Source organism: Nicotiana tabacum, chromosome 3 (genome assembly GCF_000715075.1).
Source record: "Nicotiana tabacum cultivar K326 chromosome 3, ASM71507v2, whole genome shotgun sequence".
Taxonomy (NCBI): domain Eukaryota; kingdom Viridiplantae; phylum Streptophyta; class Magnoliopsida; order Solanales; family Solanaceae; genus Nicotiana; species Nicotiana tabacum.
The window spans coordinates 18278749-18350837 of record NC_134082.1 but is presented as its reverse complement, the minus strand read 5'-3'; positions in this window follow the sequence as shown (position 1 = coordinate 18350837).

Sequence of the window (72089 nt, the reverse complement as noted above, 5' to 3'; positions counted from 1 at the left end):
TACAAGTTCAAAATTGTATAGGCTGCATGATGAAAGGTAGTAACAGTTACGAGATTGGAAAAATTCCGACTACAAGTTGTGGTGTGAGAAGGAGGCCTAAGGGGGGAATGCCCTGGACTTTTGACTCATTAAAAGAATAGTCGCCTAGATAGAAAGGGAATTTCTAAAGTATTCGGATGATATAAGTTATTAAAATGATAAATGCATCAGTCAACATTCGAGGACGAATGTTCCAAAGGGGGGAATAATAATACGCCCCGCAGTATTACGTCGATGTTATGCTCTGCAGTAATATATTACGATGATGTTACCCTCTGCAGTAGTATATTACGATGATATTACGTCCTGCAATATTACACTACATGATGTTACGCTTTGCAGTATTAAGTTACGACAGTATTGCACCCAGCAGTATTACATTACGGTGATGTTATGCTTTGCAGTATTAAGTTACGATGATGTTGCACCCTGTAGTATTGTACGTTGGATTTGTCGTAAGGTAATTGACATCAGTCCAAGTAAAAAAATTATTTGGCGATTATAAGGATTATACTATTTCACAAGTGATGAATAAATTCGTAAAGGTGAAAGGGGAAGCAAGTCAAAGAAAATGAATTTTTCGTCCAAGTTTGGCATATTGGGGTAAAATACGGTCCGAGCTACAATACCCGATATTTATGGACTAGTGACATGCAAGGTACTACATGTCCATGCTAGAAAGGTGTATAAGGTATGTGAAAAGTGAGTAATGTTTTAAGTAAGTGGGAATAATTGTCAATGTTTTGGGTAATTGGTTAATTATCGGGTAACAGGACATTATCCGATTAACTAATAAGTGAATAAAAACTTAAAAATTATCCCCCCATCCCACATGGCAACTAGCCACATTATCAAGAAATGACTAAGTCATTCGTTGATTAGGTGTCAAATAGATAACAAGTTCCTTCCATTCTTTCCAAGACTTTATCCAAATCTTTCCAACCTATTCGATTTTAAAAGACTTTACATTTAAAGTCTTAGGAACAGAATTTTGATTTCAAAAAATTCAAACTCCATAATCACTCTTATTTTAAAGGCTTTGCAATAGAACTTTGTTTTCTAAAATTCAAACTCCAAATCACTTTCATCTTAAAGGCTTGCAACAAAACTTTGCCTTCTGAATTAATTTCGTTCAAGTGTCAAAGGCAGCAAAATTTCATTCACAAGATTTAAAGAAGCAGAAGCTTCATTTCGTTCAAATAATTCAAGGAACAGGTATGTTAAGGCTAAGCTCTTCCTTCATTTTTTCATGATCTCGTCATAATACAAGTTTGATAATAAGGCATAAAGAAAAATTCATATCCCGAAATTTACGTATATTTTGCTAATCTCGCAAATTGCGTATAGTTTCCTAGTTTTGTAAGTTATAATATTCTCCTTATCGGGACTTCATATTTAGTTGTGTATTTCCTTCTTCTAGTTAAGAGAGCAGAGAATTTACATATATACATTATTAAAAGTATTTTCATTACCATCGAGCTATGATCGATGGGCAAGACCCTATTGGGCAACCTCTAATCAGATGGTAAGTTATATACCGAGCCTATTGTGGCTGAGCGCCTATGAGCAAGCCCAGTTGGTCTAGATACAGAGCCTAGTATGGCCGAGCGCCTATGAGCGAGCCTACTACGGCAGAGCAGTTATATGTATACCGAGTCTTATATACCGGGTAGCTATTTTACTTACTATATTGATAGAGTTGAGTCAGTATCAGCAGGTAAGCATATCTTAAGATTATCTTTGACTTCTAGCTATTTGCAGTTATTATATTATCAGTTTAGTTTCAGCTTTCAGTATATTGCCTTACATACTCAGTACATTATTTCGTACTGACGTCCCTTTTCTGGGGGCACTGCATTTCATGCATGCAGGTCAGGCAGAAAGACGGGTAGGCCTCCTTAATAAGTGTTGCCCGAGTTCAGTTTGGTCGGTAAGCTCCATGCCTTTCGAAGTTTCCAGGTCTGGAGCCTTATGTACATCTTGTGTATATATGTATATATGTTATGAGTAGGTCAGGGAGCTGTTCCAATCACAGTACATCCATCAGTAGAGGCTTGTAGATATATCATGTCAGTTAGTGCAATATGTTGGGCTTGCAAGTCTTGGGTGTATATTTGGTTGGTTTGTCAGCTGTAATAGTTATGACGGCCTTGTCGGCCCAGTTATATATTAACATTTAGTCAGCATTCGCAGTTATTTTGCACTGTGGCCCATGGCCAAAGTATGACATCATATGTTCAGAGTCCCTTAATTGCAAGTTGGTACGCAAGAATAGGTGAGGCACTGGGTGCCAGTCTCGCCCCCCAGGTTCGGGGCATGACAAAAAATATTTCATAGCCATGTGTTCATAAATAAGCTCTCTTTAATTTTACTCTAATCTAAATATGACTTTTCCAAGTATAGCAAATATAGTTTGGTTAATCGGTAGCTGTAATAATTCACAAGTTAAAATTAGAATTAAAGAAACAACCACAAGATTATAATTCGAATTAACAATGATATAATGAATATTCATGACAATTACAACACTAGAAAAAGAGTGCTTAGCCAATCACGATCATAGTAAAAATATCCAAGTATTTTGCATAAATAAATTACAAAGAAAATATGAAGGAATGAAGAACTCTATGATTTTTCTCCTCCGAAAGTTGTTCCACGTGATGTTCTAGCCTCCAATTAATGTCCAACCACCAAAACGTAAGTTTAAAACCACTTTTATACAAGTTGGGAGCATATAGGGTCGAAACCACCAAATCCCAATCGAATTAGGACAAAATTCCCACTAAGGTGCCATGGGAGGTGCCTGGCGCCAAGCAGGGTGCCTAACTTTGTAATGTGCTGCCAATGGCGCCATGGGAGGTGCCTAGCACCAATCTTGGCGCCCAAATTTTTTACTTTTGTGCTCTGCAGCCCTTGGAGTTTTGAAAGGATCTAGGCTCCAAACTGGACGCCAAAGTCATACTCCCTCCAAATTCTTCCGTTTTGGCTTCAATATTCTCGCAATTTCTCCAAATTACTTCAAATTGACTATTGATACCCAATTTTGCCCTCATATTTTGCAAAATATATATTTATATACTTTTAAAATAACGTTTTTTATAATATTATTTAGTTTACAAACCTATACAAGCATTTTCCATAGTCTTCCATAATTTTTAGAGTTTTAAATTATTTTTCTTGCATTTAAATTATATAAAATTTAGTAACTATCCCTTTAAATTATTTTGTGATGACTTAGCTACTTAAAATTATTATTTTGCACCAATAACATATGTTTCAAATATTTTATTTCATTTCATATAATTACATTAGCATTTTTAAGCTATTTATCTAATTTTACAATAATGGCCTATATTCGTACATAAAGGCTCTTTATTCTATATTATTAGCAAATTTATATTTTTATAATACAAAGTTATTATTCTAAGAATCATACAAGAAGTCGAGCTCAGCGACGCAGGGTGGGTACAAAGCCGCTATGAACAACTAGCCCTCATTGGTGAAAAGAGACTGAACGCAGTATGTCACGGTCAACTCTACCAGAACAGAATGACAAGAGCTTTCAACAAAATGGTCAGACCAAGGAAATCACACCAGAGCAGTTAGTGCTAAAGCGAATCTTTCCACATCAGGATGAAGCCAAAGGAATGTTTTCACCCAATTGGCAAGGTCCTTACATGGTTCATCGAGTACTAACAGGAGGAGCACTCATATGTGCAGAAATGGACAGAGAGATTTGGCCAAAACCTATCAACTCTGACGCAGTCAACAGATACTATGTTTAGGATTTTTTACATTTATTCACTTGATGTAACTGAACAACGCTTGACCTTATTCCCGTATAAGAGGGGATACGTAGGCAGCCCTGTAGGTTCGGTCACATCTTAATAAAATATTCATTTTGCCATGGTCAGAAACTGGGGCAGAGTTCAGCCAATTTCGTCATACGTAGAACAATCAGAAAATTGCTTTCAAACTAGGGCAGAATGTTGAGTAGGACCCTCAAAATTCTAAAGCAAAAGGTCGCGAAGTCTCTAAAATATGTCACAGTCACTGGTTCATCTAACTTACTTGATAGTGCATATTACTATGTTTTAAAAGACAATTATATTTATCAAAGGCATGCATATTTTACAAAAATTTTATTTCTATGGCAGCCAGATGTTACCCAGGATAACTCAAATAGGATTTCAAGATATGAGCACAGGCAAGGCAGAAGACAAAAGCGTGAACCAACGTTCCCCCATAGAACTCACAATTTTTCTTTGAATGTAGGTACAATAAGACAACGATACTCGTAGATACATCAAGAAACTGCCTTCAAGACAACAAATTATCTAGCATGAACATCTTCAGCTAAGAAATATTTTACTTTTTCATTTGTCTCCTATTCTTTGCATGAGGCTAAGCATTACCTCCCTAATTGCATAAGACTAAGCACTGCCTTTCCCCGCATGAGACTAAGCATTGTCTCCTCCTTGCATGAGGCTAAGCATTGCCTCCCAAATTGCATAAGGCTAAGCACTGCCTTTTCCCCACAAGAGACTAAGCATTGTCTCCTCTTTGCATGAGACTGAGCATGAGGCTAAGCATTGCCTCCCAAATTGCATAACGTTGAGCACTACCTTTACCCACATGAGACTAAGCATTGTCTCCTCTTCGCATGAGACTAAGTATTGTCTCCTCCTTGCATGAGGCTAAGCATTGCCTCCTTAATTGCATAAGGTTAAGCACTGCCTTACCCCGAATGAGACTAAGCATTGTCTCCTATTCGCATGTGACTAAGCATTATCTCCTCCTTGCATGAGGCTAAGCATTGCCTCCCTAATTGCATAAGGCTAAGCACTGCCTTTCCCCGCATGAGACTAAGCATTGTCTCCTCTTCGTACGAGACTAAGAAGTGTCTCCTCCTTGCATGAGGCTAAGCATTGCCTCCCTAATTGTATAAGGCTAAGCACTACCTTTCCCTGCATGAGACTAAGCATTGTCTCCTCCTCCTGTATGAGGCTAAGCATTGCCTCCCCAATTGCATAAGGCTAAGCACTGTCTTCCCTTGCATCAAGACTAAGCATTGTCTCCTCTTCCCGCATGAGGCTAAGCATTGCCGCCCTAATTTCATAAGGCTAAGCACTGCCTTTCCTTGCATCGAGACTAAGCATTGTTTCCTCTTCCTGCATGAGGCTAAGCATTGCCTCCCTAATTGCATAAGGCTAAGTACTACCTTTCCTTGCATCGAGACTAAGCATTGTTTCCTCTTCCTGCATGAGGCTAAGCATTGCCTCCCTAATTGCATAAGGCTAAGTACTACCTTTCCTTGCATCGAGACTAAGCATTGTGTCCTCTTCCGGCATGAGGCTAAGCACTGCCTCCGTTATTTGCATGAGACTAAGCATTGTCTCCTCTTCTTACATGAGGCTAAGCACTACCTTTTCCCGCATAAAGCCAAATGCTATCTCCATTACGCTATTCAAGACTTAGCATTATCCTCTACTCACTTGGGGCTAAGCACTCCCCTAATATTACACTAGACTAAGCTTTATCTTATTTCGCATAGGACCAAGAATCATTATATACGGTAAAAATCAGAGGGTCCAATTCTTGGTCATTATGACGCTTCGTAAGCACGTCTCCAAAGGCTCGAGACAAGGTTCGAGGTTCAACCCCGAGGGGTTATCAACATTGGACCTCAGGGCAATGCAGATGGGCAGTTATTATGGAAAAGCGGGAAGTTCCCAAGGCATGTGACTAAGACTGACCAAGTCTATTAGTCTAGTACGAGCCTGTACCGTGGCATTAAGTGGTTGTACCTACCAAGTATCTTTGTAATAAATACATTAGTACTATGTTGGGATTCCCCCTCATATAAAAAGGGGACCCTTATCACTTTGTAAGAAATACATATAACATTCAATACAAGAATATTTTCTGCTCTCTAACTTAAACACATTCTCCCTTGATTCTATTATTTACATGTATTGCTTACATTTATTGTGTTCGATTAATTGTTCTTTATTTATTGCTCATTATTGATCATAAAGAGCCCTCATCAAAGCTCTCAAAACTGTTAGTCCTTCATTGATTGTCCATAGCTTAGTATCGAGCTCAACCTCGAGGCCCCGTATAACCTGGCTCGAGGCCCTGATTCTCAGCCACTCGGTTTGCTTAAACATCCTGCTTTAAAGTTCTTATCTTATTTTCTAGTCTCATACTTAGCATATATTGCCTAACAGCTAGCATAAAAACATATCACGTATTTTTAGAACCACAAAATCAAATCTAATTGTAATTACCATTTTCAAGGTAAATAGTTTGGAGCCACTGTGGGGCTAAAAATAATAGTGATTGTTTTCTTACTGGTTACTACATAATGCAAGTTATCTTTCACACTTTTTCTTGTCCAAGAATCTTTGAATTCAGGTCAAAATGTCTAACTCAGTGAATGCATAAAACAAAGGTCTTGAGGACCATGGAGATAATGGTGTAGTTGTTCCAAGTATCAGTGTACCACCGCGAAGCCTTGAGGATGCACCAGAGCCAATCCCCGCGGATGTGGTCTCACACAATGCCCAACACATCGATATAAACTCCCACACTAACAGGAGCATATGCCAAGGAGACCAACAAGAAGCTCAGAAAACCCCAGCTCGAGAGGAACAAGAGGTTAGCCTTCACGTTATTTTTGAGATTTTGAAGGCACAACAGCTGGGGATTGCTCAACTGCAAAGCCACCAAAAAACTCCGAGAACTGTAGCTCTAGAAACAGTTCCTCAAGAAAAACAGGTATCAAAAAGATCGAGCAACAACGGGTCAGCAACTAACCCCTCTATTATGAAGATGCTCGAGGACCTTACAAAGAGGATTGAGTCGGGCGAAAAGATGATAGAAGCCAACGACAAAAAGGTGGAGACCTAAAATTCAAGGGTCGATCAGATTCCAGGCGCACCCTCGATCTTGAAGAGTGTAGATTCAAAGAAGTTCGTGCAAAAGCCATTCCCACAGAATGCCGCTCCAAAACCCATCCTGAAGAAATTCAAAATGCCCGATCTTCCAAAGAACCTCAGACCTCAATGAACACATCACTGCCTACACTTGTGCAGTGAAGGGCAACGACCTGAGGGATGATGAGATCGAATTTGTCTTGCTCAAAAAGTTCAGAGAAACACTTTCGAAAGGGGCCATGATGTGGTATCAGAACCTTGATCCGAATTCGATAGGCTCATTTGCCATGTTGGTAGATTCTTTCATAAAGGCACATGCTGGTGCCACCAAGGTGGCTACATGGAAATCCGACTTTTCAAAATCAAACAAAGAGAAAATGTTGGGAGTTTGTATCTCACTTTCAAATAGAGCGAATGGAATTAACACATGTCTCCGATGAATGGGCAGTGCAAGCCTTCACCCAAGGTTTGAATGAATGAAGGAGCTTCAAAGCAGCTGAAGCAGAATTTTGTTGAATATCCTTCCATGACTTGGTCGGATGTTCACAACTGAAACCAATCAAAGATCAGAGTCAAGGAAGACCAACTGGGAGCCCCTCGGGCTCGGTATACCCAAGCAGACTCCTGGAAAAGGAGTCAAAGCCAATCAAACAAAGGTACCAGCCATACACCGAATATAGAAGAAACGTCCCAATGTGTAACATACCCCAAAATGATCGACGAACAGATCAAGGTCAGAATCCTCGGGGACTCGTAGGTAGGGCCGAGTTTGATAGACACACAGGATCGACGGAAGCACCCCGCCTGTCGGAATTCAACTTTAATGTTGACGTTTTAGACATCATATCTGACATCGGTAAAATCAAAGACACCAGGTGACCAAGACCTGTACTATCAGATCTATCGCAAAGGAACCCTAACTTGGTGTGCGAATTTCACAACACACACGGTCATAGGATAGAAGAATGCAGACAGCTTCGAGAAGAAGTAGCCCGGCTACTTAGTAAAGGGCACCTTCGAGAGTTCCTTAGCGACCGAGCCAAAAACCAATTCCGGGAAAGAGAGGCAAATAGGAAAAACAAAATAGATGAGCCGCAACATGTCATCCACATGATCGTTGGAGAAATTAACATCCCATAGGAACCCATTGTCAAACGAACAAAAATATCCATCACTAGGGAAAAGCGGACTAAAGGTTACATACCCGAGGATTCTCTCACATTCAGTGACAAGGACATAGAGACCCTATCTTAGCCTCATAACGACGCATTGGTAATTTCTTTTCTTGTGAATACATTTCAAATTAAGCGCATACTTATGGATCCAAGTAGCTCGGCCAACATTATCAGATCAAGGGTGTTGGAGCAGCTCGGACTGCTTGAACAGATCATGCCCGCCTCTCGAGTCCTCAACGGATTCAACATGGCGAGCGAAACAACGAAAGGGTAAATCACCCTCCCGGTCATCGTGACCGACACGACCCAAAATGTCAAATTCCATGTCATCGAATGAGACATGAGGTACAACACCTTGATCGGAAGGCCATGGATACACTGCATGAGAGCAGTACCATCAACCCTTCATCAAATGATGAAGTTTCCGACGAAGGACGGAATAAAAACCGTGTATGGGGAACAAAATGCAGTGAGGGAGATGTTTGCGGTGCACGATGTGGCACCGGCATCAAAGGAGCCAAAGGATAAGAAAACAGTGGAGTTGCAATCACAAGATACATTCTCGGCTACACATAGCTAAACAATTAAAGGACCGTACCGCATCCTCGGAGCAAATGGTCTAAGCATATCGAGGCTCGAAGCGTCATCACCACTAAGGTATAACTGTCTCCTTTTTATTTTATCTTACACTAACCTTTGTGTAGGTGTTCGATCAGAATAGTTGAAGCGATGTCCATCTTGAAGACCTTAGGTTTCAAAGCATACGTTGCACTATTTTCCTTCGATCGGGTATTATGCCAAGAAGGGTTTTACCGGCGAGGTTTTTAACAAGGCAACATCTATATGCTACCTAAGGAGAACTTAACAAGTATTCAAAGCTTCTCTTCAATCAACCTCGAACACTGGGGGGCATTCCCCCGGAAGATCACCTTCTCGAAGAAGTCAAGATGATCCAAAAAGGGTTTTGACAGGAAAATGATGTATCGGGCCAAACGGTTGAATGAACCGTGTCCGCATAGAATAATTCAGCCCTTGATGGCGAAACATGTGTACTTATACCAAGTAATCAAAGGAGTATCTTTTACCACCAAAAATGCTTTGCGCTTCAAAGAATTATGCTACTTTTACGAGAAATGGCTCCAGAGCCAAAGAACCTCCCGAACATTCGAGGACTGGCATCATCTCCCGAACATTTGGGGACTGGCATCAAAAACTTAAAGCCATATGACTTCCGGGTCGGAAACTTCGAACTTGTAAGCCTCAACAAGGTAACATCAAGTTTACAAAGAATGGCTCCGGAGCCAAAATACTTTCGACGTCTTGGAGACTGCCATCAACTATCATCTCGTCGAGCTATCAAAAACTCAAGGCCATAAAACCCCAAGCGGACAACCTCGAGTCCGAAATCCCTCCATGAGGCATTATCAACAATATAAGACCTCCATGAGGCATTATCAACAATATAAGCCCTCCATAAGGCAACACCAAAACTGTAAAACCTCAAGAAAGGCATGAACCATACCTGTACCAAGAAACCTATCTGTAAGACCTCAAGCAAGGCATGAACCATACTTGTACCAAGTAACTTATCTATAAGACCTCAAGTAAGGCATGTTAAAATTTGTAAGACCTTGCAAAAGGCATAATCCCGATCCTAAAGTTAAGGCTATATATCCGAAATTATAAGACCCCTAAAAAGGCATACCCTTGATATAGATGCCAAAACTACTTCACTCGAGGACTAAAAGGCTCCGGCCAAATACAATGACTATGGTCACAAGGCTGTACCATCCAAACTAACACGACTCAAGGACGTCCGATCGTCGCTATAAAATCACAAGCCTTCAATTACTTCGAAAAAACTTCAAAAAGAACCGGTTAATTAGGCTACCCTCAGCATAAGCAAAAGAGCTTCGATCATATCAGCTCCAAACAATAGGCTTCCAAACAATTCAGCCATCGAGCGAAACCTCTCGAGATGCTCACTTATCGCTACATAACGGCTCACAATCGAGGTTCTTATCGAACTGTTGAAGAGTTAGACAAACACAAAAACTTCAAAAAATCTTTAGCGAGGGAAAAATAAAGCCAACATAAGAGTTCGCACTGACCCAATGAGTGAGAGCCACTGTCGCCAGCTTAAGATTAAAGGTCGTACCTACCCAATGCATAAGTGCTAGTGTCGCCAGCTTAAAATTAAAGGTCATACCGACCCAATGCATAAAAGTCACTATCGCCAGCTTAAAATTAAAGGTCATACCGACCCAATGCATAATAGCCTCTGTCTCCAGCTTAAAATTAAAGGTCGTACCGACCCAATACGTAAGAGTCACTGTCGCTAGCTTAAAATTAGAGGTCGTACCGACCTAATGCATAAGAGCCACTACCGCTAGCTTAAAATTAAAGGTCGTAACGACCTAAGAGCCAGTTTAAAACTCAAAAACTTAAGGGTCAATGAGCTCGAGTTGAAATCCGACTCGAAGACAAAGCACGAAACAGTTAATTAAAAATGCCTAAGGGAAAATGTGTAAGAGCCTACGATCCAGCCCAACAAGCCTCAGGGCCGATTAGCAAACCTGAGGGATTTGCAAACCTAAGGGTTTTTACTTCAAAGTCCAGTTCATCTGGCCAATCATCAATGAATGTATAAATTCAAAACAAAGAAAAACATACTCAAGTAAATGGAAATTCATGGAAGGAGAAAATCGAAAGGTTTCTTTATATACGCATATATGAAACAATGCAAGGCTACATTCACAAAAGTTCTCTAAGACTGTACAAAGAATCAAAAAGAAAAAAGCCTAGTCTATTTTCTCCTTGGGGACTGCGGCCCTATCGGCCTCTTTTCCATTATCTTCGGCATCAAACACAAGGAATTTGGTGTTGTATTCATCCTCCTTGGCCCGCGCTATCTCTTTCAAGATATCGAATCCCCTAGCATGAATCTCTCTGAGGGTTTCCCTTCGGGATCTGCACCGGGCATACTCATTACTTCTGCTCTCCCGATCTGAAGCCCCTCTCTGCTTAGCTCAAGCATCAACAGCGTCTTCTAAATAGACGGTCACTTTCTTGTTAGCCTTAGTCCGAACCTCTCCAGCTTCAGCCCGGGCGTCCACGACCTCAGCCTTCATCTCCAAAAGATCGGACTCGAGCCCTACGATCCTGCTCGTTTGAACTGAGTTGTTTTCACGAGCATTCCGGAGTTGGACATCGAGGGTAGAAACCTTGGCCAAAGCATTCTTCTTGGCTGCAATATGGGCATCTATCTAAGCCTTTAGCCCGTTACACTTATACTTGGCCTGGCCAACCTCGCCCCAAAGGCATTCCAGATCCTCAGTCTTGCTCTGCAACTGAAGTACCACAATATTAATCTCTAAAGATAGAAGAAAAATCATGCATTCCCTAGGAGCAAAGGTTACCTGTTTCTCAAGGTGGCTTTCATAGTTCAAGCTCTGATTCGCCTTGTACCGCAGGTATACCAACTCATCTCCCCTTTTGTCACAAAGAAGCCTGAGGGATTTCTCCCCCTCCAAGGCTTTTCGCAACCTGGCTTTGCGGCGAATCAGCTCGGACTTAAGCTTGTCGAAGGCCTACGAAAACGGAGCTCAATAAGGAAATGAAAGTCAAAACTGAAAAACCAATCGACCAAACTCACCATCGAACAGAGCCGCTGAGCCTCCTCAAAAGTCGAATGCACATCTACCGGTCTGGTCTCATGGGCCCCAGCAGAACCGCTCCCAATAAGAATTTGATTGTTCGAGACCTTGCTTGAATTAGGAGGTCCTTGATCTCGAACACCCCTCGAAGTACAATCGGGAAAAGAAGATGATGGTCGAAAATCCTTGTCCCTCGAAGTACCTTCGACGGGAAGAGAAGACTGCGGCAAAGAAGGAGTTATTTTCCTAAGGCCAGACGCCTCGGGTGCTGCAGGCTCAGCCGAGACATCTCCTCTAGGCCTCCGGGCAGGACTTGTCTCGCTATGAGCACCTTCGCCCTACGAGAGTTCCTTCCGTTAGTTATTATTCCTCGGTCCCGAAGCCGACGATTCTTCATCCTCCCCAAGGTGGCACGGTCTCATCTTAGAAAATTCCCCAATGCCTGCGATGGCGGAGTTAGTACACATAAAAGAAAGTACCTTTCAAAGAAAGCAAACCACACAGCACGTACCATGGTGTTTTGCCTCCCATCTACCCTTGGACATATCTTGCCACTTGCGCTCATCATAGGTTGAGCGAGCTGCCAGTTTCCAAGCCCAATCCGTCAGGTCGGGAACCTCGTATGGAATCCACGGGACTGCTGCAAAAAAGAAAAGAAAGCAGCTTTTCAGAATCCGTCTCCACCATGAGCAGAAATGATAAAAACACAAGTGTACCACTTACGTGTGACATTCCATTCCTCAAAAAATAGCAGGAACTCCACGGGGATTATATCGGCAGTCCTTACTCGAACGAATCGAATCATCCACCCTCGATCCCCATCTTCTTCTTCATCGACACAAAAGGCCTGGTGGATCAACATCGCAAAGTTATAAGGCCTCGATGATGAATAGGTTGATACATACTAATGAGATGGCTAAGGGTGAAATCAAGCCCGGCTTCCTCCACGAAGAACCTCATCATCAATACTACCCTCCAGAATGACGGGTGTGTTGATACCCAATTTTTTCTGTATATTTTTTATATGCAAAATACTTTCAAAACAGCATGCATATGCAAATATAAGTATGTCCCAAGGTTTCATTATTTTTCCCAATTTTTAAAGGGGTTTTCAAATCAATTTATTGCCCTATTTCATAAAAAAAACAATAATTATCCTCGAAATTATCATATTTAGTGATTCATTTAGTGGATTCTCATATTTATACTAAAATATAGCTAACATAATTTTGGCATATTTTTACAAATTTATTTGGCATTTTTAGGGCTAAATTGCATATAATTGCAATATTAGCATCTTCTAAGATTTTATTGTAATTATATTTATAAAATAGGATCCAGTATTTTTTATTTGATAATTATATATTATTAATCATCTTAGTGCCTTTAATTTATTTTCAGAAATTACTTTACCATTTTTTATAAAAATCAAACAAGGGAAAAGTGGCCATTTAAATGTTAGCCCCGTTTATTTCAATTATAGCCCTAAATCAACCCTCAATTAAACCCAATATCAAACCCAATTACCCTGACCCAAACCCCGTTCAAACCAACCCAGACCCATTCCCCACCTCCCCTCTCTAATCTCAATCGTTGATCTCCCAAATCAACGGTCCCCATTTCCCTTTCCTTTTTTAATTCCCCATCACCCCCTAACCCTAATCATTTCCCGTCTGAAGCCGCCCTTGAATTCCTCCTCTCCCAATTCTCTCTCAATCTATTTTAGAAACCCTAACTTCCACCTTCAATCACCACATAAAATCGACCACATCCAGGGCTTCCAAAGCCATTGATGGCATGTATATACCTCCTACGACTCCCGCATGCTCGATTATCATGGCCTCAAGGTCAGACCTTGAAGAAATTTGGTCCAGACCTCGGATGTTTTCAGTGCTATGGCTGTCTCCGACAATCTTTGACCTTGCTCCGGCTGGCTATGGCTATTCAAGCCTAATCTCGACCTCTCCTACTTAGATCGATGATTTCCAAGCCTTTCTCACCCTTCGGGTTTCTTCTAAAACCCTAACCTTCGAGGTTCTTCTGATTCTTTTAGATCCGTTGTCGATCTGTGTTCTCTCCAAACTTCTGAAAGTTTTCTTAAATTTTCTTTCAAAACCTTACCTTCAAAACCTTTATCTTTCCCGATTTAGGGTTTTGTTAAGTTATTTCGAAGCTTTTCTGATTTTTTTTAAAACATGTCATTCTTCTACTGTGTTTCTTATTTTGATTCTTCTACTGTGTTTCTTGTGATGTTCTTCTACTATGTTTCTGATGTTGATTCTTCTACTATGTCTCTTATGTTGTTCTTCTACTGTGTTTCTTTATGTTAAAAGTCGTGGCCCTTTCTTAAGGTGTTTGATTTTATTTTCTTCGTTGATATTTTTGCCTGATTCTTTTATCTTTCATCTCTATACTCTATTGATGGTGAAAACCCTAAATCTAGGGGGTTCACTCGAGTTTTGAGGCTATTTGCTATGTGATTTGCTTGTCCTTAATCTCTGAACTTGTTTGGTTTCGAAACCCTAATTTCTTTGGACCTATTTGTGTTTCTGAAGTTGTTTCATCTGTTGCTCGACTGAATTTCAAAATCTTTTGTTTCTTTATATGATTCTGAATCCCTACTAAACTCTTCTAAGGTCTTTCTACTGGACCCTTTGCATGCTATTTGATACTCTCTCCCTTCTCCATTGCTGAGTTACTGAAATTGACCTATGTGACTACCATGTTCCTATAGTCCACTACTTACTGATTTTGCAATCGCATGACAATTTTCTTTGTCCTAACCTCACATGCCTAATACTTGTGTGCTCTTTATATATGCTGAGCTTCCCCTCTAAAATGACTTTCAATTTTTGACTGATTTCAGACCTTCTTGTATAAGTCTGATTGATGTTTTCCTTGTTTTACTAATTTCCCTGTTTCTTAGTTTGATTTGAAACTTTCCTTAGCCTTTTTGACTTGGTTTATTCATGAACCAGTAATTTCGAATCTCTGACTCTTTGATTTACTATGTACTGATTGATTCTTACCTTATTTGTTTAACCGTGCATTTCAGAGATCCTTCCCTTAATTAAACTCCTATGTATTTACCCCTAATTTTCTACTTTGCAAAAGATGCTTATTTGATCTCTTTCCTTAAATGATTTTTGTTCATTACAGTTTAAGTTCGAATCCTTAATTAAAGGAAGTTCTTCTACTGATTGATTTTAATTGGTACATGGTTATTTTCTTGCCTTATTCTCAGCCTACTTGCAAACTATAAATACCATGCTCTTTCATTGACACAAACACACACGAACATTCTTAGTTTTCTGAACTCACACTCACATTCAAAAAGCACTCTCTCTTGTTACTTGTATTGTGGCCTATTTTCTATCAAGTGCTGTTACTGTTGTTTTTTGCTTCTTTGAAACTGGTATATCCTGATTAAGGTTTTTAGCAACTACAACAATGTGTTTATTTAATACCTTCACTTGCATGTCGGCCTATTGCTTGTGTTTAGTTCAGAATTTACTTTAGCATGCTGTAGTTTCTTTCCTATTATGAATCCCAAATCCCCTACCCTAATGTGTTTGATGCTAATGGTTATTTAAGGCATGACAGTATCAGTATTATTGTCTATGCCTCAAACTTGATTCCCCTAGAATCATAACCTCCATGTCACTACCCTATGTTGTGTATTCTTGTTAATTTATAAGCATAGCAGCATTCTCTATTACTGTGCATGCCCAGAATTAGCTAAATATCTAAGTACAGGGAATGTTTGCAACTTCCCTATTCCCCTGAACCACTTTTGTACCTATTTGTAGTTGTTTCCCTCTCCTTTATCCTCTAGAACTCTGCTCTTCACTTGCACACTCTCTTAACTTTAAGTTCTGCCCCCCTCTTGTGAGCCTTACCTTGGGACCCTTTGAGCTCCCTCTGAACTTGGACAATTGAGGGCTAGCCCTTCCACACTGCACTTATCCCTATTCTAACAATATCATTTGGGTGTAAGCACTGCCCGGAGTCCCATTTAGGCTCTTAGGGAACTCTGACACACTCAAATTGGAGAAAGGCTTTGGATACATGGTTTTTAAGTTGGGTTTATCTTGTTACTCAGAGAGGATATCAGAATCAGGCTTCCTCTGGTTGTACTTTTATTTGTATTTGGATGTAATTTTATTTATTCTAGTTTGTAATAATTTGTAACAAACATTTGGAGCTGGTTGGTGAAAAAGGGTGGGTAACTATGTATGCAAAGGGTAGAAATCATGACTATAGGACTGCTATATTCCTGCATACTCAACCTCATATAGAAATTATGTTTATAGGATTCTGCATATTTAACTTCATATAGAAATTATGCCTATAGAAACGTTCAATTCTGTAAGGTTTCAAACAAGGTCCGCATTTAGATACCACGTCTATAAGGTTTTAAAATCAGTAATGTATAGAAAGGATGCCTATAGGATTTTTTAATAAAGTCTGATTCGCTTCACTCAGTGTTAGACATAAAACCAGTAATAATGGCTACTATCAGCCGTAGCACTTTTAATCAATTTGTTTAAATCCTGCCTCTCTTTTAATAATCTGATTCTATCACTTAACAAGTTTAACAAGTATGCATTCAAATAGTTCATTTCAAGCCTTAATGTTTCATTGCTTTCTGAATCCAGTAGATACCATGCCTATAGGACCCCTGTTCAAACACTTAGGCAAGCCTTAGGGTAATTAAATTGAATCTGCTTCTGTTAATAATTACATCCAGCAGGCAGGACAGATTCGGACTTCTTATCTGAGCTATGTGATAAGCTGAAATTGTCTCAACAATTTCCTCTCACTCGTCTTTAATACCTTTTAAATCAGACCTAACCAGTATGTGTAAGTCATGCTAATTACGTGCTTCTTTGTTCAAGGAGGTATATCTGGGCCTCTGCTTGTTATATGTTTTCCCCAATTTGCAATACGTGTTTTGTATGTCGCCTTAGAGTTTTTTCCTTTGAAACTACAAATAGGCCTAATATCCCTCCCTTTTAGGATTAGTAGTCCTAAATGCCTCCGGGACTGATAGGATTAGGATGTGTAATAGCATGCAATAAGTAAACGAGACCAATCCGCGCTTTAATACCTTAACAGGGTAGGAAGGGTAGATATGGATATGATGACCACTCGATAAGGTCACATGTAGCCCCTCATTGAGGAGTGATTACCGGGCATTGTGTGGGGTGACCCATATTGTTAATAAACCTAGGACCCCCTTTCCCTTATTTTTTTATTTCTTTTATCATTTCAACTCCTTATTTAAAAAATCAGCTTTCTTTTCTCTTCCAAACTTTGTTTATTTGCCAACCATTATATGAAATCCCCTCTTATATGAGCCTTATTTGTCTACATGTTAATTGCACCCCAAATTCACAATAATTGTCTGGCTGGGAACCATACTAGTGGATTCTGAGGGGTGTCTAACACCTTCCTCTTGGAATAATTTCAAGCCCTTACCCTAATCTCTGGTTATTCAAAATCAAACTCTTTTGGTGTCCTAATGCACCCTAATCATTAGGTGGCGACTCTTCAAATGCAAACCTAATTCCTAAAAGGAATTAGTTGTCCCTCCAAATGTCATAAACCTAATTCGCTCTAGAAAAAGAGGGCACAACAGCATGGCGACTGTGCTGGGGATATTGTAGGCTTTTACCATTTCAGACTATTATTGTGACTTTACACTTCTTTATATGTCTTTATTTGTTTAATGCCTATAAGTATTTAATTCCCTCTTCAACTACAAAACTGACTTGTCTTTTTGTTTCTTTCCTTTACCGCTTTCCCTTATTACTGCTTTAAATTATGAAGAACTGTTGTATTTATTGCTTTCTTAACGTGCAAATATGTGACAACCTGCTTTAATTATTGCATAATCATGCTCAACATCATATTCCGCTCGTGCCAAACAAAATACCATAGCAACACTTATAATGAATGGTTGCGCTCTTCCGATATTATCACCCCCTAAATCCGGAAAAGGCGTATTTACGGTAAAACCAGTCGATCAACGGTGTAGTCGATGGTTCCATGCCTTTCCCCCTTTGAGTTGTCCGCTCAAGGGTACCAGTCTAAAACCCTATAAAAACCTTACTCTGTTTAACTGTGCACGCATCATGGTCAAACCTAGATGAGTCAGTTATGTTGTCCGCATAATGACTCTTTAAGATAGCCTTGTCCAAAGTCCACTGGGTTTCCCTAAATCTAAACGGACATACCCACGTTCTGTGCATTTATTTGGAGAACTAAATGCTTCATGCTAATTGTTGATGTTAAATAGTCGAGTCCGGTAGGGGTATGGTCTTAACCCTTTTGTTTTGCGGAAAATGAAGGACGAGGTCCCCAGTTTCAGAATGGTTAGCACGCCCCCACTCTTGGTAGACTGGTGGAGGAGTCTTCCATCAGATGACCAAATCAATAAGTGGAAAGAGAGGGCCGCCAGAGCTAGAAAAAAGTTGGAATATCTGGAATACAGTCTGCTGGAATTAGAACAAAAAGTGAGGAAGAGAGTCACTGATTGCCAGAACGGTGAGGTTAACGAAGGAGAACATCTGGCCAGGGCATTTTTACTGATGAACCTATGCGAACTGGAGGATTTGATCAATGAGAGCATTCAACCTGAGGAAGGTCCTTCTGGGACAAAATAGATAGGAGTTTATCTTTTCGCTTTATGAATGTAATAAGGCTGATGGTCACTAATGACATTTTATTTCCTGTTATTTAGTGTCGATTTGGGATTCGTCTACTTTTTATCAATAAAATGAGGCATTTAGATTTTTAAGTTCTCCAAATCAATTTGTCGCTAGGCCTACCTCGGGCACAAAGAGGTCTCCAAATAGGACACGATTTACATTCTTGCACTATGTGTTTAAATATCGCAACATTTTCTTATAATCCTCACTAACTTGTTACCTTTTTGTTTTTACTTTTTGTTTATTTATTCCCCTTCCCCAAAGGTTTGTTCGTGCACTCTGGCAACATTATCTTATTCCACAAGATCCAGGGACCCTCCACCCACTCCTCCTCTTAGTCCTGTCAAGAACAAGAACAAAGGAAAGATGGAAGATGTGAATAACTCCAGAAAGGAGAACTCAACTCAACGGGTAGATGTCACTCATGGTCATGGTACTCTGGTTCCTAAGGAAAGTGCATCCCAGCTTGAACAAAAGCTGCTAAAATTCCAAGCATAACTTGATCAGGTTCGGAATCTGGCGAATCTGTCATTCTCCCTCACCACTCCAGATGTCAATTTACCAAATGCTTTGAACCCCACACCTCCACAAAATATCCCAAAGCCACAAAACAATCCCGCTCCTCACCACCACTGCAACACCTGCCATACTTCCAACAATACTCCCCTTCTCGTCCTAGAACCCTTGAACTCCACAAATGACCACTTCTACACACATCACAACACCCCCATCTATGTGGAGACTATGCCACACTCCACCCAACCCATCTCAAGCACACCTGAGTCTGATGATAAAGACTCACTCATCAGGAACCTGGCTGAAGAACTTAAGAAATTGACTAGTCAAATTCAAGGCGTCGAAGGAAGTAAGGGAATTGAGGGTTTGAACTATGAAGATCTTTGCATACAACCAGATGTTGAGTTGCCAAAGGGGTACAAACCTCCAAAGTTCGAGATGTTTGACGGTACAGGTAATATGAGGGTCCATTTGAGAACATACTGCGACAAACTAGTTGGAGTAGGGAAAGACAAGAGAATTTGCATGAAGTTGTTCATGAGGAGTCTAAAATGCGATGCTCTATCTTGGTATATTAGCCAAGATCCGAAGAAATGGTCAAACTAGGTAGGTATGGCGTTCGATTTTATGGATAGATTCAGGTTCAACACGTAGAATGTGCCGGATGTTCTACATTCAGAATCTAAAGAAGAAATGTTTCGCGAATATGCTACTCGCTGGAGGTCCGAAGCTGCTAAGGTCAGACCTGCCTTAGACGAGGAACAGATGAACAAATTCTTTGTCCGGGCTCAGGACCCCCAGTATTATGATAGGCTGATGATGATTGAGAGCCACAAATTTTCCGACATTATCAATTTGGGTGAAAGGATTGAAGAAGGCATCAAAAGTGGTATGGTTACGAACCTTAAGGCCTTACAAGCTAAAAATAAGGCCTTACAGTCCGGTGGTATGTCCAAGAAAAGGGACGTAGGAGCCGTAATGGTGGAACAGAGAACCAAATCTCCCATCAAATACCAAACCTATCCAATTCCTCCACTCACATATCAGCCTACTCCAAACTATCAAGCACCCTCACCCTCTTACCAAACTCTACCACTCACTTATCAATCATCTCCACCACCCATATATCAACCTACTTTACCTAGATATTTCGAACCCACACATGTTTACCAAGCCTACAATGCTCAACCATCCCACCATCAATCACCTCATACACGCCAAAACTTCCCTAGACCTCGACCAAATTTTGAGACCTCCTAAACAATATACAGACATTGTCGAACCCATTGACCAGCTGTACAAGAGACTCAAAGTTGCTGGTTATGTCACTCATATACCTGCTATAACTCTTGAGAACCCTTCTCAGTGGGTTAATCCAAACAAATCCTGTGCATACCATTCCGACATGAAAGGACACACCATCGACGAATGTCATTCTCTGAAGGACAAGATCTAGGCTCTAATTGACAACAAAATTATTGTGGCAAGGGAACCCGCTCCGAATATCCGAAACAATGCTCTACCAGACCATAAGGGTGAAGGCATTCACATGATCGAAGTAGAGGATGACTGGGATCCCGAGGGGTCGATTGGGTTGATCACAAAAGGTGATGATCCAAAGAAACCAATAGTTACTCGTAATCCAATCATAGTCCAGGTTTAGCCATCTAGGGACGCTGAGGTAAACATGTCTGTGCCACTTGAGTTCGAAGCAACTGCAAAGACACCAACACCAATAGAGGTCGAATTTGTGACTCCAGCAAATGCACCCCCACCATTTGAAGTTGCGGTTTTACCTCCCAAAGCACATGCTTCGTTTGGAGTGAAGATGTCCACGCTGATCCCAATGGCGATGTTGGTCGTAACACCATTCTATACCATGGGACTATACAGCTGAGGTAAGGAGGAAGGGCAAGGTTAGGTTCGAGGAAACTGTTGCCGCACAAAGTATGACGAGGACTAGTAGGGTCTATACCCCGGAACACCTACTTGAGTCAAGCAAGTAGGCCTCCAATCGGCCGCCCATCATTGAGATGGGTCTAGACGATCATTGAAGAAAGATACAGGCCAAAGAATACTCGGTCATCGACCAGTTGAACAAAACACTGGCGCAGATCTCCATACTTGCTTTGCTACAAAATTTTGAGGCACACAAGAATGCTCTGTTGAGGGTGCTAAGTGAAGCATACGTGCCAAGCTACATTACAGGCGGAGAAATGGCTAACATGGTCGGACAGGTATTAAAAAGTCACAAAATTACTTTTCATGAGGATGAGTTACCGCCTGAAGGGTTGGATCACAACAAGGCACTACACATCACTGTGCAATGCGAGGACTACTTTATCACCAGGATCCTGATTGATGGGGGTTCTAGTCTCAACATTTGTCCACTGGTAACACTCAAGAAGTTGGGTAAAGGACTGCATGAAATAAAGGACGGAGCTATCAATATGAAAGCTTTTGACGGTTCCCAGAGGTCCACCATTGGGAAAATTAGTCTATGTTTGCAAATGGGGCCAACTTGGTTCGACGTTGATTTCCAAGTGATAGACGTGTCAGCATCTTACAATATGCTATTGGGACGGCCATGGATTCATGCTACTGGGGTCGTATCATTAACACTGCACCAAGCAGTAAAATTTGAATGGAACCACCAGGAAGTGATCATTCACGGCAACGGTAGCAACCCCATATATAGTCGCTAGACCATTCCGTCAATCGAAGGGAGAAAGAAGCTAGGTGGAGAGACTTACCATCGCATTGAACGAGTGAATGTTGTTGACAAAGACAAGTGGTGGGACAACAAGATCGAGAGTATACTGAATTGGTGTGGGTGCGAACCTGGCAAAGGGCTCCGCAAGAATCTCCAAGGAATTGCTAAGCCAATAAAACTCAAAAAGCATGGCACTACTTTCGGTTTGGGATATGAGTATACCTGTGAAAGAGTTCAACAGCTGGTCGCCACCATGGCGTGGTCCTTACTATCCGTTGGAGCAGCCTATACCTCACTTGGAGCAGAATTTTCAACCGGCCGATATTATCTATGGGTCAAAAGAAGAGGAAGCATTGGTAGCAGTAAAGAACTTGTTCTTAGAAGACAGTGATATGGACTGTTGTGTCATTCTCGAGGAGGAGGGGGAGGAAAGCCCTTCCATACAAGCTGTAAGTAGAGGGCCCACCTCAATAACTGGACCATCAGGACAACCAGGGCCCGACGAACCTCGGGGTAGCAAGCTGAAACAAGCATTGTTTTAATTTACTAAAAGATTTTTTATTTTTCGCATGTTTTCAATTCCTGCAAAAAGATCTCCAATGTTCAAAACAATTATTATGCAATTTATCAAAGCATTTTGACTTTTCTTATAAATCGACACTTATTACTATTGTTTTCTCTCATTACTTTACTTATACAACATTACTATTACTTATCTTGGTGAACCAATGACTGTGACATGCAACGAGACAACGCAATAAACGAACATAGATTTAGAGGAATATGAGATACCAGAAGAGATTGTTAAGGAAGTTGAGAACTTTAAGAACAGACCTAAGTCCAACTTGGACGAAATAGAGATTGTTAACCTAGGAGATGCAGAAAATGTCAAAGAAACATGAATCAGCGTCCACTTATCGCCATCAGAAAAGAGGGAGTACACAAAATTTCTAAGGGAATATGAAGACATATTCGCTTGGTCGTATGATAACATGACTGGTCTAAGTACATCCATTATGGCTCACAAACTGCCAACCGATCCAACATATCCGCCGATAAAGCAAAAGCTTAGAAAGTTTAAGCCTGACATAAGTCTGAAAATCAAGGAAAACGTCACTAAGTAAGTCAAAGCCAAGGTTCTCAGGGTAGTAGAATACCCAACATGGTTAGCCAACATTATGCTGGTACCAAAGAAGGACGGGAAGGTCAGAGTCTGTGTCGACTACCGGGATCTCAACCGGGCCAGTCCGAAAGATGATTTCCCCTTGCCAAATATACACATCCTGATCGACAATTGTGCAAAGCATGAATTGCAGTCATTTGTGGATTGTTTCGCTGGTTACCATCAAATCTGGATGGATGAAGAAGATGCTGAGAAAACGGCTTTCATTACGCCGTAGGGAATGTATTGTTACAAGATGATGTAGTTTGGGTTAAAGAATGCAGGGGCCACCTACATGAGGGACATAAATACCATCTTCCACGATATGATACACAAGAAGATAGAGGTGTACGTAGATGACATTATTATCAAGTCCAAGAAAGCCACTGATCACATGGAAGATTTGAGGAAGTTCTTTAATATACTACGAAAGTACAATCTGAAACTGAATCCCGCAAAATGTGCATTTGGGGTTCCTGCCGGAAAACTACTTGGGTTTATTGTGAGTCGCTGAGGCATAGAACTGGATACATCAACGGTCAAAGCTATTCAATAATTTCCACCACCAAAGAACAAGAAGGACGTGATGAGTTTCTTGGGAAGACTTAACTACATCAGCTGGTTCATAGCACAATCTACAGTCATTTGTGAGCCGATCTTTAAGATGTTGAAAAAGGACGCCGCTACCAAATGGACTGATGATTTCCAGAAAGCTTTTGAGAGAATCAAGGAATAACTGTCAACACCACCAGTCTTGGTCCCGTCTGAGCCAAGTATACCCCTATTACTCTACCTTGCAGTATTGGATGGAGCTTTCAGCTGCGTTCTGGGGCAGCATGATGAAACGGGGAGGAAAGAGTAGTCCATTTATTACCTCAGTAAGAAGTTCACCCCGTACGAGGCCCGGTATTCTCTATTAGAGTGCACCTGTTGTGCTTTGACTTGGGTAGCTTAGAAGCTGAGGCACTATTTCTGTGCCTATACTACATATCTCATATCAAGGATGGATCCCTTGAAGTACATCTTCCAGAAGCCCATGCCCACTAGCAAACTAGCCAAGTGGCAAATCCTATTAAGTGAATTCGACATTGTCTACGTGACTCAGAAAGCAATCAAGGGACAGGCACTAGCAGACCAACTTGCTGTAAATCCCGTGGATAGAGAATACGAACCCCTAAAAACATATTTTCCTGATGAAGAGGTATCATTCATAGGAGAAGATATTACAGAATCCTATGACGGTTGGAGAATGTTTTTCGATGGAGCAGCAAACTTCAAGGGAGTTGGCATAGGATCCATCCTAGTATCAGAAACCGGTCAGCATTATCTAGTGTCCACCAAACTCAGGTTCTCGTGTACCAACAACATGGCCGAGTACGAAGCCTGCATCTTAGGGCTCGGCTCAAGATGGCTATTGACATGAACATTCAAGAGTTGCTAGTGATAGGAGATTCAGACCTAATTATAGATCATGTCCAAGAGGAATGGGCAACCAAGAACTCCAAGATACTACCGTATCTGCATTATGTACAGGAATTGAGGAAAAGGTTCACAAAGATAGAATTCCAAATCTTCCCAGAGTCCAAAATGAGTTCGCCGATGCATTGCCTACCCTATCATCTATGATACAACATCCAGACAAGAACTTCATTGATCCCATTCCGGTAAAGATCCATGATCAGCCAGCTTATTGTGCTCATATTGAGGAAGAAGTAGATGGAAAACCTTGGTTTCATGATATCAAGGAATATTTAATGAAAGGAGAATATAGAACTTGCAAATCCTACTCAGAAATGCACACTTTGGAGGTTGTCCAACAATTTCTTTCACAGCGGAGGAATTCTATATAGGAGGACTCCTGATCTAGGATTGCTAAGATGTGTCGACGCAAAGGAAGCATCCAGGCTACTAGAGGAAATTCACGCTAGGACCTGCGGTCCGCATATGAATGGCTTTGTCTTAGCAAAGAAGATACTCCGAGCTGGTTACTTTTGGATGACTATGGAGACGGACTACATCCAGTATGTACAGAAATGCCACTGCTATCAGATACATGCAGACATGATAAAGGTACCTCCAAGCGAGCTTAATGCAACAAGCTTACCATGGTCGTTTGCCTCTTGGGGAATAGATGTCATTGGACCAATCGAGCCCGCTGCTTCTAAAGGGCATAGGTTATCTTGGTAGCAATTGACTATTTCAACAAATGGGTTGAAGTAGCATCTTACAAAGCAGTAACCAAGAAGGTCATGGCAGACTTTGTCTGCGACCTCATTGTTTGCCAATTCAGGATTCCAGAGTCAATCATTACCGATAATAGCTCCAACCTCAACAGTGACTTGATGAAAGCCATGTATGAAACCTTCAAAATCAGACACAAGAATTCTACAGCCTACAAACCTCAGATGAACGGAGCAGTAGAAGCCGCCAATAAGAATATCAAGAAGATATTGAGGAAAATGATAGAGAAGCATAAACAGTGGAACGAGAAGTTATCGTTTGCTTTACTGGGATATTGCACCACAGTCCGCACATCAACCGAGGCAACCCCCTATATGCTAGTTTACGGTACAGAGGCCGTCATTCCCGCTGAGGTAGAAATTCCCTCCCTAAGGATCATACAGGAAGCTGAGCTCGACGATGCAGAGTGGGTGAAGAGTCGTTACGAGCAGCTGGCTCTTATCGATGGAAAGAGAATGAATGCAATTGGCCATGGTCAACTTTATAAGAACAGAATGTCCAGAGCCTTCAACAAAAGAGTCAAGCCGAGACAGTTCACACCGGGGCAGCTAGTGTTAAAGAAAATTTTTCCACATCAAGATAAAGCCAAGGGGAAATTCTCTCCCAACTGGTAGGGTCCATACATAGTTCATCGGGTTCTGACAGGAGGAGCCCTCATACTTGCAGAAATGGACGGAGAAGTCTGGCCAAAGCCGATCAATTCAAATGCAGTCAAGCGTTACTATGTATAATTCTTTATGCTTTCCTCATATGATGTAATTTGAACTATGCCTGACCTGATTCCCGCTTAAGTGAGGATACATAGGCAGCCTTATGGGTTCGGTCACAATTTAATAAAATTTTCATTTCACCCTGCGATTGGAAAATGGGGCAGAATTTTGAGGAGGACCCTCAAAATTCCGAAGTTGATTTCAGCCAATTATCGCTAGCATCAGTCAGAAGCAGCAACCTAGTAAACTGGGGCAAAATTTTGAGGAGGACCCTCAAAATTCTGTAACAAGAAGGGTTGCAATGTTTTGAACCACGTCGTAGTCATTGGTTCATCTAAAGAAAACCATTCTTAATTATGTATTTATTGTTACATTTTCTTTACTAAATCATGCATGTTTATTGCCAAAATTCCCTTGTTTAGAAACGCTACCCCCAATGATATGTACAGTATCACCAAATCACAACCGAGCAGGTAAAGTAGAGCCAGTGGGGATACAAACTAACCTCCCCCCTTTTACAAAACTCACGATTTTTCTTTGGATGCAGGCATTTGAGTTGCAAAATCATCAAATATACTATACACTCACGAGACTCATATTGCTCAGAAATACAACTCTTAGAACCGTTGCACTTACTCACAGCTGCTATCTGCATGTAATGTCCTCAGCAGACACAGTATCCCCAACAGTCGCAATATCACAATCCGCTATCAACTAAGAAAATTTGATTATCATTTGCCCTTTTACTTCTTGCATAAGGCTACCATTCTGCCTTCCGAGACTAAGCTCTGTCTCCATCTGTATTTCTGCATTGCATAAGGCTACCATTCTGCCTTCCAAGGTTAAGATCTACCTCCATCTGTATTTCTTGCATTGCATGAGGCTACCATTCTGCCTTCCGAGACTAAGCTCTGTCTCCATCTGCATTTCTCCATTGCATAAGGCTACCATTCTGCCTTCTGAGGTTAAGCTCTACCTCCATCTGCATTTCTTGCATTACATAAGGCTACCATTCTGCCTTCCGAGGTTAAGCTCTACCTCCATTTGCATTGGCTGAATGATCACCACCTTATTTATATTTGCATCGGCTGAAAGATCGCTACCTTATTTGCATGGCTGAAAGATCGCCACCTTATTTACATTTGCATTGGCTGAAAGATTGCCAATTACTGCATTGCATGGGCTGAAAGATCGCCAAATACTGCATCTTATGGGTTGAAAGATCGCCAAATTGTCCAAAGGCGTCATTATTCGGAAGCACCATTTTCATAGCCCGAGAACGCCATGTCATGGCCTGAGGATCCCTTTTAATCGTTTGCATATCATTATTCAAAGGCATCATAGTTCAGAGGCATAATTCTCATATCCCGAGAGCATCATTTCATGGCCTGCGAATCCTTTATTATATGCTTCATGGCCCAGGACATCATGGTCTAAGAACGTCATCTTAATCGTCCAAAGACAAACATTCATGGTCCGATGAGAATTTGCATCATGTTTAAATTTATGCATGATATATGCTTGCGTTGCTTACTTACAGGTAAACCGGCGAGCAACAGCCATCTCAGCAGGAGCGATCCCGCTCCAGTTCCCGCAGCCATATCAAACCTTAATCATTCCCCCGTCCTAGATATTGCGTCCGTCTCCATCGGCATACGCCGCCGACGGATCCCGGACTACATATGGCCTAATTCTTGTAAAACTAGGGATATGTAGGCAACCCAGAAGACAGGGCGTGGCCTAAACCTCTTTGAACCGTTTCGCTCGGTCAAAATTGGTCATCATATCTTTACCCGACAACTCTTTCATCCTTCCCGGGTAAAGAGGAGCAGTTGTTGATACCCAATTTTTCCTGTATATTTTTTATATGCAAAATACTTTCAAAACAGCATGCATATGCATATATAAGTATATCCCAAGGTTTCATTATTTTTCCCAATTTTTAAAGGGTTTTCAAATCAATTTATTGCTCTATTTCATCAAGAAAAAAACCAATAATTATCCCCAAAATTATCATTTTTGGTGATTCATTTAGTGGATTCTCATATTTATACTAAACTATAGTTAACATAATTTTTGCATATTTTTACAAATTTATTTAGCATTTTTTAGACTAAATTGCAATATTAGCCTCTTCTAAGATTTAATTGTAATTATATTTATAAAATGGGATCCATTATTTTTTATTTTATAATTATGTATTATTAATAATCTTAGTGGCTTTAATTTATTTTCAGAAGTTATTTTACCATTTTTATAAAATCAAACACGGGAAAAGTGGTCATTTAAATACTAGCCCCGTTTATTTCATTTATAGCCCTAAATCAACCCTCAATTAAATCCAATCTCAAACCCAATTACCCTGACCCAAACATCATTCAAACCGACCCAGACCTGTTCCCCACCTACCCTCTCTAATCTCAACCATTGATTTCCCAGATCAACGGTCCCCATTTCCCTTTCCTTTTTTAATTCCTCATTACCCCCTAACCCTAATCATTTCCCGTCTGAAGCCACCCTTGAATTCCCCCTCTCCCAATTCTCTCTCATTCTCTTTCAGAAACCCTAGCTGCCACCTTCAATCACCACCTAAAATCGACCAAATCCAGGGCTTCCAAAGCCATTGATGGCCTGTATCTACCTCCTACGACTCCTACAAGCTCGATTATCATGGCCTCAAGGCTAGACCTTGAAGAAATTTGGTCCAGACCTTAGATGTATTCAGTGCTATAGTTGTTTCCGGCCATCTTCAACCTTGCTCCGGCCGGCTATGGCTATTTAAGCCTGATCTCGACCTCTCCTACTTAGATCGATAATTTCCAAGACTTTCTCACCCTTTGGGCTACTTCTGAAACCCTAACCTTCGAGGTTCTTCTGATTCTTTTAGATCCGTTGTCGATCTGTGTTCTCTCCAAACTTTTTAAAGTTTTCTTAAAGTTTCTTTCAAAACCTTACCTTCAAAACCTTTATCTTTCCCGATTTAGGGTTTTGTTAAGTTATTTCGATGCTTTCTGATTTTTTTAAAACATGTTGTTCTTCTACTGTGTTTCTTATGTTGATTCTTCTACTGTGTTTCTTATGATGTTCTTCTATTGTGTTTCTTATCTTGATTCTTCTACTGTGTTTCTTATGATGTTCTTCTACTGCATTTCTTATGTTGATTCTTCTATTGTGTTTCTTTATGTTAAAAGTCCTGGCCCTTTCTTAAGGTTTTTGATTTTATTTTCTTCGTTGATATTTTTTCCTGATTCTTTGTCTTTCATCTCTATACTCGATTGATGGTGAAAACCCTAAATTTGAGGGGTTCACTCGAGTTTTAAGGCTATTTGCTATGTGATTTGCTTGTCCTTCATCTCTAAACTTGTTTGGTTTCGAAACCCTAATTTCTTTGGACTTATTTGGGTTTCTGAAGTTGTTTCATCTGTTGCTCGACTGAATTTTAAAATCTTTTGTTTCTTTATATGATTCTAAATTCCTGCTAAACTCTTCTAAGGTCTTTCTACTGGACCCTTTGCATGCTATTTGATACTCTCTCCCTTCTCCATTGTTGAGTTACTGAAACTGACCTATGTGACTACCATGTTCCTATAGTCCACCACTTACTGATTTTGCAATTGCATGACACTTTTCTTTGTCCTAAATTCAGCCTCGCATGCCTAATACTTGTGTGCTCTTTATATATACTAAGCTTCCCCTCTAAAATGACTTTCAATTTTTGACTGATTTCAGACCTCCTTGTGTAAGTCTGATTGATTCCAGTAATTTCAAATGTCTCACTCCTTGATTTACTATGTACTAATTGATTTTTACCTTATTTGTTTAACCGTGTATTTCAAACATCCTTCCCTTAATTAAACTCATATGTATTTACCCCTAATTGTCTACTTTGCACAAGATGCTTATTTGATCTCTTTCCTTAAATGATTTCTGTTCATTACCGTTTAAGTTCGAACTCCTCAATTAAAAGAAGTTCTTCTATTGATTGATTTTAATTGGTACATAGTTATTTTCTTGCCTTATTCTCTTCCTACTTTCAAACTATAAATACCATGCCCTTTCATTGACACAAACACACACGAACATTCTTAGTTTTCTGAACTCACACTCACATTCAAAAAGCACTTTCTCTTGTTACTTGTACTATGGCCTGTTTTCTTTCAAGTGTTGTTACTATTGTGTTTTGCTTCTTTGAAACTGGTATATCCTGATTAAGGTTTTCAGCAACTACAACAATGTGTTTATTTAATATCTTCACTTGCATGTCGGCCTATTGCTTGTGTTTAGTTCAGAATTTACTTTAGCATGCTGTAGTTTCCTTCCTATTATGAATCCCAAATCCCCTACCCTAATGTGTTTGATTCTAATGGTTTGTTTGACGCATGACAGTATCAAGTATTATTGTCTATGGCTCAAACTTGATTCCCCTAGAATCATAACCTCCATGTCACTAACCTATGTTGTGTATTCTTGTTGATTTATAAGCATAACAGCACTCTCTATTGTTGTGCATGCCCAGAATTAGCTAAATGTCGAAGTACAGGGACTCTTTGCAACTTCCCTATTCCCCTGAACCCCTTTTTTGTACTTGTTTGTAGTTGTTTCCCTCTCCTTTATCCTCCAGAACTCTGCTCTTCACTTGCACACTCTGTTAGACTTTAAGTTCTGCCCCCTCTTGTAAGCCTTGCCTTGGGACCCTTTGAGCTCCCTCTAAAATTGGACACCTGAGGGTTGGCCCTTCCACACTGCACTTATCCCCAATCTGATAATACCATTTGGGTGTAAGCACTGCCCGAGTCCCATTGAGGCTCTTAGGGAACTCTGACACACTCAAATTGGAGAAAGGTTTTGGATCAATGGTCTTTGAGTTGGGTTTATCTTGTTACTCAGAGAGGAAGTCAGAATCAGGTATCCTCTGGTTGTAGTTTTATTTATATTTGGATGTAATTTTATTTATTCTGGTTTGTAATAATTTGTAATAACATTTGGGGTTGGTTAGTGAAAAAGGGTAGGTAACTATGTATGCAAAGGGTAGAAATCATGACTATAGGACTACTATATTCCTGCATACTCAACCTCATATAGAAACCATGTCTATAGGATTCTGCATATTCAATTACATATAGAAATTATGTCTATAGGATTCTGCATATTTAACTTCATATAGAAATTATGCCTATTGAAACATTCAATTCTGCATAAGGTTTAAAACAAGATCCGCATTTAGATACCACGTCTATAAGGTTTTAAAATCAGCAACGTATAGAAAGCATGCCTATAGGATTTTCTAATAAAGTCTAATTCGCTTCACTCAGTGTTAGACATAAAACCGGTAATAATGGCTACTATTAGCTGCAGGATTTTTAATCAATTCGTTTAAATCCTGCCTCTCTTTTAATAATCTGATTCTATCACTTACCAAGTTTAACGAGTATGCATTCAAACAGTTTATTTCAAGCCTTACTACTTTATTGCTTTCTAAATCCAGTAGATACCATACCTATAGGACCCCTGTTCAAACACTTAGGCAAGCCTTAGGGTAATAAAAACTGAATCTGCTTCTGTTAATAATTACAACCAGCAGGCAGGCCTGATTCGGACTTCTTATCTGAGTTATGTGATAAGTTGAAACTGTCTCAACAATTTCCTCTTACTCGTCTTTAATACCTTTTAAATCAGACCTAAACAGTATGTGTAAGTTATGCTAATTACGTGCTTCTTTGTTCAAGGAGGCATATCTGAGCCTCTGCTTGTTATATGCTTTCCCTAATTTGCAATACGTGTTTTGTATGTCGCCTTAGAGTTTTTTCCTTTGAAACTACAAATAAGCCTAATATCCCTCCCTTTTAGGATTAATAGTCCTAAATGCCTCCGGAACTGATAGGATTGGAACGGGTATAGCATGCAATAAGTAAACGAGACCAATCTGTGCTTTAATACCTTAACAGGGTGGAAAGGTAGGTATGGATATGATGACCACGCAATAATGTCACGTGTTGCCCCAAATTGAGGAGTGATTATCGGGCGTTGTGTGGGGTGATCCATATTGTTAATAAACCTAGGACGCCATTTCCCTTATTTCTTTATTTCTTTTATCATTTCAACTCCTTCTTTAAAATTTCAGCTTTCTTTGTTCTTCCAAACTTTGTTTATTTGCAAACCATTATATGAAATCCCCTCTTATTTGAGCCTTATTTGTCTACATGTTAATTTCACCCCAAATTCACAATAATTGTCTGGTCGGGAACCACAGTAGTGGATTCTGAGGGGTGCCTAACACCTTCTCCTTGGAATAATTTCAAGCCCTTACCCTAATCTCTGGTTATTCAAAATCAAACTCTTTTGGTATCCTAATACACCCTAATCATTAGGTGGCGACTCTTCAAATGCAAACCCAATTCCCAAAAGGAATGAGTTGTCCCTACAAATGTCATAAACCCGATTTCGCTCTAGAAAAAGGGGGCGCGACAGGGTGAACCTGTGCTAGAGGGCCCAACGTAAAGGGGTACATGTATACGTTCAGAAACCCCTCCACATGAGCCATGATGCTCTCTTCCAGGGAAGGTACCTGCAATACCACCTCTTCTCCCCATCTGCATCCTCTCCTTACTGCCTCGAGGTGTTCCTCTCCTATTCATGAAATAAACCTCGATGCATACTCATAATGGCCCTGAACATTGGGAGGCCTCTGTAACGTAAAGTCCCTCTTCGAGATAAAGCCTCTCGGGGTTGGTTCACCGGAAGCCGGCGGCGCACCACCAACCGAGCAGGATGCAGAGCCGGAACTCTCCTCTTCTGGGTGAACAAGTTTGGGTGTGGCATCCATAACTATTGTGGAGAAAAAGAAGGGGAATGAGGACTTAGGTGAAAGCTTCAAATAAAAGAGGTGAAAGAGCTGAAGCAAGGAAGAAGAACTCTATGAAAGGGGATAGCTGCTCAAAATAGCGGAATCCTCAGAAGAGAAGGAAACAAGCTCATATATAGAGCAAGCGGCAACTGTCTGCCTACCCTAAAGGCTAATTAATTCCGACTAGGCCATTATCACTTTCGGGAAGATGTACCGGCGGGATCACCTCGGTCATTTCATGACCGTGTCATATGATTAACGTCATCGTACAACGTTTGAGGGATCAAAGACCCCCGCATCAACCTAGCCTCGGGATGGAACCCAATTTCGAGGATCTCTGCTACCATGACTATAGGCTCCAAGAAGCCATCAATATTGATCAAGGCCTCAAGATGGTGCCCGATCTCGAGGATCCTTGTCAAAGTAAATATAAGCTCTGAGGATTTGTCAACACCAATTTAGCCTCGAGATGGTGCCCGATCTCGAGGACCTTTGATACTACAGAATGGGCTCCAAAAGGGGGGTCAACCTAGCCCCGAGATGGTGCCCGATATTGAGGATCTCCATTACTATAACTATGAGCTCTAAGGATCTATTCATATAAACCTAACCTCGAGGTGGTACCCTATCTCGAGGATCTCTACTATTACAAGTACGGGTCATTCACCCAATTCTCTGGCCCTCGGGCTACTTGAGCCCGAGCCAGTTCTCACTCGAGAATCACTAATAGAGCCTCAGGGCTATTTTTGCCTTCAGATCAAGTTAGGCTCTCACTCTGCTACTTTAGCCCGGGGGCCATCCGAGTCCAAGTATATCCTCATCCGGGGTCTATCTATAACGCCTTAGGGCTATCTTCACTCTAAGTTCAAATCAAGTTTTTTAGGCTGCCCAAGCTGGAGCAAACTCTCACTCGGGGACTGTCTGTGAAAGTCTAAGGGTTATCTTTATTCTCATATGTTCTAGCAAATTCTCCCTCGAAGATTATCAACAAGGCCTAAAAGGCTAAATTTCGTTCTAAAATTCGAAGCCTCACTCTCACTCAATTTGAAGCCTCACTCTCACTCAATTCGAAGTTAGAGGTCTGGTGGTCTAAGTTTGTATCAAGTCAATTCGGACTCAGTCCGAGGAACGGTGAAGGATTTCAGGGAATATCATATTAATCAACCAAAAACTGAGGGAATATCTACGCCCGAGTCCGGTATTCGGACCGATCGGTAAAGTCACATGCACAGATTCTTTACAAATGCAGACAAAGGAAATCCAGCACAAATCAAAGAAAAATTGAAGAAATATTTTTGTATTAATAAACGATGGTTACAAAGCCCACGAGGGGTCCTTACACAGAAACAAAGAAGCAAAAAATAACAGCTAAAAGTCTAATCTATTCTCGGAGTTACATCCCCGGAAGCAATATCTGCGAGAACTATTTCCTCGGGGACCCCATTTCGATCTTCCAAATGATGTCTTCAAGAACCTCCTTCGAAGCAAAAAAAGATGAAGAAGCAAGAATTCAAGACCGTTTCTTATCATTTTCATTCTAAGAAATGCAGGGACTATATGTATACGGTAAAAATCAGATGGTCCAATTTTTGGTCATTATGACGCTTCATAAGCACGTCTCCAAAGGCTCGAGACAAGGGTCGAGGTTCAACAACAAGGGGTTATCAACATTGGACCTCGGGGCAATGCAGATGAGTAGTTATGATGGAAAAGCAGGAAGTTCTCAAGGCACGTGACTAAGACTGACCAAATCTATTAGGCTAGTACGAGCCCATACCGTGGCATTAAATGGTTGTACCTGCCAAATATCTTTGTAATAAATACATTAGTACTATGTTGGGATTCCCCCTCATATAAAAAGGGGACCCTTATCATTTTGTAAGAAATACATACAACATTCAATACAATAACATTCTTTGCTCTCTAACTTAAACACATTCTCCCTTGATTCTATTATTTACATTTATTGCTTACATTTATTTTGTTCTATTAATTGTTCTTCATTTATTGCTCATTATTGATTATAGAGAGCCCTCATCAAAGCTCTCAAAACTGTTAGTCCTTCATCGGTTTTCCATATCTTAGTATCGAGCTCGACCTCGAGGCCCCGTATAACCTGGCTCGAGGTCCCGATTCTCAGCCACTCGGTTTGCTTAAACATCCTGCTTTCAAGTTCTTATCTTATTTCCTAGTCTCATACTTAGCATCTATTGCCTAACAACTAGCATAAAACAGATCACGTATTTTTAGAACCATAAAATCAAATCTAATTATAATTACCATTTTCAAGGTAAACAATCATATTCTTGCATTTCATGGGCTTTAGTACTGCCATTATATCCAAAGGCGTCATAGTCCGATGACATCATACTCGTAGCCGGAAGACACCATTCCATGGCCTGAGGATCTCTCAATGTTGCACATCATTATTCAAAAGCGTCATGGTTCAAAGGTATCATTCTCATAGCCCGAGGACAGCATCCTCACAGTCCAAAGACAACCTTCATGGTCCAAAGGGAATTTGCATCATGTTTAAATTCTCACAATAATCCAAATATATTTGCATGCATCATATTTTAAATTTTGTAGGTAATCCAGGAAGTAACTATTCTTCAAACGGGAGCAATCTTCGCTTCGGTTTTCGTTCATAACATTCACATCCTGCAATTGTTTCAAACGTAACCGACCACCAGTAATTACCCACCTTTTACTCTATGACCGTTTAGATATTTGTCCTATGATATATCCATAACATCTCAAATTCACATTCATGACTGTGCACAAATTCATCCGATACTATCCTTCCCAAAAGAGCATTTTCCAAACATACGACAGTTCCTACAACAACTCCATCGATTTCGTTCACCATTGGATCTAGAACTACACACAGCCTGATTTCTGTTCGGCCCCTATTTTTTCAAAATTACATCCCCCTCACTCAATTCGGCATAAATTGGTCATCATTTCTTTACCCGACAACTATTTCATCATTCCCGGATAAAGAGGGGCAGCTGTTGATACCCAATTTTGCCCTTATATTTTGTAATATATATATATACTTTCAAAATAGCATTTTTGCATCATTATTTAGTTTACAAACCTATACAAGCATTTTCCATAATTTTTAGAGCTTTAAATTATTATTTTGCATTTAAATTATATAAAATTTAGTAACTATCCATTTAAATTATTTTGTGATGACTTAGCTACTTAAAATTATTATTTTGCACCTATAACATATGTTTCAAATATTTATTTTATTTTATATAATTACATTAGCATTTTTAAGCTATTTATATGATTTTGCAATTATGGCCTATATTCGTACGTAAAAGCTCTTTTTTGGTGAGAAAGATAATATTGCATTAAACATAAATAGAGTGACTACAGAGAGGGTGATGCATATGCATCTGTACAATAGTTGTTTGATAGATGTCTATTACAAATACTACTACTATCTATGCTATTATAATTAACCATTACAATTTTGCCATTGGAAGCAGCCATGCTTAGATCATTGTAATGGATTTCAAAAGTGTTCTGATCCACGTCCTTCGGTTGTTCCTGCAGTGTACATATTGTCTTCCTAATACGAATTTCTCCAGCCTGGTCCCTTTGCAAAAAAAGTGCTGACAAAATCCGATGGTGCTACAAAAATTAAATGGTTTATCAGTAGAGGCCATATTGCATCCTGCTTTAGCTAAACCTCATTCCCCTCTCTGTAGGTATGTGCAATGGTAGCACTATGCAGTTGGGTCAGGAGGTACCTGCAGTCAGCTAGTATGTTAGTATAAACGATGTTATCATTTTGTAACATTTTTAGTACCTCTAAAGCATTGATGTTTATTTCGAGTGGAACCAAGTTGTATGTATTCGCCAATTCTAGTCCATGGAATAAGGCCTTTAGTTCTGCTTGGATGGTGTTGGTATTGTCCAAATTGCCTGCAAACTCTATAATCTAGTATTTATATAAGTCACGTATGGCTCCCCCTATACCTGCTTTCTGAGTTAACGTTGAAGTTGCCCCGTCCGTATTCATATAGTAATTTGGTTTAGGGGGTATCCATTTAATAGGTTGCATTATATAATTTTTTGTTATTGGCATGTTGGCATCGAAATATGTAAATTCCAGTGCATTATTAGTAATTATGTTAATTGATAGTCGTTGTTGTGTATTATTAAAAATATTATTATTACGATTAATCTAAATGTGCCATAAGGTGTATGAAATAAAGGTTTTAGCTTTTATACGGTGTGGCAGATTTTTGTACTTTGTATTAATAAATTTCATCAACCAATCTGGTGGATGAGAGTGTGTAGGTATATTATTGGTAAGGTGTGTCATTCCCAAGTCATTCCATATATGTATTATTTTCACGACCCAAACTAGAGGGTCATGACTAGGACCCGACCATACTTGCCGAGCACCAACATACATTTTATCTAACCTTCTTTATTATCTTTTAGGGTTGACGAGATCAATATAAATGGTAGACATGGATCATGGACAACCAATAATAAAATATGATGGCATGAACATACATAACATGGGATGACCAGACAATCAAGAAACTACATATAAGGTACGAGCTACCACTCTACCATGAAAGACTATACAACAAAAACCAATCGACAAGGCATACCAAACTATACATGAGTCGACACCTGTCTATGAGCCTCTAAATGAACATAAGTGCTGCAACATATCCAGAATAGGGCCCCGACATACCCATAATATCTATAACAAAAATGCATACCAAGACCACGGCAAGTCCGAAGAAGGGATCTCGCCAATCACTGCTGAACTGGACAGCCTACTGTGGCAGGGGAGCTGCACCTGCCTGTCTATCAGGGCCTGCAGCATGACATGCAGCGTCCACAAACAAAAGGACGTCTGTACGAATAAAGTATTGAGTATGTAAGGCAGGGAACCATAAATACGAACAGCAATATAAGCAGGGATAGAGAATATACAACTTGTAACATTTGAGTACCTCTGAGGGCTACATGAAATGCATGATACATATATATATAAATATATAAACTTTTAAATCATACGCCTCTGTGGGCATCATCATCATCATATCGTACCCGGCCATAATAGGCTCGGTAAAAAACGTACCCGGCCATCATAAGGCTCGGTAGAATCGTACCCGGCCACGTGGAGCTCGGTAAAACCCAACTGATCAGTGGTTGCACAATAGGTGCCGTACCCGGCCAACTATAGCGTGGCTCGGTAGAGTAAAATAGATACATATATATAATGCATGCTCGACTCATGGAATCACATTCTAAACCTTTCGGAGTGACATAAGGTCGGTATCCTCTGTACACGTTATTAGGACTAACTCTTCACTATGAACCTTATAAGAATCAGGAAGTACCAACAACATTGATAACATAAGAATAAGAGAAGCAACATTAACATCAATTGTTCCATAAGAGGGAAAACAATGTAAGTACTGCTAGCTTCTAAGAGTAGAGTATCTTTGGAAGCTCGTTCATTACATTATGTACAATCGGAGTCGTGCAAAAGAAGGAAGGGATAGCCTCACATACCTTGAATATACCTCTCCAATCTCAAGCTATGCAATTGTCACAACTCCTTAGTCTACAATAAGAGAAACGATACTATCGTTATCATTTAAGCATCATAACTATTATGTATCGACCACAACCTATTTTACGATGAAACGGACAGCACCTCACCTATATATATGACTTCACACAATTCATAACAATAACCAAACAGCCCAAACAACATCAATAATAATCACATTGAGCCTCCCAAAATAGTCCACGCACAACCTAATCACTTCATACATACAACGGCCACCGTAGTCGTGTCAAACGACCCGAAAATGTTATGAAGAACTATCAGCCCACAACCCTACATATATATGGTGTTTATCCACCCCCTTCCACCTCCAAAACTAAACAAAATAGTAGTAAACCACGTAGCCCAAAAGCAACACAAAACAGTCCACAAAACAATCCGTTACAAGTGAATAACTCGAACTCACGGCTTCCGATCACCGTCCCGTGAGTTCTTACATGTATAGAACGAATTACCATGAATTCACAGCAGAACAAAATGTATGAAAGAGGTCAGTAACTTACCTTACTTGTTGGATAACTCAGCCCTTCCCTTGGTTCTTCTAACTCTAGGTTTTATCTTCAATTAGAACTTGAAAGAGAGGGAAAATCGATTAGGGTTTGTGTGGGATTTTTGGGGAGGAGTTGCAGGGGTTTAATTTGGTTTTGAAGGTCTGAAATAAGGGTGAAATAACAGACTTTATAATCCCTTAAAATTCCTCTATTGGCCGACTTTGGGACTTTTACTTTTGTCCTCTCATTTTAGCAAGTACGTGATGTACCTATTTGTCACCTACCAATCTATGCAGACTTGCGAAAATCTGAATATCTCTATATTTCGAGATCGTATTGACAAACGGTTTAATGCATTGAAAACTAGACTCATAGATATTTAATTTGGTGGGTAGATCACCCCGTAATTCCTTGTAAATTGGGAAAAAAACTTAGAAACATTTGACCTAATGTTTAAGTAAAATTATGAACCTAAGTTGCGACAATGTTTGTCGAGTTTTGTTTCATAACTCGTTTGACTTCAAGACTTATGATACGGATATTATATAATTCAAATACCTTAATACATGACCTCTTGAGTGTATTAAGAACCTCTAGGTTTACCTAAAACACGAGTTACAACATCTTTGATTCGTTTAACTTCTAATACTTGTTAATCACCCTTATACACCCTTGTATCACTTAAGACTAATAGGATTAACTTCTTATCATCTCAAAGGTAATTCCTTCTTAGATTTATGTTAACTAATATATGACATGAACTAACGCGTGTGGATATGGGTTGTAACACCCTTCCCCCCTTAGGAACATTCGTCCTCGAATGTAAGGGTTCATGGGGAGTTTAAATCATCGTGGATTCCGGCCAAGTTTCTCCCATAAATTGAGGACGAACTTGCAAGCAGTTAACTCAATGTATGGCCTTACAAGAGTATGCAAAGAATTATGGACATGTACATTATCTGCATATCGCCATTTTGTATTAAGGAAGAGTATTCTCAAGTTATTTCTTACCTCATAAAGCCATTTCACCTTCCAATATACCATGTGTTCCACCAGCATCCTTGTTATCTTCATTCTGGAATAGGTACGGGTATTTAGACTTCATCTCCTCTTCTGCTTCCCATGTTATTTCTTCCATATTCTTGTTCCTCCACAATACTTTGACGGAAGCTACATCTTTTGTTCTCAGCTTGCGGACTTGTCGATCAAATATTGCCACTGGCATTTCTTCATATGATAGGTCCTCTGTAACTTGTACGTCTTTGTTAGGGACGACTCGAGAAGGGTCTCCAATACATTTCCTCAACATAGATACATGGAATACCGGGTGGACAAATTCCAATTCGGATGGCAATTCTAACTCATAAGCAACCTCTCCAATCCGTCGAAGAATTTTATACAGCCCGATATACCTTGGACTCAGCTTACCTTTCTTCCCAAAATGCATAATACCCTTCATTGGTGAGATCCTCAGGAAAACTCAATCACCAACCTCAAACTCCAGATCACGACATCGGACATCAGAATAAGATTTTTGCCTGCTTTGTGTCATCCTCAATCGCTCCTGTATCACTTTCACCTTCTCAATAGCTTGGTGAATCAAATCTGGCCCATATAATTCTGTTTTACCGACTTCGAACCATCCAACTAGTGATCTACATCTCCTCCCATATAGTGCCTCGTATGGGGCCATTTTAATACTAGAATGGTAGCTATTATTGTAGGCGAATTCTATGAGTGGAAGATGGTCATCCCAATTTCCTTTAAAATCTAGAACACATGCTCGTAGCATATCTTCTAGTGTCTGAATGGTACGTTCAGCCTATCAGTCAGTCTGCAGATGAAATGCAGTGTTGTGATTCACTTGTGTGTCTAAACCCTTCTGAAAAGACCTCCAAAAGTTAGTTGTAAATTGAGCTCCTTGGTCTGATATAATAGATACCGGCACACCATGAAGCCTAACAATCTTATTGATATACAACTTCGCATAATCTTCAGCTGTGTAAGTTGTCTTAACTTGCAGAAAATGGGCACATTTTGTAATTTGATCAATTATCACCCAGATGTAGTCAAACTTATGATAAGAGTGAGGTAATCCAATAATGAAGTCCATATTAATCACCTCCCATTTCCAGGTCAGAATCTCTATATTCTGAAGCAATCCATCGGGTTTCTGATGTTCTATCTTTACTTGTTGACAATTGGGACATTGGGCTACAAATTCTGCAATATACTTCTTCATGTTATCCCACCAATACTGCTCCTTGACATCATGATACATCTTTGTCGAGCCGGTATGGATGGAATATCGGGATTGATGAATCTCATTCATAATCTTCTCTCGCAACCCTGCCACATTAGGCACACATAATCGGCCATGGTATCTCAGTGCCCCATCTCTTCCGATCTCAAAAGCCATACTTTTACCCTACTGAATGCTCTTTCTTAATCGTACTAAGATAGGATCTTCATATTGCCGTGCTTTTACCTCGGCTACCAAAGATGATTCTGATGTATTCTGTACAGTAACACCTCCGTCATCAGAGTCTAACAATCTGATTCTCATATTGGCTAGCTGATGAAGCTCTTTAGTCAACCCCCATCTACCTGCCTCAATATGTACTAAGCTTCCCATTGATTTACGGCTGAGAGTGTCTGCCACAACATTGGCTTTACCGGGATTATACAATATCTCGACGTCGTAATCTTTCAGTAATTCAAGCCACCTACGCTGCCTCAAATTCAACTCTTTCTACTTGAAGATGTATTGAAACTCTTGTGATCTGTGTCGATGTCAACATGGACGTCGTATAAGTAGTGTCGTCATATCTTTAAAGCATATATTACTGCAGCCAATTCCAAATCATGGGTTGGATAATTCTTTTCATGCTTCTTCAATTATCTTGATGCATAAGTAATCACCTTCCCACGCTGTATCAATACGCACCCCAAACGTATACCTGAGGCATCACAATATACCACATAACCTTCTATTCCTTCAGGGAGAGTGAGCACTGGTACGGATGTCAATCGATTCTTCAGCTCCTGAAAACTACGTTCACTAGTGTCAGACCACTAGAACTTGGTAGTTTTCTATGTTAACTTAGTCAATGGTGATGATATAGAGGAAAACCCTTCTACAAACCGCCTATAATATCCTGCTAACCCTAGGAAGCTGCGGACTTCTGATAGTGTTGTAGGTCTCGGCCAATTCTTTACTGCATCGATCTTCTGAGTGTCGACACTAATACCCTCATCAGATATCACATGGCCAAGGAACGCTACTGAGTTCAGCCAAAATTCACATTCGGATAGCTTAGCATATAACTTATGATCCTGAAGCGTCTGTAATACTATCCGCAAGTGGCCCCCATGTTCCGCCTCCGAACGAGAATACACTAGAATGTTATTAATGAATACAATCACGAACACATCAAGATAGGGCCTAAATAGAGTATTCATGAGATCTATAAAAGCTGTTGGGGCATTTGTTAGCCCGAACGACATCACCAAGAACTCAAAGTGCTCGTATCTTATCCGGAAGGCCGTCTTTGGAATATCCTTCTCCTTAACCCTCACCTGATTATACCCTGAACGTAAATCAATCTTGGAGAAATACTTGGCACCCTGGAGTTGGTCAAACAGGTCATCAATTCTTGGAAGTGGATACTTGTTCTTTATAGTAAACTTATTCAAGTGTTGATAGTTGATACACATCCGTAACGACCCATCTTTCTTCCGCACAAATAGGACTGGTGCACCCCAAGGTGATGTGCTAGGCCTAATGAAGCCCTTATCCAGCAAGTCCTTCAACTTCACCTTCAATTCTCGCAACTCTACTGGGGCCATTCTATATGGAGGGATAGAGATCGGTTGAGTGTCAGGCAACACATCAATGCTAAACTCAATCTCCCTTTCAGGAGGAAGGCCTGGGAGTGCATCTGGGAAAACATCTGGAAATTCGTTGACCACGAGGATTGATTGTAGAATAGGCGGTTTCGCCTCTGCATCCCTAACACGAATGAGATGATAAATGTAACCTTTTGAGATCATTTTCCTTGCCTTAAGATAGGAATTAAACCTACCTTTCGGTGTAGCAATGTTCCCTTTCCATTCAATGACGGGTTCACGAGGAAATTGAAACCTAACCATCTTCATACGACAGTCAACATTTGCATAGCATGAGGCCAACCAGTCCATTCCCATTATCACATCAAAATTAACCATTTCCAACTCAAATAAATTTGTCGAGGTTTGACGACTATAAATCATCACAGTGCAACCTCTATATACCCTTCTAGCAATCACAGAATCTCCTATCGGAGTAGATACCGCAAGGGGTTTACTTATCAATTCAGGTTCAATGCCAAACTTATTAGCCACAAAGGGTGTAACATATAATAATGTAGATCCCGGATCAATCAGTGCAAATACATCATAAGAAAACACAGATATAATACCTATAACAACATCTGGAGACGACTCAAGATACTGTCGACCTACTAGAGCATATGTTCGATTTTGAGCACCACTCGAACTCGGCACTGCACCTCTACCCCTACCACGACCTGTCGACTACTGAAAACCCCGTGCTGGAGATCGAACTGATGAGGAAGAACCTGACACAGATCCAGTCGGCTAGGCCATACCATCACCTTCTCTATTAGGACAATCCCGTATCATATGGCTAGGCTGTCTGCAAGAATAACACTCATCAGAACCTCGACGACACAGTCTAAAGTGGGCCTTGTCGCACTGATCACAACGTGGTGTTGGGGGTCTCGTCTAACTAGTATCCCTATGATATTGCGAGCCTGATGCCTGCGAACTCTAACCTGGACCAGAATAGGTAAATCGATCATATCGAGGCCTCTGAAACTGTGGAGGAGCACTAGCTACAGGTGGCGCCGAACTCCTCGAAGACCGGGGCCTGACGCTGCCTCTAAAGTTATCAGAATACCCTGCAAATCCCGCCCTCTTATGTTGGCCCCTATTCTGCTTCCTATTAGCCCTCTGCTGGTGCTTACGATCCTCTAGGGTCTGGGCATAAGCCTGAATACAGGAAATATCCATGCCCTCCACTAAGGAGGTTGTCGTACACTCATTTATCAGATGTGGTCCCAACCCGTTCACGAACAGATGCACCCTATCACTCATCTCGGCCACCATATGGGGAGCATACCTTGACAAAGAATCAAATTGCATATTATACTCTCGCACACTCATATTACCTTGTCGAAGGTTCAAGAACTTATCAGCTCTAGCTCATCGTATCTCAACTGGCAAGTAGTGACGAAGAAAGGCCTCAGAAAATTCCTTCCACATAGCTGGAGGAGCATTCGGACCCCTGGATCTCTCCAACTATCATACTAGAAAACCGCTAAATCCTGTAACCGATAAGAAGCCAACTCTACTGCCTCTGTATTGCTAGCATGCATAACCCACATTGTACGATGAACCTGGTCAATAAAAGTCTGTGGGTCCTCCTTGGGGTCTGATCCGGTAAACACTGGAGGGTCTAAATTAATAAAATCATGAACTCTCGTACTAACTGGTTTATCGGCAGCACCTGTATTCTGCCTCTGAGCCTGAGTAGCTACCAAGCTAGTCAACAACTGCAAAGCACTCCACATATCCTAGTCTGTAGTGCCAGACGGAGGAACTGGAGGTGTTGGGTGCCTCCTAATATCCTCTGGAGGAGACGGAGTAGATGAGGTATGAGAGGGCATCTCACTCTGAGCCTCACTTTGTCCTGCTCTGGCTTGAGGCACCTGACTGGTACCCTCTCCCGCTGCTGTATCAAGTCGTCTACTAATCGTTTGCTTCCTAGTCGAAGGCATCACTAAAAGGAAACAAGGTGAATATTAGAGACGAACACTTACAACTCAACTCTACGCACGATCTAGATTCATGAAGAAGGTAACAGCCCTAGATGTCATGTAGCCTCCTTAGTATAAATGTGGCGCGCTACACATCCATAATCAAGACTCTACTAGACACGGCTCATAAACAACCCCTAGGACACACTTGCTCCGATACCAAGTTTGTCACGACCCAAACTGGAGGGCCATGACTAGCACCTGACCATACTTGCCGAGCACCAACGTACATTTTATCTAACATTCTTTATTATCTTTTAGGGTTGACGAGATCAATATAAATGGTAGACATGGATCATGGAAAATCAACAATAAAATATGGTGGCATGAACATACATAACATGGGATGACCAAACAATCAAGAAACTACATATAAGGTACGAGCTACCACGCTACCATGAAAGACTATACAACAAAAACCAACCGACAAGGCATACCAAACTATACATGAGTTGACACCTGTCTATGAGCCTCTAAATGAACATAAGTGTTGCAACATAGCCGGAACAGGGCCCTGACATACCCATAATGTCTATAACAAAAATGCATACCAAGACCACGGCAAGTCCGAAGACGGGATCTCACCAATCACTGCTGAACTGGACAGACTACTGTGGTAGGGGAGCTGCACCTGCCTGTCTATCAGGGCCTGCAACACGACATGCAGCGTCCAGAAACAAAAGGACGTCAGTACGAATAAAGTATTGAGTTTGTAAGGCAGGGAACCATAAATACGAACAGTAATGTAAGCAGGGATAGAGAATATACAACCTGTAACATCTGAGTACCTCTAAGGGCTACTGACATGAAATGCATGATACATATATATAAAAATACATAAACATTTTTAAATCATACGCCTTTGTGGGCATATCATCATATCGTACCCGGCCGTAATAGGCTCGGTAAAAAAATGTACCCGGCCATCATAAGGCTCGGTAGTATCGTACCCGGCCACGTGGAGCTCGGTAAAACCCAACTGATCAGTGGTTGCACAATAGGTGCCGTACCCGGCCAACTATAGCGTGGCTCGATAGAGTAAAATAGATACATATATATAATGCATGCTCGACTCATGGAATCACATTCTAAACCTTTCGGAGTGACGTAAGGTCGGTATCCTCTGTACACGTTATTAGGACTAACTCTTCACTATGAATCTTATAAGAATCAGGAAGTACCAACAACATTGATAAGATAAGAATAAGAGAAGCAACATTAACATCAATCGTTCCATAAGAGGGAAAACAATGTAAGTACTGCTAGCTTCTAAGAGTAGAGTATCTTTGGAAGCTCGTTCATTACATTATGTACAATCGGAGTCATGCAAAAGAAGGAAAGGGATAGCCTCACATACCTTGTATATACTGCCCCAATCTCAAGCTATGCAATTGTCACAACTCCTTAGTCTATAATAAGAGAAACGATACTATCGTTATCATTTAAGCGTCATAACTATTATGTATCGACCGCAACCTATTTTACGATGAAACGGACAACACCTCCCCTATATATATGACTTCACACAATTCAAACAATCACCAAACAGCCCAAACAACATCAATAATAATCATATTGAACCTCCCAAAACAGTCCACGCACAACTGTATCACTTCATACATACGACGGCCACCGTAGTCGTGTCAAACGACCCGAAAATGTTATGAAGAACTATCAGCCCAAAACCCTACATATATATGGTGTTTCTCCACCCCCTTCCACCTCCAAAACTCTACAAAATAGTAGTAAACCAAGCAGCCCAACAGCAACACAAAACAGTCCACAAAACAGTCTGCTACAAGTGAATAACTCGAACTCACAGCTTCCGATCACCGTCCCGTGAGTTCTTACATGTATAGAACGAATTACCATGAATTCACAGCAGAAAAAAATGTATGATAAAGGTCAGTAACTTACCTTACTTGTTGGATAACTCAGCTCTTCCCTTGGTTCTTCAAACTCTAGGTTTTATCTTCAATTAGAACTTGAAAGAGAGAGAAAATCGATTAGAGTTTGCGTGGGATTTTTGGGGAGGAGTTGCAGGGGCTTAATTTGGTTTTGAAGGTCTGAAATAAGGGTGAAATAACTGAATTTATAATCCCTTAAAAGTCCTCTCTTGGCCGACTTTGGGACTTTTACTTTTGTCCTCTCATTTTGGCAAGTAGGTGATGCACCTACTTGTCACCTACCAAGACTTGTGAAAATACGAATATCTCTATACTTAGAGATCATATTGACAAACAGTTTAATGCGTTGAAAACTAGACTCATAGATCTTTAATTTGGTGGGTAGATCACCCCGTAATTCCTTGTAAATTGGGAGAAAAGCTTAGAAACATTTGACCTAATGTTTAAGTAAAATTATGAACCTAAGTTGCGACAACGTTTGTCGACTTTTATTTCATAACTCATTTGACTTCAAGACTTATGATACGGATATTATATGATTCAAATACCATAATACATGACCTCTTGAGTGTATGAAGAACCTCTAAGTTTACCTGAAAACACGAGTTACAACATCCTTGATTCATTTAACTTCTAATACTTGTTAATCACCCTTATACACCCTTGTATCACTTAAGACCAATAGATTAACTTCTTATCATCTCAAAGGTAATTTCTTCTTGGATTTATATTAACTAATATATGACATGAACTAATGCGTGTGGATATGAGTTGTTATAATTATATTAGGATATTGTAGAAAGATGTGATTGGTAGTTTTTGTATGTGTGTGACATATTTGACATTGGTCATCTAATGTTATTCCTATGTGATATAGGTATTTTTTTGTTGGTAATCTGTCATACATTATAAGCCAAAGAAATGTTTTTAGATTGGGTGGTATTGGAATCTTCCAAATCCAATTGTAAGGAGTTGTGTGTTCTTGTAAGTTTATCTCCTCTTGTGGTAATTGTGAATACATAGATTTGACAGTAAATTTTTCATTATTCGATAATCCCCAATAGATAGTGTCCACTTTATTTGTGTAGATAGGTACATTGATCCTATTAAATTTATTTTTAAGAGAATTTGTAAGTTGAAACGGTATTTCTACCCATTTCCAATTGTTTGATCTCTATAAGTTATAATATTACGCGTAGTATGATCTAAAGGTATAGGACTATGTAGTAAGGATCTAAGTGTTGTGTTTGGAGCAATCCATGCCTCCGTCCAGAAGTTTAATTTTGAATTTGTACCTACTTTCCATTGAATTCCATGTTGGCATTTTTCCATCGTGAAATAATAGTGATAGGAAGTTTGTTTTCCATCCTGCAAGTCTAGCCTTGAAGTTATTTAATAAAAATTGGAAATCTGACTTTTTAGGTCTTTGTTGAAACATGGGTAAACCTATGTATTTTCCAAACTGCTTTCCTTCATGCATACTAAAGCAAGATAGTATATTTCGTTTTGCTTCAGTGTTACAATTATTTGAGAAAAAGATTCTTGATTTTTAGAAATTAATAGTTTTTCCGGATAATTTGGTAAAAGTATTAAGAGTGTCAATTATGGTGTTGCAGCTATTATCATTTACTTTAGACAGAAGGATGATATCGTTACGAAAAAAGGTGTGATAGTTGAGGCCCATTTTGTGAAATTTGTATGAGTTTCCATAATAGGCAATCTAATGATTGAAATATGTTCCTTGAGAGGCATTCTAAGTACTATAATAAATATGTAAGGAGATAGGGAATCTTCTTGACAAATACCCCTAGATGGTTTAAAGAAGTTAGTACGTGATTCATTTATCGATATAGATATGGAAGACGTTGTAATGCAGGACATGATCAGTGAAATGTTCTTGTGTGGTATATTAAAATAGTGGAGTGTATTTTTTTATGAAGGATCATTCAAGCTTATCAAAAGCTTTTTCCAAATCTAATTTGAGCAGCATTTGACATGTTCTTCCTTTTTTCTTTTTTTGAAATGGTTAAGAATTTCCTATATGATGATTGTATTGTCTGAAGCTCGTTTACCCTATTGGAAGCTTGATTGTGTTGGTCCAATTATTTGGTGTAGGAAAGGCTTTATTCTATGCAATGATTTTAGTAATTAGTTTGTAGATCGTGTTGCAAAGACTTATAGGACGATATTGAATGATTGCTACGGCATTTTTTACCTTAGGAATTAGGCACAAATAAGTGTTATTAATATCTTCTGGAATTTTTCCTTGATTGAAAGCATTGTAACAACAATTAATAATTGAGTGACTCACTTCGTTCCAATATTTTTTGAAGAAATATGGATGGAGTCTATCGGGCCCTGGTGTTTTAAAATGTTAGAAGGAGAATAGTGCTTTATTTATTTCCATCAACCTTAATTGTTGTTGATCTACATATGTTAAAGAATTAATCATTGTCAATTTGTCCTTTATTTGATTAGAAACTGTGTGTTGTGTTTTGAATAGAGTAGTGTAGTATTGATAGATTTGGTCATGAATTTCTATTGGATCATAAGTCCAATTCCCTACAGTATCTTTTAAGGCATTTATTCGATTACGTCTATGTCTCTGTAAGGTTAACATGTGAAAAAAATTAGTGTTAGCATCGCCATCGTTTAGCCATTGAATTCTAGACTTCAATTTCCAAAAATCTTCCTTTTGCCTTAGTAGAGCACTGAATTCATGATTTAGTTGTATCTCTAGGCCTTTTAAGAAATTGCTAATAGGATAGTGCATGGATTGTTGAATTCCATTAATCCTAGTTAGGATTTCCTTTTTATAACGAAAATGTTTCCAAAAGTGTGCTTATTCCAATAATTTACGTTATGTTAAAAATAGTCATAGCTCCAACTATTGAAGGATAATTTTTTCATGACTGTCGAATTACATTTATGAGTGAAGGGTCTGTTGTCCAGATTTTTTCAAATCGAAAAATATTATTGGTATTTTATTGGGTTCAAGTGTGATTAGAAGAGGGCAATGGTCTGAGTATGTACGGGGAAGGTATTGCACTACTGTTTCAAGAAATATTTGAAGCCAATCATAATTTGCTAGGAGTCTGTCCAAACTTTCTAGTATAGTATGTTCATTCCTTCTTTTATTTGTCCATGTATACCTGCTACCCTTAAACCCTAAGTCAACTAGTTTACAATAGTTAATACATTGTGCAAAGGCATCCACCCTTGTGTTATTAATGAGGTTTCCACCAAATTTTTCATTTTCTCTAATTACCTCATTAAAGTCCCCTCCAACTAACTATGGACCCTTATATAAGTCATGGATGCATTTTAAGTTTTGCCACAGTATATTACGTAAAGAGGTTGAGTTATTTGCATAAATTGAAGAAAACAACCATTTAGTAGGGTTAAGCCATACCTGGACCATGCAGTGCACCTCTTGTGTAGTCATTGTAAGATCTTCCATTGTTACCATATCTGCATTCCACAGTAATACTATACCACCTGACATTCCTTGTGCCTCAACTTATGCCATATGTGAGAAGTTAAAATCATTTTTTAAGACAATGTGATCATGCATACGAGTTTCCAGTAGTACCACAAAGACAGGTCTGTAATTATCCAAAAGTGATCTGAATTGTCTTCTAAATTATGCATTGTTTGAACCCCTACAATTTCATACGATTAAATTCATGATAGGTTGTGGGTTGGTAGGTTCATCTAGATCAGCAATATCAAATTGTTGCTCCCAATGGAGCCTGAGTGTTCTGTTGTCTTGTAGGGTTCTGCCTCAGAGATGGGATTATTACCGTGGAATATTTCCCCTCCTGTTGGTTCTGATTTACCCTGAAGTTTACATTGCATGTTATGAGTTCTGAAGGGAATTTCAATATGAATTTTTTTGCATACTGCTCCTTTAGGCTGTAGAGATAGAAGCCCTTTAGCCATATGAACAATGTTCTGGTTTCCCTCATTTCCTCCATAATTTGTGCTAACTTAAGCCTTGTTTGCTCTCCTAGTTCGTTGGGCGATGGAGGTGGAGTTATTGGAGGACTCAGGAAGGGTGACATTGGCTCTTGGACGCTCGGTGGACTCATTTGTGGTGGTGAGAAGGAGTTCATATGTTGGAACCATGGGCCATAGATCATCCATGTGTGGTGTTGTGGGTAGAATGGGAGAGACCCCATGAGTTGATTGAAGCTGTATAGCAGTGGAAATTTTGGGTGAGCTCATGGTGACTGTGTCGATGATGAGGGTCTTGTGTGTTCCAACATTAGTGGTGTGTGTATGTTGGACCACTGTGACTGAGTCACTACCTCCATCCCTAGTCTCATCCCTTTTGTGACAATATCCGCAAGGTGAGTTGGGTTCTGGACTAGTAAAATTATCTCCTTATTGTTTAGTTCCATTGTAAAGATTAGAGAGTATCCTTGTAGCCCCATCTCAAACCATGATTGGAGTGGATATTCCAATGGTGGTGTTTGGGAAGTGTATATCAGCGTATTTGTAGGTTGTGGGTGAGGTGGGCCGCTCATGATCAAGCGTGGGAAGTGAAAGTGTTGGTGGTTGATCTGGTGGTTTTCTCTGAAGGTTGTGTACCAAGGTCTTTGTATTGTGGATAGTTGTATTTGGTGGTGTTATATTGTGGTTTTGTCACGACCCTGGTTCGCTCTTTGTGAACTATCGTGACGACACCTAGTCTCTACGATTAGGTAAGTCTAATAATGCGGAAATAAATCAATTTCCAGAAGAAATAATTAAAAACCGAAGTAGCGAAATAAAACAGTAATTTAAAGTGTTGCTTGGCATACACAATATCAAATCTCGAAAGCTAAATACATTTCCCAAAATCCGGAATCTCATGATCACAAGTTTTTGAATATCTACCAGTATCTAACTCCAGAATATCTAACAAGGAAAAAAAAATTCGGAAGGGCTAATACTTAAAAAGGGGGAGTAGAAGGGGACTTTTTGGTCTGCGGACGCGGCAGATATACCTCGGAGTCTCTACAAGCGCCTCGGCTCACGAGTGATAAGTCTGAGTGGAGGTACCTGGATCTGCATATGAAAAACATGCGCAGAAAGGGTATGAGTACACCACGGTACTCAGTAAGTACCAAGCCTAACCTCAGTCGGGTAGTGACGAGGAAGGTCAGGGCCCTACTGAGATTAAATAAAATATAAGGTACGATAGTATAAGATAAAGCAGCACAGTTGAAAGATAATAATAAGAATTCATACAGGATAATAAGGATAACAACAACTGAAACAGAGGCAAAACAATCACAAGGAATACTACTCTTCACAAAGATAATAACCTGGGATCTTTCAGTATCCCGAGGATCTCTTGGTACTCTCAATATATGCTAGGGATCTCTTGGTATCCCGAGGATCTCTTGGTATCCTCACTATATGCTAGGGATCTCTTGGTATCCCTAGGATCTCTTGGTATCCTTAATATATACTAAGGATCTCTTGGTATCTCAAGAATCTCTTGGTATCCTCAATATATGCTAGGGATCTCTTGGTATTCCAAGGATCTCTTGGTATCCTCAATGTACGTGTTGGGGATCTCTTGGTATCCTCAATGTACGTGCTGGGGATCTCTTGGTATCCCGAAGATCTCTTGGTATCCTCAATGTACGTGTCAGGGATCTCTCGGTATACCGCACTTCAACTCAAATCATAAATATGTACAGGGAATATCCCGGGATTCCATCCCGTAGTCCCAAGTAAAACACACAACAATAGTACAATGAATACTCAATCAAACTCAACTTCATACCAAAGTAAAACATGTAATTCTAACCTAGCATATTCCACATAATACAAATAAAGTAGTTTAAGCAAATAAAGCAATTAAGTCAATTAGACATGCTTCTCTAAGCTAACAACAAGTTTAAATTCCAAGTAGTATAAGCAGGCAAAGAAAAACACAATTTAAGCTATTTTAGTGAAAATAGGATTTTCAACAATTAGCACAAGTACGCACTCATCACCTCACATACAAGGCATTTCAATTATCACAATATCAATCCTAAGGGGAAAGTCCCCCACACAAGGTTAGGCAAGCCAATTACCTCGAACCGGCTCAAAGTCAACCCGAAACCACGTTCTTGCCACGAGTACTCTACTCTAAATGGCCTAAATCTATTCAATTCAATTGCATAATGTAAATAACACTTCAAGTAACTGATTATACAATTAAATTCTAAGCTAATGCGTGAAATTAGGTAAAATAACCAAAACGCCCCTCAGGCCCACGTCTCAGAATCGGGTAAAATTTACATTTTTAGAATCCTCACACTCTCACGAGTTCAGTCATACCAAAAGTACCAAAATCCAAGGTCAGATTCCCAATCAAAATCGAATTTTAGGTCTAAAAACTTTCTCCCAACTTTTCCCCAATTTTCATCTTAAATCCGAAATTAAATGATAAAACTAACCATAGATTGATGGAATATAACTAGAAAGGGTAAAAGAATTGTTACCCAATGATTTTCTCTTCAACTTCCTCCCAAAATTGCCCTCTCCCGAGCTTCAATTTAATTTTTTCAAGTTTTGAAACTAAACACTCGAAATCCCTATTTTCTGACCAGTGAAACTGTATCTGCGGTCTTAGGAGAGCACCTATGGTCCTGCACCTGTGGAAGAAGGCATCGCTGGTGCGAAAATCACTTAACGGGCTGGGTCCACTTCTACAGTCACTTGGCCATATCTGCGGCACCACATATGCGAAAACCCATTCGCACCTACAGTCCTGGAGCTTTGGCCCAAACTCGCTTCTGCAGCCACCTAGCCGCTTCTGCGGCGCTGCACCTGCGGTCCCACACACGCAGGTGCGGTTATGACAGGTTCAGTAATGCAAATTCTTCCTAAGTCCAAATTCAACTTCTGTTAAGCACTCAAAACTCACCCGAGGCCCTCGGGACCTAAACCAAACATGCCAACCAATCCTAAAACATCATTCAAACTTGTCCCCGCCTTCAAAGCGCTCAAAATGACATCAAAACACCAATTTAACATCGGAATCATGCCTAAGAACTTCAAAAACTAACAAATTACGCTTTCGATCGGCAAGTCTATCAAACCTCGTCTGAATGACCTAAAATTTTGCACACACGTCACTTTCAAAACTATGGAGCTACTCCAACTTCCAAAATTCCATCTCGACCCTCGGATCAAAATCTCATTATCGAACCGAAAACTTCAAAAATTCGACTTTCGGCATTTCAAGCCTAAATTAGCTACGGACCTCCAAAACACAATCCGATCACGCTCCTAAACCCAAAATCACCCAAAGGAGCTAATAGAACCATTAGAATTACATTCTGAGGCCATCTTTATACTATTCCGACTACTGTCAAATTTTCCAAACTTAAGCTCTCATTTAGGGACTCAGTGTCCCAAAACTCTCCGAAACTCAAAATCGAACATCCCGACGAATCAAGATAGCAGAAATAAATACGAGAAAAGCAGTTAATAGGGGATCGGGGCATTAATTCTTAAGACGACCGGCCGGGTCGTCATAGGTTTGGCAGGATGTTTGGATTAACAGTCGTACTAGTAGTGTTAGTGGTTTCATTGTGTATAGTAGGGGTAGGGTTAAGTATATGCAATGGATTGTCACATGGAGGGTAATGATGATTGACCATCGGAATTGGAGAAGAGTGTGGTGTGCTTGAGGAAGGGAGTTCAGTGATTGGGCATTGAGGGGTGGCATGCAAAGAGACGGCTTGTAGGTGGTCGGAAATAGAAGTCGTAAAGATTTTGTCAGATCTTTGTTCAGGTGTGGCGTGTATAGGTATATGAGGGATTTTTGGTGATTTATCTATATTGTCTTTGGTAGAAGATTGGGATATAGTATTAGTGTCCATTAGGTCATCAGTGGGTGAGTTACTACCTTAACAGTTTTATAAGTTGAATTATTGGTCAGCATTTTAGGGTTGTTGACAAATGATTTATTTTTAGTATTATGGTTTAAGGTGCTATTATTATTAAAACTATTTTTAGCCACCTCAAAATCTTTTTGGGCCATTACTACATCTTTTAACAGTCTTGGGCTCATGTGTCTATCGGGTGTTTGAGTGATAGACCCAGACCCATTATTTTCAGTTGCATGGGTTGAGTCCATATTCTCTAATTTGCCAAACGTGTTGGCAAGCAATAACTGAGTAGGGTTTGTAACCTTACTTGGTGTTACCTATATGGTTGTTGTGTCTACCGCCTTCCCTTTCCCCGTTGGATCCTCCATCGGAAGATTATATAATTCATTTTGTTGTCGGCGTTAAGTGCTCTTGTTGTATCTGGCAGGTGATTTTTTTGGAAAATTGACTGTTTTCCATTCGGAATCCTTTATAGGAGTTATCGATATGGGGGAGGAAGTGTATGGTATAGGTGTAGTAATAATGGGTATGGAATTTAGCGGTGGTGTGTGTGAAAATTGACAACTCCAATTTGCATGCCCAAATATTCCACATTTTGTACAGAGTAAGTTTAGCCCTTCGTAGAGTATAACCTGTTTGTAAGTGCCTATATGGACATGTGTTTTCAGTGGTTTCTCCATTGGTACCTCAATGCATATCTGGGCGTACCTCCCTCTTGTTGTAGAAGTTGTACAAGTATCAATCTTTAGAAGTTGCCCTAGCTCGTTTCCTATCTTTTGTAGTATTTGAAAATCATAAACTCCGTTGGAAGTTCTGGAAGGGCGTACACATAGAGCAGCATACGTTAGTTGGGTTGCGGAGACAATAAACTTAGGCTCCCAACGACGAACAGAGAGGAAGTGATTTAATATGAATCAGGGCCCTTCATGTAAAGCCTTACCCATATTTTCCTCATGATGGAATTTGATAAGGAAAAAATTGCATCCCAAGTCTATAAGATGAATTTCTTCGGTTGGTTTCCATAAATTTGTTAACTTATTTTTTAGTAGTTGGTGTCCAACCACTTTTCCAAAGACCTTTACTATTATAGAATTTTTTCAAGGAGTGTATAGTCGAGATTTCTCTTCAGCTGTTAATGGAATAAAATTGTCTAAATCATCTTCATTTGATGTTTCATCAGTTAGGTCACCTGTGTTATTGATGGGTTGGGAGTTCGAAATGTAAGTTGGTAGATAGGAATTTGAAGTTAGTGTTTGAAGAAAGGATTTAGTTGGTGCGTGGATTTCGGATTTGTCAATTTGCATATTTTGTTGATTTGGTGGCTCCATGATTGTTTGGAGGGAATTAAACAGGATGAGTGGAGAAGAAGATAGAAAAAGCAAAGATTTGGGATGTAGTAGGAGTTAGAGTAGAGAGCATTATCTCCATAGTTTGAATTTTTGTTGTTAATACTAAAATTACATAAAGGCTCTTTATTCTATATTATTAGCAAATTTGTTACAATATAAAGTTATTATTTAAATTATTTCAGTGCATAAATAATATTTTATTCATTTATTAAATATTTTATAAATTATTTTGATAAATTTTGGGGTATTTAAAAATAGCCCAATTTCTTACCTATTTTCAGACCTAAAACTACCCAAACCTTAGCCCAATTACCCCAAGCCCAAAACCAAATTACCCCTTTTAAAATACCCAGTAACCCACTACAAACAACCCGCCCCACCTATCCTATAATTCACACTGTTGATCTCCCAAGATCAACGGTCCACAATAACCCCCAAACCCTAACCCATTTCCCATTTGCCCCGCCGCCTCAAGAACCTCTCACCTCTCTTCTTTTATGTTAAATCCTAGATGCCATATCCCAATCTCTCTAACCCCCAACCCATTTTAATTACCTAAACCTACCTAAACCCTAACCCATTTCCCCTTTGCCCCGCCACCTCAAGAACATCTCTCCTCTCTTCTTCTCTGTTAAACCCTAGCCGACATATCCCAATCTCTCTCCGATTACGACCTTAATATGGAAATCCTCTATGATTTTCTTTCCATATATGCTCCGTCACCTTATTACTTATACGATTTTGGCATCACCTAGTACTTGCCCATTTTTGGCAAGTACCAGACTCTGAGTTGTGTGTAATTGTTTTCAATCTTCAAGATTTACACGGTATTCTGTCTATATACGTTTATGATAATGTGATATGAGGCCGATTCACCACTTTATTTGGTCAATTCTTTTATTTCCGTCGAACTAGGGTTTGAGATTTTCTCTTATTCTTTAACGATTTTTTATTAATATTCTTCCCTTTCTTGTGTTTGACTCATATTTTCCTTATTTTTGTTTAACCCACTGTATTTTCCTATTTTTAAATTTTGTTTGCCTTAAAACTGACTCGAATTATTCTATTTCTCCTTATTCTCTGTTCAACCTACTATATTCCTTATTTTAAGTGTTATTTGCCTCTAATTGATTCTCGCATGCTATATATTCCTTATTCACTCTGTTTAATTTATTGAACTTCTTTATTCTATGTGCTATTTGCTCTAAAATTGATTCTAATTGATTCTGGCATGTCATATTTTCCTTATTCTGTGTTTAATTTTACTGTGTTTCCCTGTTTTATGTATTAGATCTGCTACTATATAAATTCCTCCCCTAAAGCCTCTAAAACAAGATTTTGAATCTCCTAATCCCTGCTATTGTTTTCACTACTCTCCGTTCTCACTCACTTACTCACTGTTACACTTTGAACTTCAATAGAAGTTAACTTTAACACGAGCCTGACTATAGTGATTGCATGCTGTTAGTTATAAAATTTCTTCACACTCTTGTTTTGGATACTACTCCAACTCTGTGGGAATCACCCTTACTTGAATAAACCTTTCAGTGCTAAACCTCGTGTACTTGACTTGCCCTTTGTATATTAGCCCTAAATCTATGGAATGCTGCCCTAAAGTCTGCTCTAAACTTGTTTCATGCTATCCTGATTTTCTAAAAGACAAACACTCTATTTTTCTATTGACTAGGACTTTACTCTTATACTAATATGTTTCCCCGTATACCTTGGTTCATTTGCTACTCTATTCTTTCTGTGATTATCACAATGTGTATCGCTCACTTATGTCTAAGTACTGATTAATTTAGTATTAGGTTAGACTTAACCAATTTGGGTCTTTAGGCTTTGACTAGTCCAACTTCATGCATGATAACCTATGTATGTCTGTAAACCTGTTTTCTTCTCCTGATTCCTAATGATGGTTGTCTATGTGGTACTTTGCTATGTGAATCTTGCTAAACTTACTAGTCTGCTCGACCAGTTGTGTTGTATGCTCAATTTGGTGATTTGGTCCACCCCCTTACTTGTTACTCTGATATTCTGAATTCCTATTCTTAGCCGGCTGAAAGCCAAGGCTATCTAGGTTCTATTGTTGACCTCTTAGTGTGAGCACTGCTCGGGTCCAATTGAGGACCTTGTGAACTCTAACACACTAGGGCTTGGTTCTAGTCATTTCCTCTACCTCCAAAACTGTCCCTAATACTCTATTTCCCTGTCATGAACTGTGTATCTATATTGGTTGTTCCAAGTGGTGCAACACTTGGTGTTGTGGCTCATTGAATTGGTTTGGACTCCCCTATGGACTTGTGATCGGGTGGTTCTTTATTGAAGGCCTAAGTATGCTATGTCAGAAGTAGTGAAGGCCCAGTTGTGAACACGTGATTTTTGTTTACACGACAATTACTCCAAAAGAAATCAAAAATAATAACAAATGGTCTTGCTGTACAATTTTTGGAATTTACGTGGCATTTTTGGTAGTTATTTGTGGTCTTGTCCGTTTTTATTTAGTCTTATCAAACAGAAATACAAAAAAAATATATGTCGTGTGTAATTAAACCATAATTCGGTTATTAAAAGGAAAATCACAAAATATGCATCTTTTATTCTATTTGTTTTCATGGTGTGATTTTACCTATTTAAATATTTTAATATGTGTGTGATAATTGTGTTAAGTGTTAATTAATATGTGTTTAGTTTTACTTTAATTAGGTATTGTGTTTTAAATTAGAAAAATAAAAGAAAAGAGTGCAAATTGGTCTAAAAATCGGATTAGGCTAGTTTCTTTAGGAAAATTCGAGGCCCAAAAGCACCAAAACCAGCCCAAGGCTGCCGGTCCAAGAGACCCATCTCCCAGGCCACCAAACGACGTAGTTTGATGCCAAAACTACGTCGTTTCAAGAACAACCCATCTCAGCCGTTCAAACCAAGTTGATCTGACGGCCTTCGTCCCATCTTCCTTACCCGTTACCTGACCCGACCCATTCCACCCAAAGACCAACCCGGTCTCACTTAACCAAACGATGTCATTTTCTTTAAGTGAGAGATCCATGCCGTTGATCTCGACTGATCTAACGGCTATGATCAAACGACCACCCCGTATATAATCCCTCATCCCTTACCCCCACGCCCCCTAAGCCAGACCCTCCCCCCCTTCCTTTAGGTCGTCTCCCTCACCAGACCCAAACCCCACAAAACCCTAGCGCCGCCCCCTTACCCCATCGCCTGAAACCCGGCGGCGTCAACGCCGCCGGTCACTAAATTAACACCCCTAGTGCACCTTGACCCCCTGAACACGAATCTACAAACCGTTTGGCTCGAATCAACCTACATCTTCTCGAATCTTCATTTGAAGATTCAAGCCAAACCTCAACTCTGACCTATACAAAACCTCACCATCTTCATACCAGACACTCCCATGACCTCCTCGTGACCAAACCAGGCTTGGTTTGGTCCGAATCTAACCAGAAAAACTTGAATCCCAAATCTGCTCTAGGAACCCTAGAAGTCCAGAATCCAAGTTTTTGTCCGTTTAAACAAGAAGTTTGAGGTCTAATAGATTTTAATCGAAGTATTCTCAGTTGAGAACACTTCGATTAAAGTCCGTTCAACCCCAAAAGAGGTTCGAGTCAAAATCCGAGACATGGTCATCTGATTTTCAATTCTTTAAGGTATTTTCTTCTTCTTTTTCCTTGCCAATTCATGTTGTTTGTTTTGCTTAATATTTGTTCATGTGTTTAAATGGTAGTGGATTTGTTTTGTGTCGACTGTCCTGTCCACCTTGCCCGGACCTTTATTTGTTCAAGTTTTTCTATTAACTGATTAAGTGTATGTGTGTAAACTATATAATCGATTGAAAGTACATTGGGTCAATTAATTAGGTTCAGGGTTAACTTTGTTTTGGGCAGTACAATTTGCACCCCCTGTTAGTACCATTCGATTCCGATTCCTTTGGTATGATTTGAATGTACGCAGTGTAATTCACACAGTCGATTCGATACAGGTCGTCAAATAGTTTCAGTTTGGAATGATAGTAATTTGATTCCTGTTGGTTTGATTTTATTCAAATCAGTTGAGAATTGATTACATTGTGTGTTAGCCTTTTATTTGAATCAGAAATCACCTAAGGATTGGATAGCTGTTAGTGTTAGCATAGATTTCAGATTGTGGTTTAAGTTGATAGCATGTTTACTCACTTTAGGCTTTGGGCAGCATGTGTTTTGTCAGCTGTTTAATGAATTAGAATAAAATGGACAGCATGTGCTGTCAGGACACACTCATGCTGCCCATACTTGCTTAAATTAACAAAGGATAAACTTTTCATAAGGAAAAGAGGGCTGTCAGGGAGAATCTCATGGGGAATACTTTTATTTTAATCTTTTGAGTGGAAAAACAGGAGGAGAACATGGGAGGGGGTTCAGTTTGTTAAACAGGCTGTTTGAATGGGCTGATAGAAGCTATAAAAACAGAAGGTTTCCATTAGTTCGGGGGAGGAGATCAGGACATCAAAAAGAGAGGGAGGCAAAAAATAGTTCTGAAAAATCAGAAAAGTGAGGGTTTCAGAGAGAAAAGAATTGAGGGAGATAGAAAAGAAGATTTCTGTTGTTTGATTGAAGCTGAAACTCTGCTTTTCCTCACCTTTTTCTGTTTGGAAATTAGCCTTAACCTGCTATTTGTTCTGTCAAACTTAGGGTCCTTCCTTTGAGTGTTTGAAAAATCAGAAATTGTGTTCCATTATTGTGTCGGATTCACCTATTACTGCCTGTTGATTAACATTGGTATTTCCGAGTCTCAACTGAGTTTGCTGAGTGTGATTGTTTGGGTACTGGCTACTTGTTTCATTGGGCTACTTCTGGTTTGTCCATCTGGGGTTGATTCTGCTCTACTGTTGCTGCTGTATTTGTTGTTGTTGTTGCTATTCTTGTTACTGTTGCTGACTTCTCTACCTTCTTCTTCTTCTTTGCGTTTCAATATCCAGGTACACACTAGAATTTCACATTGTTGTAACGGTGAAAGCATGAAATGAAAGATGTGAAGAAGTTTAATCATTTGCTGCGTAATTACAGCTTTGTAGATGCTGTTAGATTTGTAACTTGTTAGGTTGTAACTCAATAGCATAATACAGTAGTTAGTTTCGTACTTAATTGAAACTTAGTTGTTTAGGTACTGTGATTTATAGCGGTTCAGTTGTATGTATGATAATTACGCAATTTGTAAAATGCACGAGTAGTTGGTATAGCAATAACTAGACTTCATCTTTAGTTATATTTTGTACATAAGGTACTGTTTCTAATCTTGCCAAATGTAATATAGTTTCTTTTTCATCATTTGAGCTAACTTTATTAAATCTGATTCCGTTAGGCAGTCTATAGAACCATGTTTGAATCCCATTAGTAGCAGTTTCTAGTAGTTAACTCCATTAATCTAGTTTAAATAAGTTAGTTTAAATTCGAACTTGAAGAACATTTAGCGTAAGTTTAGCATTTTCATTAATCTTGTACGTTAATCTCCATTAGCGAATTAAAAGAATGCTCGCTCATGGAATAAGGCTCGAAACGATTCCCCGCCTCGTAAATAATTAATCCAATAACTAATAAGAGGCCAGAATTGGCCAAGCATGTAATTTAATTAGCATGTATTTTCTTTCTTCTATTTTTTAGAGACAAACATAATAGAAATATAGTCGCTGTAGGTTTATCCTTTCAAATAATGAGACGAGCCTCGCCAAATAAAAAAGCAAATCGCGGGGCCCTCAATAATTGATCATAATAAATACTTAGAATTTGGGAAGGACTGTTAAGTGAATTTCACTGCCTTCCCCAAAGATAATAACGTGTTAGACTCTTTAGGCGCGACTTAATTAAATTACATTCTTAAATTCGGGTGCGCATTTATGTGACCCAAACTCAAATCTCAACGGAGTGGAAATGTGTTAACAACTACGGGTGCATTGATTGTGACGTGGTTCGAGATGCATTTTCACGACGTTGCAATTCTATAAAAAATGATAATAATAAAAGCGGTTTAAACTCAATAAAAGCACATAAGTCATAACATGTATTTAAATCAGATATTTAGCCATTATAACACTTTAAGCGACCGTGCTAGAACCACGGGATTCGAGGGTGCCTAACACCTTCCCTCGGGTCAACAGAATTCCTTACTTAGAATTTCTGGTTCGTAGACTTCATTTGGAAAGTCGAATATTTTCCTCGAATTGGGATTCAAGATAAACCGGTGACTTGGGACACCAAAAGCCAAACATTTCCCAAGTGGCGACTCTGAATTAAATAAATAATCCCATTTTCGAATATTGTCACTTAAATTAGAAAAACTCCCTCGCACATTTACCTTTTGGGTGGACGCGCAAAAAGGAGGTGTGACAGCTCTGGCGACTCTGCTGGGGAGAAAGTATTCCAGAACCACTGGTTCGGGGTTCAAGAATTCGAGCTTAGAATAATTGTTATATTTGGCTTTATTATCTGATCTTTATTACAAGTTTTGGCATAACGTGCTAAATGTTGTCTTTTACTGCTTTGATATTATCTGAACTGTATATAAACTGTGCTGAAACCCTTCTCTCTTCACCTCCGGGGATGTGCTTACTGGTTGAGACTCCCTATTCTGTTAGTGTCATACCTTGAAATAAAAAAGAGGCTCGGACAAGTTACGAAGCCGGATGGCCTTTTGGTTCCCGGTAAGTTGCCCCCTCCTCGACTCGAGTTGTCCGCTCGGGTACACAGTCTAGAACATATACCCAGGTTATAAACCTAGTATAACGAAACCTCATGCCGGATCCCTAGTAGGAACGCTTATTTGCATCATGTTGCATTTGACATAGGGGACTCAACACAGGGGTTGGGTCCATCTAGGACAGGCAACCTGAAATGAAAAGACCATCCTGCTACATCCCGTTTGTTTTGCGCATTTATTTGCTTCAGATCTGCATGCTGACCGGCTTCTAAAAAATTTCAAAAAAAAGGAAATAAAAATAGCAGCGTCGGGAGATAATTTCTTATTTTTGGAAAAATAAAACCAATGTCCAAGTAGCGTCAAAACTTCGCCGGAATTTCCTTAAAAAAAATGAAAATAAAATTTGTCTTTTAGTTTGATTTGTTAAAAAAAAATTCTTTTAATCACTTTCAAAATCAAAAAATATATATTTAAAAGTAAAAAAAAGGGGAAAATTCAAAATTCAAAAAATGTGTTGTTTCTTTTGTAGTATCTCTTTTATAAATTCAGACTAGTAGTCCAAATACTTCCTTAAAAAGATTTTTCTTTAGTCTTTATCTCTTTTCAAAAAATAAAAATAAAAAATATAAGAATCCAGAAAAAATATTTTTTGTTCTTTTTTAAAAAAGATTGTATTCAGAAGGGGTTTAGTTTATTTACTCTACGCTTGATCAAGACCGAACTACGCCGGTTTGATTCTCACAGGGTGTGAGATACGTAGGCAACCCCCATCGGGTCCAACCTCCCGTTGAGAAATGTTGCCACTTTTATAAAAGAGTCGGGTGATGCCGTTTTTGTAAAAATGGCCGAATGTTCCTAAGCGGGACGCTGGAAGGCTGACATTGCATAAGCGGCCATTTTGGGTCATCATTTTTGATTTTTTGACCGGTTGATCCCCGCAGCTTTAAAATCTTCGTTCCCGAAGTGCTAAAAGCCGCATCTGAAAATCGAGTCCATCGTTTTGAAAACAAAAATCTTGGAAAAGAGCATAGATAGTTTTATTTTGAGTCTAATAAAAGTTTTTCGTTGGCATAATCACCTTAATAAATGTGAAGGATGAGCACAATACAAAACAAACCCTTTTCAATAATGACCAAGATCCCTTTTGAGTTGCGATTATGGTGGAATGACCTAGGCAAGGAAGGGCAAGACAAAGTAAAGAAGTATCTGAAAGATCTCCCGGATTTACTAGACATCCAGCTTCGGGGTGATATTATCAGATCATTAGTCACTTGCTGGGATTCAGCACACAATGTATTTCATTTCTCGGACTTTGAGCTCACCCCGACATTGGAAGAAATAGCGGGATACATCGGAAGTGATGAAGCTCCGTTAAGGTTCAAGTACTTGATTGCACCTAGGGCTGTCACGGTACACCGGTTTCTAGATTTCCTAAAAATACCCCGAACATTTTACCATCCAGATCTTGCAAAAGGTTTCTGCAGTCTCCGCCTCATATATGCTAGATACGGCCACGTGGGCGGGTTCAATAAGCCAGACTTCAAACTATGCAGTAGAGGTAACCAACAAAAGTAGGACGAACACAGGCTGGTAGCTTTTATGACAGCTTTTTCGGGTCTTATAGTGTTCCCAAGGAAAGACGGAAACATCGATCTAAAAGTAGTTGGGGTCGTCAGTACCTTGCTCACCCAAGATAAAAGTACTCTGGCGCCTATGATTATGGCTGACATCTTTTGGGCTCTCACTGCTTGCCGAGCCAGGGGCGACTTTTCGAAGGATGTAACCTATTGTTGCAAATGTGGATGACCGATCATTTATGCCACCGCTCCCCGCTCTTGGGTTACGGTTCGCCCGAGAAGACTTGTATTGGAGAATTCTACACAAGAATCAAAGGGTTTAGTCTACCCGAGGGAGTCACAGCATGGACGTCATTTTTCCAAACTCTCACTGCCAACCAAATCCAGTGGACGCTCGGATGGTTGCCTGTTGAGGAAATCATATACATGCCGGCAACCAGGCCCCACTTTCTGTTGATGGGACTTAAAAGCATCCAACCCTATGCACCGTATCGGGTTTTGAGGCAACTTGGAAGGTATCAAGTAGTACCGAAAGATGAATACTTGAGTACCCAAGTGGTTGAAATCAGTCCGGACGGTCGGCTCCCCGAAGAAGAAGTTCGCCAGATCTGGAGTGAGTGTCAACATCTGACGGCAAACACTTATGTGTTGGATACGGCTAAAGGAGAAGTTTCCCCGGGGTATCATGCTTGGTTTAGAGGTGACATGTCCTGCGAGAGACCAGCTAAAATACCTCATCTCAAAGATTTCGTTGAGTCATCCCAAGAACAATGGAACTGGTTAGCAAAGGGAAAGGGGTATCGGGCGGAGATCGGTGAGTTGAAGCAACAGGTTGAAAGTCTGAAATTCAATAACAGTATGCAAATCGCCGCGGATCGAGGCAAAAAGAATAGATTGGCCCAAGAAAATGAAGAACTTAGGGCCCAAATCCAGAAATTGAGAATGGCTCCTGATAAACAACCAAGGAGTCGATCAGACGAGCAATTGATAAAAGGGCTGAAAAATGAAGTCAGGGAATGGCGACATGGTTTAGAAGAATCTGAAAACGTCATGGCAAAGCTCAAGGTACAGTGGGGTACAAGAGCAGATAAGCATTGCCGATACTTGAATCAATTGAAACACGACTACGAGAAAACTGTTGCCAACATGAAGAGAAAGGTGGCTACACTTGAGGTTAAAGCAGTTAAGCAGGCCGAGGATTTCCAAATTGAGAGCAGACACTGTTATGACTTGTTGGCCCAAATGGAGGTAGAAGTGCGACAACTGAAGAATCAGCATATGCAAGATTCTCAGGCTTTAAAAACATGCAGTGATCAGATAAAACGCCTGCTTATAGAGAAGAGGCAAACCAGAGATAAGATTAGGACCATTGCCCATGCCATCATCAGAAGGTGTCTACGATGTGAAAACATGACCAGCATTACCATTCTCTCGGCAGTAATGGTTTATGTCAAGCAGACCATGCATGAGCTGGAACAACTTGAAAGGGATCTCACACCTAAGACCGCGGCAAAGCTGAACAATGCCCCGCGGGCGCCAATTCTCGAAACCTTAATGTATTCATAGGTCGAGTCTGTATCTTAGCATCTTCTGTCTGTCTTTTCGCATCAGGGTGCATTAGTCCGTTTGAGTCTGTACTTATTTTCAAGGTTTGTTATTTTCCCTTTTTCAAATGTTGGTTGTAATGGATTGCTTCAGTAATAAAATGTGTGCTTCTTTTACACTTCTCTATTTCGAACTACGTAATGATTTGATTCACGCGGCATCGTGATACGTAGGCAATCCTCATCGGATCCGGTCACATTTTTAACCGCAAATAATGAAAACAATAATAATAATTAAAAAAAAAACAAAGAAATAAAAATGGTGATAAATAAAAGGAAAGCCTAAAGAGAAGTCGGAATGACGCATGTCTTTGTTGCAAACATGTAGAAATTCACTTAACTGTGTAGGTGCATCACGCCCCAACGTGCGATTACCTATCTGTTATTTGTTTCGCACTAACCGATTGCTTGCTGCTGAGTCATCCAGGTTTTTAGAAAAGGTGGTTGGTTTGGTGGAGGTCTGGCCTCACATTCATACTTCACGAGGTCGAAAGGGAGTGTTCAGTTACCCGTTGTTAAGTTGAGAGGGAGTATTCACACTTACTTCACAAGATCAAAGGGAAGCATAAGAATGTCTTCAGAAATTCCTTTGCCGACAGTTCCTGTTTTCGAGGAGAGTTCAATCTCGGCCGTCCTGACGCCCAAGTCAGCAACTGCTGAGGAAAACAGAATCCTGCGGCTCCGCATGTTGGAAATGTTGGATGACTGGAATAACGGAAAAGAGCCACCGAGTGTAATCCCTGGGTTCCCTGAGTTGTTCTCCAGGACAAGTGGGACTTCCAACATCCCCATAAGCTATCCGGCTACCCCATTCGGGTACCCAGCCATTTCAGCCCTCTCTGCTGGATCGCCCTCTGATTCTTATCCCCGGATGTCAACAACAGATGTAGCTACAAACATCTTTACTGCACCTCCCTGTCCAATCGTGGCACAACCCGCTACATACAAGCCAAATTTTGACTCATCCTCATTCACATTACAAGCACCATCCTTCTCACTGGAACCAACTCGGTTCACCACCAGCACTCATCCTCAACAACCTCAATACGAGTTTGCACCTGGGTAGGATCAAAACCCCAAAACTGCTGAACAAGATGAGATGGCAAAAAGAATGAGGAGCCTTGAGCAGAGTTTGAAAAACATGCAAGGTTTAAACGGACAGAAGAGTGTCTCCTATACCGATCTATTCATGTTCCCTCACGTGCACCTACCCGTGGGTTTCAAAACCCCAAAATTTGAGAAGTATGACGGACACGGAGACCCCATTGCTCATCTCAAGAAGTATTGCAACCAGTTGCGGGGAGCCGACGGCAAAGAGGAATTGCTGATGGCATACTTCGGAGAAAGTCTGATAGGAATGGCTTCAGAGTGGTATATGGACCAAGACATATCTCGATGGCATATATGGGATGATCTCGCCAGAGATTTTGTGAGACAATTCCAGTATAACATCGACATTGCACCAGACAGAAATTCTCTGTCAAACTTGAAGAAGAAACCTTCAGAAAGCTTCAGAGAATATGCTATTAAGTGGCGCGAGCAGGCATCGAGGGTAAAACCTCCCATGGACGAGATAGAAATGGTCACTACTTTTCTCCAGGCTCAAGAATCAGACTATTTCCAGAACATGATGTCAGCCATGGGAAAGCCTTTCGCGGAAGCAATCAAGATCGGGGAGATGGTAGAGAATGGTTTGAAAACGGGTAGAATCTTAAGTCAAGCAGCCATAAGGGCAACCTCCCAAGCCATCCAAAGCGGGTCCGGAGGAATGACAAGAGGAAAGAAAAAGGAAGAAACGTCCATGGCAGCATCAGAAGCGAGGGAATATCGTAATCCTAGGCCCCGTTTTCCAGAAAGAACCCCACAGCATTACTACCCCCACCAAAATGTGACTTATGCTCCTCAACCCTATATGGTCATGAATACCCATCCCTATGTCCATCCACCACAGCAAGCCAATCGAGGCCAAGCTCCACCTCCTAGAAATCAGCCTCCCTACCGGAACCACTATAATCCACAGCCTCCTCAAAATAACTTCCGCCCTCAGGAACCACCTAGAAGATGGACTTTCACACCCATTGGTGAACCATATTCTACCTTGTTCCCAAAGCTAGTCCAGATGGGTTTCCTGCAGTCAGCCCCTCCGACAAGGCACAATCCGTCATCACCTACTTACAAAGCCGGTGTTAGGTGCGCTTATCATTCAGGAGCAGAAGGACACGATACAAATGATTGTTGGACATTGAGAAGGTTGGTTGAGAACTTGATAGAGCAGGGGAAGATAGTACTAAGGGACGAGGAAGTCCCAAATGTGACCAACAATCCGTTGCCCGCTCACAATAACAGGCCGTTGATTGGAATGATTTGTGAGGACAAAGAATTTGATCCTGCCTTAAAAGCTATAATCGCCATCGTCGATGCAGGGAAAAAGCCTAAAACCACCCCGAAGCCAGAGAAAGGGGAAAAGAAGGTCAGTACTGTCAAGGTTGAGCCCAAAGAGAAAGTTGAGAAAAAGACAGTGACGATGGTGCCTGTGAGGAGTGAAGTTCTTTACGTTCCACGAGGCCGAGCAGAGAAGCCGCAGAGGTTTGAAGTCAAAAGGGCAAAACCAATGTACGTACCAAAAGGGGCCTATGTGGTCCGGGGGATGATTCAACCACCTCGGCTGAATGAGCCAGTGGTTATCGGACACGTGCCACAGAAGCCGATGACAGACCCGTCCACAGTACCGTGGAACTATCAAAGAACGTTGGTTACGTACAAAGGCAGAGAAGTCACGGGAGAACTTCCGGAGAACACTTTCATTGGAAGGTATTCGAACACTCAAGAGTTAAACAATGCCACACGGAAGCGCTTCCCACCCAAGGAGCCTGTAAGCATTGAGGAAGCGGAAGCTTTCTTCCAAAAGATGAAAATGCCAGACTACGAAGTGGTAGATCAACTACGCAAGTGCCCCGAGCAAGTGTCCATGATATCTCTGCTGATGAGGTCGGCCGAACACCAAGAGATTTTGCTCAAGACCCTGAACGAAGCGTACGTACCAGTTGAAACCTCAGTCGAACAACTAGAACGAATGACGGAGAGGTTCTTCGCCGTTAACCAGGTTTATTTCAGCAAGAACGACTTACCTCCAGAGGGAGCAATTCATAACAAAGCCTTACATCTAACAGTTAAATGCGAAGACTACTACGTCAAGCGGGTAATGTTGGATGGAGGATCAGGTGTTGACATTTGTCCGCTCTCCACACTGCAGAGAATGGAAATTGGGACCGGAAGAATCCGCCCCAATAATGTCTGCGTAAGGGCTTTTGATGGCGTCAAGAGGGACACCCTCGGGGAAATAGACTTGGTGTTGACTGTAGGACCAGTGGAGTTTGAAATAACTTTCCAGGTGCTTGACATGGATACGTCTTACAATTTTCTCCTCGGCAGACCTTGGATTCATGCGGCAGGGGCTGTACCTTCCACTCTTCACCAAATGGTGAAGTTTGAATATGAAGATCGGGAAATTTTGGTCCACGTAGAAGACGAACAGTCTATTTATCGGGACTCATCCATCCCATATCTTGAATCAAGGGAAGGGAGCGAGCACACGGTTTATCAGGCTTTCGAAGTTGTGCTAGCAGAGCATTATGAAGAAGGAAGACCTTGCCCTAAACCTTTCTTGTCCAACGCCTCAATCATGGTGGCTAAAGAAATGATCCGACATGGATTCATGCCAGGGAAAGGGCTTGGACGAACGTTGCAAGGAATAATAGAACCCATTGCCCTGCTTTCCACCAAGAAACTTTTTGGGATAGGTTTTCAACCCACTAAAAAAGATGAAGAGCGGGTAAGGAAGAGGAAAAATGAGGGTTGGAAACTGCCTCGACCTTTGCTAGATTTGTATGAGACTTTCGTCGGACCGAAATACATCGAAGAAGAAGACGATGAGGTTTTCACGACCGAAGAGATCGAGGAGATATGTGGGGCAATGAGAGGAATGCTCTATGAAGCTCACATGGTTCAACCGGGAGAAGGCACAAGCACCGCTGAGATGCTATATGTGGGGCCAAACACCAAGCTTCGAAACTGGGAGGCCACGCCATTCCCAACTAGACAGGAGGCCGGGTAGACCTGTCCTGCCACCTTTCCTGCATCACGAGTTATCCCCAGGATATAACTTGGATGTTTTTCCCTTCAGTTGTTGTTTTGAATTCCTAAAATATAAACATTGTTATCTTCCAAATTCCAAGAAATAAAAATCATTGTTTTCTCATTTTTTTCCTTTGTTCTAATTTTTTGTTATTTTTTCCTTTATCTTTTCTTTCAGTTATAATAATGCAGCTTTAAATAATATGACATGCTTGCGGACTTCACGCCCAGATCACAACGAGCTGTTTAATTGTGAAATAATGAACCAAGAATCATAATATGACGAAGAAGAGGCTTTTAGGGAGATAAATCGAGAATTGGAACACTTTGAGAATAAACCTAAGCCGAATCTGAATGACACTGAACTGGTTAATTTGGGAACTCCTGAAGAAATCCGAAAAACCAAAATAAGCATTCACACGGACGATAAAACGCGAGACGCGATAATTCAACTCCTTTTTGAATTTAAAGATGTGTTTGCTTGGTCATACGATGACATGCCGGGATTAGGTGTTGATCTAGTGGTTCATAAATTGCCAATTCACCCTGATTGTCCTCCAGTTCAACAAAATCAAAGAAAGTTCAAAACCGATGTCAGTGACAAGATTAAAGGAGAAATCACCAAGTAGTTGAAAACGGGAGTAATTCGGGTAGTCCAGTACACCACGTGGTTGGCGAATGTAGTTCCAGTGCCGAAAAAGATGGGAAGACTCGGGTATGTGTGGATTATCGAGATTTGAACAGGGCGAGCCCCAAAGATAATTTCCCATTGCCCAACATCCACATCCTTGTTGATAATTGCGCCAAACATGAAATCCAGTCTTTCGTAGATTGTTACGCTGGGTATCATCAGGTATTGATGGATGAATGAAGACGCCGAGAAGACTGCTTTCACTACACCTTGGGGCACTTACTGCTATCGAGTTATGCCATTCGGTCTGAAGAATGCTGGGGCAACTTACATGAGGGCCATGACTGCCATTTTTCATGACATGATGCATCAAGAAATAGAGGTGTATGTGGACGATGTAATAGTCAAGTCCAGGACGTGGGACAATCATATCCAAGACTTGAGGAAATTCTTCGAGAGACTGAGGAAGTACGACTTGAAGCTGAACCCAGCCAAATGCGCTTTTGGAGTCCCATCAGGCAAGCTTTTGGGTTTCATAGTAAGCAGGAGAGGTATCGAATTAGATCCAATAAAGATAAAATCTATCAGAGATCTACCTCCCCCAAGAACGAAGAAAGACGTGATGAGTCTGTTGGGCAGGTTAAACTATATCAGTCGATTCATTTCCCAGCTGACTAGCACGTGTGAGCCCATATTTAAGCTATTGAGGAAAGATGCAGCGATCAAATGGACGGCTGAGTGTCAAGAAGCTTTTGACAAAATCAAAGAATATCTTTCAAATCCCCTAGTTTTGGTCCCGCCAGAGCCAGAGAGACCCCTGTTCTTATATCTGACAGTCTTGGAAAATTCTCTCGGTTGCGTCCTCGGGCAACATGACATAACCGGAAAGAAAGAGCAAGCGATCTACTACTTGAGCAAGAAATTCACCGGCTACGAGGCCAAGTACACTCTGCTGGAAAGAACGTATTGTGCTTTGACGTGGGTTGCTCAAAAATTGAGACATTATCTCCAGGCTCACACTACTTACCTCATAAGCAGGTTGGATCCTTTGAAGTACATATTTCAGAAGCCAATGCCTACGGGAAGATTGGCCAAGTGGCAAATCTTGCTTACCGAATTTGACATAGTCTATGTCACCCGCACGGCGATGAAAGCCCAGGCGTTAGCAGATCATCTAGCCGAAAATCCGATTGATGAGGAATACCAGCCATTGAGTACTTATTTTCCAGATGAAGAAATAAATACCATAGAAGTGGTCTCGGAAAACGCTCACGTTTGGAAGATGTTCTTTGATGGGGCCGTAAACGCTAAAGGTGTAGGAATCGGGGCAATTTTGATCTCGCCCTCTGGTCAGCACTATCCTGCTACAGCTAGACTGCATTTCTTTTGCACAAACAATACAGCTGAATATGAAGCCTGCATCATGGGCATGCATATGGCGATCGATCAGGATGTTGAAGATTTATTGATTATGGGAGATTCTGACCTGATTATCCGGCAAGCCCAAGGTGAATGGGAAACTCGGGATGTCAAGCTTATTCCTTACCTACAGCACGTGGAGGACCTCGGCAAGCATTTTAAATCAATAGATTTCAGGTATATCCCGCGGTGTCACAATGAACTAGC